Source organism: Chrysemys picta, chromosome 17 (assembly GCF_011386835.1).
Source record: "Chrysemys picta bellii isolate R12L10 chromosome 17, ASM1138683v2, whole genome shotgun sequence".
In the NCBI taxonomy this organism is placed as follows: Eukaryota; Metazoa; Chordata; order Testudines; family Emydidae; genus Chrysemys; species Chrysemys picta.
The window spans coordinates 5,134,656-5,195,603 of NC_088807.1; the positions used below are offsets into that span (position 1 = coordinate 5,134,656).

Genomic DNA, 60,948 nt, shown 5'->3' on the forward strand with positions numbered 1-60,948 from the left:
TTAAAGCAGGGAAGTGAGATAATGAGAGTTTGCTTTTCACTGAATACCCACTCAGGATGACTACTGGAAACATCTAAGAAACAAAGCGGGGGGAAAGGACTGAGCCCCGGCTGGAAAGGTGTCTGGCCTGTGAAAGAAATACCTGGTGTTTTACGCTGGAAGCAAGATAAGCTTGTCTTCAAGAACCTCTACAATCTGCCAAGAACAACATTTAGGGTGAGAAATTACTGCTTGGAACCAATTTCTTTAGTGTATTAAGCTGAGTTTGCATGTTTGTTCCATTTGATATGTAATCTGCTTTGATCTGTTTGCTAACCCATATAATCACTTAAAATCTATCTTTCGTAGTTAATAAACTTGTTTTTATTTTCTCTAAAACCAGTTTGTGGAATTCATAACTTGGGGGAGGCGCAATAAACTGTGCAAATCTTCCTCCGCAGTGAGGGAGGGAGTGAATTTCATGAGCTTACACTGTACAGTTCACTGTGCAGCACAAGACAATATAATTTTGGGCTTACACTCCGGGGGGCAGGGCGTGCACTTGCGTGCTGGGCAGTTGCCTAGCTGAGCTTTCCCATGCAGAGCTGATCTCAGTGTCTGTGTCTTTCTGCAGCTGGGTCTGATCCTACTTGTGTGTGGCTGGAGGAGGCTTGAGGGTCTGGCTCAGCAGAACAGTATAAGAGAGTCTCGGCTGGTGGAACAGGCGAGCTCAGTGGGTACCCCAGGACATCAGGTGGCACCCCGGAGTGTGGGGGACAATCCATCACAATGTCTATGGGTCATCAGGGCACAGTCACCTGTAAAAAGTGCCTCGATGAGAAGTCTCTCCAGCATCTTGGTCTTAGTATTAAGTCTTCGAAGATCAAAGAGGGAGCCATTGAGTCAGTAGTAAATGTATGTCCCTGATCCAAGTCCTTTGTGGCATGGCTGAGGACACAGGCAAAGAACAAGTTGAACAGCACTGGAGCAAGTACACCGCCTGTGTAGCCTATAGGATTAACCTGCTTGCTTGCATATATATATATATATATATATATTTTTTTTCTTATAGTTTAAGTATTTGGTTTATTGTAACAGGTTTATAGATTTATATTAAAGTAAGTTCAGCTGTAATGCAAGGGACCTACAGGCCATATCCCGTATGTTGAGCTAAGGCAGGGGTTGGCAATATTTGGCATGCGGCTCGCCAGGGTAAGCACCCTGGCGGGCCGGGCCAGTTTTATTTACCTGCTGACGTGGCAGGTTCGGCCGATCGTGGCCCCCACTGGCTGCAGTTCGCTGTCCCGGGCCAATGGGGGCGGCGAGAAATGGCGTGGGCGAGCGATGTGCTGGCTGCGGCTTCTCGCCGCCCCCATTGGCCCGGGACGGCGAACCATGGCTAGTGGGGGCCGCGATCGGCCGAACCTGCCACGTCAGCAGGTAAATAAAACTGGCCCGGCCTGCCATGGCGAGCCGCGTGCCGAACGTTGCCGACCCCTGAGCTAAGGCAAAGTTAGCATATCTATGTTTGGGACCTTTCATCCAGATAGCAAAGTCAACACACACACACATGTCTGAGACCTTTCATCTGAATAGATAGATAATGGTAGAATGGCATAGGGGGTTTCCAAGTCTGTACCCTCAAACTTAACAGGTATACCACAAGGAAAGAACCGAAATATCCGGGAGAACAAAAATAACATATGTGTGTATGATCTAATGTCATTAATATGTATGTACATGTCATTAATACATAAAAACATACTAGCCTATGGAGTAAGTGACCCTAACATTTTTGTGGGTGAGAAATGAAGTTTGGGCTTAGAAAGAGGGCTCAGACACCTGTGCCCTATAAAAGAGGGCCTTGCTAGAGAGCCTGTACCTGTTTTTCTTAAAACTTTCTAAGTTCCAAGGGGACTAGGCTAAGCTTGGTTTCCCTAAGATTTTGTTCTTAGTTTTGTGTATTAGGTTTTGATTTTAAGTTTAAGCTGGTTAAGTAAACTCAAAGTTAGCTTCGATAGCTCTTAGCTCCAGCTTCTTCTAAGCTTTGCACCTCTCACTGAAGAATTGAGGAACCTGAACTGCCAGAGGTGAGGCTGGTCCTGTGTCTCTCACCACCAGGTTATCAAGGAAGGGTGTGAGTATATTAACCGAAGCTTTGTAGCATATAATACCATATGTATCTTTTGAATAGCAGTAATACAATTGTAACTTTGTAACTCTGATTACTTTACCATTTAATTACTACTTCATTTATCTTAATAAAAAGTTTTTAAGGCTATATCTGTCTCAGTGAGAGCTTCCTGTCATACCCACGAGGGTCCTTTGTAAATTCTGTGGAGCCTGATTCGGGACAAGAACCTTTTTGTGTGTCTTACTCACTCATTCTTAAGAACACAGGAACCTGATTTCCTATGACTGCTCCTTGGAAGCGATCCCAGAATTTCCAATTATGTACCGTGGTTTGACTTAGAGTTTTAGCTTAAAGGTTTTGAATTTAATTTTGCAAGATGAAAAGTAATAGTGTTATTATTTAAAGTGATACACGTTTAAGGGGCTTTGTTGAAGGTTGAAATTATAACAGATGGTACCGATAAGATATTAGAAATTGCATCGGGCCCGATGACCCACACTAGTGGTGGCGGGGGAGTTCATAAATCTATGTATTAATTGCCCCCAAGAGGCCACAGTAGAGGCGCAGATGGTTCAAGCTACCTTATTTCAGTCCCCTCAACTCTCCCGGGCTGCACCTCTGATCTGTCTGCCTCAGTGTCCCCCAGTTGTTTGGCAGGTCCCAACAAGGAAAAGAGACCTCTCGATCAGCTATGCGCCATCGAGGGAAAAGAGGGGAACGCGCCGCCACCCCTCTATCGTTTACTTGGGACTTATTGAACTAAGTGTAAAAACCAGTTTGGGGTGTTGTTTCCTGTGGTTTCTGTGAAGGGACACCTTCAGTTTCAAAGTAAAGAACAGCAGAGTGGTGATTATATAGTTTATTACATAGGCTAGTCAACAGTGAAGTTTTAGAATTGAAATGAGTTCCATGTTACGTGTAAAGATGAGTGGAGCAAAGGCAAGAGTAAAGTCTGTTGGAGTTACCCGCAGTCTGGCTTTAGAAAACTTTGCCAGAAAATACATTCAGGAACATGGTGGAGGTTTAGTACAACTAAGAAATAGCTAAAGGATCTGAGCATTGTAACCCGTGGGGTTTTGTGAGTGCGGTGTTTGATGTAGAAACAGAGCAGAAAAAGAGAAAGGCTAAACTGGTGAAGGGAATAGCTGTTGAATGTCTGCTTGTGGCTTGTAGTTCGCTGGGAAAGAAATTGAATAAAAAATTAGAGTTACTCAGGAAAGCCCTGCAAACTTTGGATGAGGGAGGAAAGGTTATTCAGGATTTAACAAATCGGCTACATGTAGTGTCAGAGGAGCGATCAGCACTTTTCCAAAAGAAGCAGGAGTTAGAGAAAACATTAGAATGGTGAAGGTACCAGATACAGGAAGCAGGAGAAGAAGCACGTTGTTGGCAGGAGCGAGTGGATGCCAGCTTCAAATCGCTGGACAGCTATAAATCAGACCGAGGTTGGCTGTTGGAAAGAATCAAAGAGTTGGAAAAGATAGGAGATGTGTTAGAGGAGGACAAAGAATCGGTTCCCATCCCTATTGGCATGGTGGAACCGACGGAGATAGAGAAACCTGCAGGGCCAATTACTAGAAGTAGGGCGAGAGAGAGAGTTCAGGCTGATACAGTACCTTTAAGAGCGGAGTTGGAGATTGACTCTCAGAAGCCACAGACAGAGTCAAAAGAGGAAGTTAGCAGTGCAGAAGCTACTAGCAGTCTGCAGATAGAAAAAGGAAGTCCCAGGGTGGCATCACAAGAGGTGGAGTTGAGTGTCATCATAGAGGAGGCGACTAGTGATGTAAAGGATGAGATGAGCAGAGCAAAGGGGGAGGAGATATCCTCTCCTCTGTTAGTGTCTGCCCCTGATAATGGAGAGGGAGTGCCTTTAGAGACTGTGATTGTTCAGGGACTAGAAGATGCGGTGTCACAAGTGACATAAGTAGCTAGTGCCTGTGATGTAGTAATCTCTAGGGGCTGGTCTACACTGGGGGAGGGGGGGGGATCGATCCAAGATACGCAACTTCAGCTACGCGAATAGCGTAGCTGAAGTCAAAGTATCTTGGATCGAATTACTTGGCATCCAGACAGCGCGGGATCGACGGCTGCGGCTCCCCCGTCGACTCCGCTACCGCTGCTCGCTCTGGTGGAGTTCCGGAGTCGACGGTGAGCGCATTCGGGGATCGATATATCGCGTCTTAACGAGACGCGATATATCGATCCCGGATAAATGGATTGCTACCCGCCGATACGGCAGGTAGTGAAGACGTACTCTAAGTTACAACAGAGAAAGATACAACAACTCAGGGCAGGTCTTCACTACGGGGGGGGGGGTCGATTTAAGATACGCAAATTCAGCTACGCAAATAGCGTAGCTGAATTCGACCTATCGGAGACGACTTACCCCGCTGTGAGGATGGCGGCAAAATCGACCTCCGCGGCTCCCCGTCGATGGCGCTTACTCCCACCTCTGCTGGTGGAGTAAGAGCGTCGATTCGGGGATCGATTGTCGCGTCCCAACGAGACGCGATAATTCGATCCCCGAGAGATTGATTTCTACCCGCCGATTCAGGCGGGTAGTGTAGACCTAGCCCAAGGGATGCAATTCCTGCTCCTCCACCCAATGTTACATTGGCGCCATATAGATCAGGAGGCCCAGCCCCTTTGGGTGGACACTTATTGGCATTTGGGCAATCTTCAACATTGTCTAGGTCCCTAGAATTTCGTGGATGCTCTACACCCCCTTGGGATATGCTGGTATCACCTGGTGTACCGGTAGAACACCCTACTACACCAGATCTTAATGGACTGAGAGATGTCCTGCATCAGTGTGGAGATGCCTTGAGTGTAGGACGTAGAGGTTTTATGGAAAGTTACACTGCTCATCCAGGATTATTTCCAGAGGAAAGTTCTGATAGCTCCAGCCGTTGACACAGACCAGAGTTCCTAAAGATGCGAGCGTCATGTACCTTTCCCAGCTATCCCACGTTGATGTTGGTGAAACATCCCTTGTGATCCACCAGTGCTTGCAGCACCATTGAAAAGTACCCCTTTTGGTTTATGTACTCACTGCCTTGGTGCTCCAGTCCCAAGATAGGGATATGCGTTCTGTCTACCACCCCACCACAGTTAGGGAATCCCATTGCAGCAAAGCCATCCACTATGACCTGCACATTTCCCAGAGTCACTATCCTTGATAGCAGCAGGTCAAAGATCGCTTTGGCTACTTGAATCACAGCTGCCCCCATAGTAGATTTGCCCACTCCAAATTGATTCCCCACTGACCAGTAGCTGTCTGGCGTTGCAAGCTTCCAGAGGGCTATCGCCACTTGCTTGTGAACTGTGAGGGCTGCTCTCATCTTGGTATTCTTGCGCTTCAGGGCAGGGGAAAGCAAGTCACAAAGTTCCATCAGAGTTCCCTTACGCATGCGAAAGTTTCGCAGCCACTGTGAATCATCCCAGACCCGCAACACTATGCGGTCCCACCAGTCTGTGCTTGTTTCCCAGGCCCAGAATCAGCGTTCCATGGCATGATCCTGCCCCATTCTCACCAGGATGAACAAATTGCCATGGCCAATGCTTTTAGAGAAGTCTGCGTCCATGTCCTCATCACTCTCGTGACCGCCCTGCTGTCGCTGCCGTCGCCTCCTCGCCTGTCTTTGCAGGTCCTGGTGCTGCAGACACTGCAGGATAATGCGCGTGCTGTTTATAGTGCTCATAACTGCCGCGGCGATCTGAGCAGGCTCCAGGCTTGCCGTGCTATGGCGTCTGTGTGGAAAAAAGGCGCAAAACGATTCTCAGCCGTTGCTCTCAGTGAGGGAGGGGCGACTGACGACTGTAGCTCTCTCACAGTTCCCACAGGCTCTGCCAACCATTTGAATTCTGGGTTGAGCTCCCAATGCCTCATGGGTCAAAAACATTGTCGCGGGTGGTTCTGGGTACATGTCGTCAGCCCGCCCTCCGTGAAAGCAACGGCAAAAAATCGTTTCTCGCCTTTTTTCACTGTCACTGTATGTCTCCTGGGTGCTGCTGACAGACGCGGTACTGCAGTGCTACACAGCAGCATCCCCTGGCCTTGCCTTGCGGACGGCAGACGGTGCAGTATGACTGGTAGTCGTCATCGTCGTCCCGTGGGTGCTCCTGGCTGGCCTTGGTGAGGTCGGTCAGGGGCGCCTGGGCAGACATGGGTGCTCCTGGCTGGCCTCGGTGAGGTCGGTCGGGGGCGCCTGGACAAAAATGGGAATGACTTCAGATCATTCTCTTCTTTAAGTTTTGTGTAATGGAGATTCAGTCCTGCCTGGAATATCATGCCAGCTGGAGGCTTCTGCCTCAGACTGCTCTCCCAGCCGGCAGCACCACGCAGTCACACCTACCCCAGCCTACCCCTTGTTCCCATGGCTCAAGAAGCCTGGACAGTTGTAAGGAGCAGTCCAATTATAGGCTGAGCGAGTGCAGAATGGTAGTTCACTCTACTTCCCTGTAAGCCAACCACCCTCCCTGACTTTCTCTTGTGGGTGGAGAGCCCTTCCTCTCTCCTATGCAAAATCCAGCTGCAAGATGGAGTTTTGAAGTCACATGGGCAAGTTACATGTCCATGCATGACTCAGAACCTTAAAGGTGGTAGCCATTGCTCACATGCTACATTGAAAGTCCCCAGGTAGACTTGTTATGTGGATTGGAGTCTCCCAAGGTCCATTGTTCGCTAAGTGTTTCTTGATGGCACTTAACTTGCAAATTCCTTTCTCAAGAAGCTGACCAAATGCCTTACTAAGGCTACTTAAAATCAAACAAGTACACGGCCAATATTCATAACTTTGAATACAAAAATGACACATGCATACAAATAGGATGAATACATTCAGTAGATCATAGCCTTCGCAGAGATATGTTACATGGCATATCTAGCATAAACCATATTCCAGTTATGTCATATTTACATTCATAAGCATATTTCTATAAAGCATTATGGGGTGCAACATCACAAGACCATAACCCATTAATAATGAGGTTGTATTTAGCGCTCCAGCCATACTTCTTTGAAGTACTACGTCGAGTGGGTAAGGCCCATAAAAATGCAGACTTCGGGGGTCGCTAGCTGGAGGATTCTCTGCGACTTGAAGTCTTTAAATCACAGAATTTGGGGACGTCAACAACAGAGTCAAGGGAAAGGGGTTGGGTCAGCTTTTGTGGCCTGCATCATGCGGGAGGTCAGACTAGATGATCATAATGGTCCCTTCTGACCTTAAAGTCTATGAGTCTATAAGAGACTGCAGGGACTCAATTGCACAAGGCAACCCTACAGTGCCAGTCGTGGTGGGGAGGGCACATGATGGGGTTTACAAACCCCTCACTAAGGCTGAGGCAGGGAAAAGGCTGGAGTAGTACTGGGCCAGGAAAGCTCCAGCCCTCAGGCCCTGCCAACCATGCTCCTGGGGAAAAGAGAAGTATAAGGAGAGCTCCAGCAGCTCCGGCAAGGGAGGAGAGAAGCACTGCCCGGAGACAGATAGCAAAGAAGCTCTTACTGAAGAGGTCAGGCTGTGAGTCTTTCCCCGCTCCTCCTTTGAGCCATTACCCCCCAGTGGTAGGGAGAACCATGTGTGGGAGCACCAGAGGGTTGCCTGCATCAGTCCCAAGTCTCTGGGTTTGGAGCAAAGGACTCTTATTAAACAGCAGCCATGCCCCAAACTGAGGCATCAGGGAAGAAGTGGCCCAGGAGAAGGTGAGCAGGAGGTGGGCCGAGTACAGCCCAGCCCACGCTGTCACACTTTCAGGGCCCCGGACTGGGACCTGGTGGAGCAGGAGGGCCCAGGGACCCCTACCCACCTCAGATTTCCCTATGCCTAGCCCTGCCTAGGAGATCACCAATGAGGAAGCCGGCCTAACTGAACCCCTTCAGTGGGTCCTGAACACATGGAACTAAAAGTGAGACTGGAGCAGCAGGCCCTGACCACTAGACCTGCTGAGTCAACAGACAGCTTGGCTATGGAGTTCATGCGCTGATTGTGAACAGCCTGGAACAAGAGCTGTTGCTCATGTCAATGGCAGGATATGTGAATCTCTGAGACATTCCCTTCTGCACTTGTTGGGATGTATCGAGCCTTTAGGTGCTTAAACCAACATGTCGCACTGCCCCTCAAAGACTGAGAGGTGGGATAGACGTTTGTGAAATAGGACAGTGAGCTGTTCCGTAACTGGCGTTCTTCGAGATGTGTTGCTCAGGTGTATTCCACTATAGGTGTGCGTGCTCGCCACGTGCACCGGTGCCGGAAGCTTTTCCCTTAGCAGTATCTGTAGTGGGGGAGCCCCGCTGCGACCCCTGGAGTGGCGCCGACATATCGCGCCATAAAGGGGTCTGCGCGCTCCCCGCACCCTCAGTTCCTTCTTGCCAGACAACTCCGACAGAGCGGAAGGAGGGCAGGATGTGGAATACACCTGAGCAACACATCTCGAAGAACGCCAGTTACGGAACAGGTAACTGTCCTTTCTTCTTCGAGTGATTGCTCCTGTGTATTCCACTATAGGTGACTCCAAGCTATACCCGATGGAGGTGGGTAGGAGTGTAAGGGTTACCCGAGCGGAGCACCACCCTACCCAACCCGGTATCATCCCTCGTTTGGGAGACGATCGCATAGTGCGATGAAAAGGTGTGGACAGAGGACCACGTAGCAGCCCTACAGATGTCCTGAATAGGGACATGAGCCACATAGGCTGCAGACGAGGCCTGGGCTCTCGTCGAATGAGCCTTCACTATAGGAGGCGGGGGAACCCCTGACAGGTCGTAACAGGTGCGAATGCACGAGGTGATCCAGCAGGAGATTCGCTGGGTGGACACCGGCCGTCCCCTCATGTGCTTGGCAGAAGCCATAAAAAGCTGGGGGGACTTCCTAAATGACCTGGTTCTGTCCAGGTAAAAGGCCAGCGTTCTGCGCACATCCGACATGTGCAGGTGGCGTTCCTCATTGGAGGAATGGGGCTTAGGGCAGAGGATCGGGAGGAAAATATCCTGATCCATGTGAAAAGCCGAGACTACCTTTGGCAAAAAAGCGGGGTGAGGGCGGAGCTGAACCTTGTCCTTATGGAAGACCATATACGGCGGTTCAGAAGTCAGGGCCCTGAGCTCGGAGACCCGGCGGGCTGAGGTGATGGCCTCTAGGAATGTCACCTTCCTCAACAGGTGGGACCACGAGCACGTGGCTAAAGGCTCAAAAGGAGACCCTGTGAGGCGGGAGAGCACCAGGTTCAGGTCCCAGAGCGGGACTGGGGGTCTGGCGTAAGGGAATGCCCGATCTAACTCTTTCAGAAACTGGGCCGTCATGTGATGCAAGAACACACACAGGCCCTGCACTGGGGGGTGGAAAGCCGAAATGGCCGCCAGGTGCACCCTGATCAAGGAGGGTGCCAGCCCTTGGGTCCTAAGGGACAGGAGGTAATTGAGGACAAGCTGTATAGACGCGGAGGAGGGAGAGGAACTTCTATCCCTCTCCCACATAGAGAACCTATACCACTTAGCCAAGTAGGTTTGACGCGTGAGGGTTTCCTACTTTCCAGCAGGACCCTTTTCACATCCTCAGAGCACCTCCCTTCCTCCTCATTTAACCACGGAGCAGCCACACTGTGAGGTGGAGCGCGGCTAGGTTGGGATGGAGGAGACGACCTTCTTCCTGGGAGAGGAGGTCAGGGCGGAGCGGCAGCCTGCACGGAGAGGCCGCTAAGAGTTGCGGTAGGGACCCATACCAATGCTGACGGGTCCAATCCGGGGCTATGAGAATAACCCTCGCCCTGTCTGACTTCACCTTCTGTAGAACCCTGCCTATTAAGGGGAAGGGCGGGAAGCGTACAACAAGGGCCCCGACCATGGGAGCAGGAATGCATCCGATATCGCCCCGTTGCCCCCTCCCGCTCTGGAGCAGAATTGAGGGCACTGTCGATTCTGGGCGGTGGCGAACAGGTCTACCTGGGGAGCACCCCACTGTAGGAAGATCCACCTGGATACCTCCCTGTGCAGGGACCACTCATGCTGTTGGGAGAACACCCTGCTCAGGTGGTCCGCGAGCATGTTGCTCTTGCCAGGGAGGTAAAAAGCCCACAGAAGTACGTTGTGGGCTATACAGAACTCCCACAGGAGTTGGGCTTCCTGGCATAAGGCCTGGGAACGCGTGCCCCCCTGTTTGTTGACGTAATACATGGTGGTCGTGTTGTCTGTGAGGACTCTGACCACCTTCCCCTGTATGTGCTGGCAAAATGCAACGCTCGCCAGGCGTACGGCCCTGAGCTCCCTGATGTTTAAGTGCAGGGTTAGTTCCTCTGGTGACCACATGCCCTGGGTCCTGAAATCCCCCACGTGGGCTCCCCAGCCCAGGTCCAAGGCATCCGACACTAGATCTAGTGAGGGAGGGGGCTCTCGGAAGGGGATACTCTGGAGCATGTTTGCAACGAACCAGGAACTGGTTAAGATTCCGCAGGTCGAGGATGGGCCGAAGCCCGCCCTTCGCCTTCGGAATGAGGAAATATCTGGAGTAAAAACCCCTGCCCTGTTATTCCCAAGGTACTCTTTCCACCGCTCCCAGGGAGAGGAGGTGCTCTACCTCCTGGTGGAGGAGGAGGGCATGCTCCGGGAGGGGTTGAAACAAACTGCAGCCTGTACCCTTGGGAGATGGTGCCGAGGACCCATTGGTCCGACATTGTAAGGGACCATTGCAGTCGGAAGGCCGATAAATGGTTCATAAAAGGCAACTTTATTAACTGGGTGGGGGGTTGTGACGAACTGGGCCTGTTCTCACTGTGGTCTGTGAATGCTAGAGATGTGACGAACTGGGCCTGTTCTCACTGTGGTCTGTGAATGCTGACAGGGGGAGAGTGCTGGAAGCGAGCTGGAGAGATGGCTGGGAGACAGAGATGGCTCTGACCCCCCCGAAGGGGGGCGGGCTGGGATGCCCTGGGACCCCAAGCTGGACTTAACTGAGGGGGTCCTGTTGTCTGTGCCTGCAAGACCTGTCTTGGACTGTATTCCTGTCATCCAAATAAACCTTCTGCTTTACTGGCTGGCTGAGAGTCATGGTGAATCGCAGGAAGCCGGGGGTGCAGGGCCCTGAGTCCCCCAATACTCCGTGACAGGGGTACACTGGGAACAGGCCCGGTGACCCCCCTCAATGAGTCAAAAACGCCGTTTTCCCGGCCGTTTGGCCTTCAAGGCCCCAGGCTGTGGGGCCAAACGGCATTGGCATTGGGACCGACGCCTTTGTTCCCTCTGCCGCTTAGGCGGGGATTCGTACCTGCCCCAAGCCGGAGGAGCAGAGGTTTGAGGCCGGGCTTGTCCTTAGGGGGCGGGACGTAGAAGCCTAGCGTCTGCAGGGTGGTGTGGGAGTCCTTCAGCCCGTGCAGACGGGTGTCTGTCTGTTCTGCAAATAGGGCCTTGCCATCAAACGGCAGGTCCTGCATTATGGATTGGGACTCGACCGACAGCCCCGAGAGCGAGAGCCACGACGCCCGTCGCATGGAGACTGCGGAAGCCATCCAACGAGCGGCTGTGTCCGCTGCATCCGAAGCCGCCTGGAGAGCTGCTTTGGCCGCGGCCGCACCCTCGTCGATCAGAGCCCGGAACTCCTTTTCGTCCTTGTCCTGAAGAAGGGGCTCAAACTTGGGGAGGGATCCCCAGAGATTAAACTCATACTGGTTCAGCAGCGCCTGGTGGTTGGCTAGTCTGAGCTGGAAACTCGCCGACGAATAAACCTTTTTTCCAAAGGTATCCAGTCTACGAGCGTCCTTGTCTTTTGGTGTGGGTGCGGGCTGGCCATTCCACTCACAGTGGTGGACCGACTCTACCACCAAGGAGTTCGGAGCTGGGTGGGTGTATAGGTACTCGTGACCCCTTGTGGGGACGAAGTACTTCCTCTCGGCCTTTTTGGAAATAGGCCCAAGAGAGGCCGGGATCTGCCAGAGGCCAGTGGTGATGTTGGCTACTCCCTGATGGAATGGGAGGTCCACACGCCCCGGTACCGAGGAGGCGAGGACATTGAATAGGGTATTGGAGGGCTCCTCCATCTCCTCGGCCCGGAGCTCGAGGTTTGCTGCCACCATCCTAAGCAGCTCCTGGTGCGCTTTGAAGTCCTCTTGGGAAGAGGGAGGCAGCACCGCAACTGAATCGCCCTGCGCCGAAGAGGTGGATGGTGTGGTGCCTTCAGCAACCGACGGCAACGTGGGCTCGACGTCCGGGTCCGGTGCCGGAGTCGGTGCCGGGGGTTCGGCGCCCACGGTCTGATCCCGGTGCCGGGGAGGCAACGCAGGGCAGCCCTGAGAGGCTCCCGCCACGGAGCGAGGTCCCGGCTGCGCAGGTGCCTGAGGCCACGGTGCCCACTGGAACCATTGTCCTTGCCAGGGAACGGCCTGGAAATGAGACGCATCGGGCGCCGGCAGGGCTGGTTGTTCTTGCAGTGCGGTGCGGCCCGGGGAGAGACGGCTGTGCGCCGACACCGAAGTTCTGGAGGAGCGCACGGTGCTGTAAGAACGACTGGAGTGGTCTCTATCATGACGGCACAGGCCCCGAGACTTCAGCCTGGAGGAAATCGAGAGGTAAATGTCCGAGGTGCCAGGGACTCTCAGGACGCACCCCGAGCATGGCCTCTGTGGTGGCGGGCGCTTGAGTACGAGCGTCGGTGCCAACGGCATTGAGACCTGTTCCTCTCTGACTGGCTGGAGGAGGAACGGCGCCGCCTCTTGTCACCTCCTCGACGGCGTCCGAGACCGGAGGAGTGGGATCTGCTCACCGAAGAGCCGGGACGTGGAGTCGACGTGTGTCATGGGGCTCTACTCGGCACCTCGACCCGGGAAGGTACCTCGACCTCCGACACCTCCGGGGAGGGCTGATGGGCGCCCAAGGGCGGCTTCCCACGGGACCGGGGGCCCAACTGAGGCGGCGCTCCCGGCACCGAAAGCGCTAGGATATCACGCGCGGCCTGAGCTGCCTTTGTCGTCGAAGGCATGCATACCTCAGGCGAGGCGAGGTGCAGACGGGACTGGACTACTCCGCTCAGCGCGAGTCGAAGGTCTGTGTCCCGATGGGGATCGTGGGCTGCCCAACTCGGGTCTGGCCTCACCCCTCTCCTTCTCTCGGCACTGCTGAGCCTTCCCTTGTTTCTTAGCAGGGGAGTGGTGCCGGCTCGTCGATGGCGCCTTGCTGCACACCGAGGACGCGGTACCAGGCACGGACTCAGGACAGCGCATCGGAGGCGCTTCGCTACGCGCCGAAGACGAGGTGCCCAGCGCGGGGTCGGCTCAACACGTTGGTGCCGGGGCCAATGCCGACTCCATTAGGAGAGCTCGGAGTCAGATCTCACACTCCTTCTTTGTTCGCGGCTTGAAGGAGCGGCAAATTTTACACTTCTCACTAATGTGAGCCTCGCCCAGACAGCGAAGACACTGAGTGTGTGGATCGCTTCTGGGCATGGAGTTGCAACAGGAGTCGCACGACTTGAAGCCTGGGCCACAGGGCATGCCCCGAGCCAGGCACTCGCGAAAGAAAGTTCAGCAAGGAAAGTTTTCAATGAAACTGGATACCACTAAGGCTATAACGCTGCAGCCAAGGCTGGAGCAAGTTCCGACTACCTTCACCGGCGGCAAGAAGGAACTGAGGGCGGGGGGGAGCGCGCAGCCCCCTTTATGGCGCGATATGTCAGGGGTCGCAGTGGTGCTCCCCCACTAAGGATATTGCTAAGGGAAAAACTTCCGGCACCGGTGCATGTGGCGAGAAATCACTCGAAGAAGAACCATTGTTGTTTGCAGTGTTCTTATTCCTAAGATAGCTAGAGAGACAAGCTGGGGGAGGTAATATCTTTTACTGGAACTTGTCTCTATAGAATCCATGTTAGTCTCTTAATTTCCCTGCAAGGAGGGGCAAATGCGAAAAGGGGATTTTTCAACTTCCTCTTTGTGGCAGCAGTTTGGAGGGCAAGGCAGAGGAACAGAAACTGCCAAAGTAGGGAAAAATAAAACATATATAGAAAGTGGAAATGACCTACTCTGCAGCCAATCAGAACCCGATCCTGCTATACAGGGAGAGAGAGAGCACCCTGTAACTGAGAAATTGACGTCTTATCCCCATCAGAGAAATATCCTTCTCCATCCCTGTAGTGACTGGAGACTTAAGAGCATTGGGTAAGTGATTCCCTTCCAGTCTGTACCTTATTCTCCTGGGATGTAACCTGCATTGCCATTAACACAGCCCTGCACCAATCAGGAGTATTCAAGTGGGTTTAAATACATTTCAGCCTATAATAAGCCAGGCCTTTTTAAATTACTAGAGTGGTGCCTGGCTATCAATCTGTCTATCCCCCAAGGGTCGGTCCTGGGGCCGGTTTTGTTCAATATCTTCATTAATGATCTGGAAGATGGCATGGATGCACCCTCAGCAAGTTCGCAGATGACACTAAACTGGGAGGAGTGGTAGATACGCTGGAGGGTAGGGATAGGATACAGAGGGACCTAGACAAATTGGAGGATTGGGCCAAAAGAAATCTGATGAGGTTCAACAAGGACAAGTGCAGAGTCCTGCACTTAGGATGGAAGAATCCCATGCACTGCTACAGACTAGGGAACGAGTGGTTAGGCAGCAGTTCTGCAGAAAAGACCACACAACTGATATGCAGTGGCATACTTTGACAGTATCATTGTGTACAGCAAGACTTGGGATGAAATAATTAAATTTACACTTTTTAAAATCCTATGACCGTGAAACTGACCAAAATGGACCATGAATTTCATAGGGCCCTATTAATGACAATTACATCACATCATCCAATTTATTGCATTTTGTAGGTGGAATTCCTCATCTGACTTCCCTTCAGCCCCTGCTTGCATAAATCCCTGGACGGAGAATTTGCTGCATCAGAGACCCCAGCTCCCATTCACGCTCTTCCTATCACCATGAAGGCTCCCCTCTTTCTCTGCATCCTCTCTGCTCTCATGGGTCTGGGTGAGTCAGGGCTGTTTCTCTGCAGGGACTTGCATTCTAGGTTGTACAAAGTAGCAAGAGTCCAACTTGGTCCTTTACATAAATTTGTTTATAAATGTCACCAAAAAGCTAGTATCAGAAAAATGGGCCAACTGGAGATGTCAAAGAGAAAAGACTTGTGAAGTCGTGAGTTGGCATGACAACAACACGTTGAAATATTATGGAAATAAGAGGAAATATTGATACTTGAAGTCCTCAAATACATGTTGTGATTGGTTCCTTTTTACAAATCTCTGGAAAATTGGTGTTTTATCCCTCACAAAAAATGTTGTGGGAAAAATCCACTTTTGAAAATCCCCTGTTCGGAAATGACAAGGAGTCTGGTGGCACCTTAAAGACTAACAGATTTATTTGGGCATAAGCTTTCGTGAGTAAAAACCTCACTTCTTCGGATGTTCGGAAATGCTGATTTTCCTGCAGGAAATTTTAAAAATGGGGAAACAGAGAAACGTCAGCACCGGAAAGCAGGTTGCACCAGATGCTTTCCCTAAGAACCCAGGGGACAGTGAGGGGGCAAGAAAGGGACAAATCTACATGAATAATTGTCTCTCTCCTTTTCTAGGTGCCTGTCTGCAGTGTGAGGTTTGCTCTGAGTTCGGCAGGAACTGTAAGGGCAGCATGGAGACCTGCAGCGCTGGAGAAGATTTCTGTGGCATCCTTGTGCTTGAAACCCGGATAGGTAGATGAGCCAGCTCCCAGATCTCAGATGATCAGAGCACACTAGATTCTATTCCCAGTTCTGGGTGAAGAATGGGGTCTAGTGGGTTGGAGCAGGGATAGTTTCAGGGGTGGGCCACCTGAGGAATCGCCAAGGGTGCTATGGTCAGGGGGGTGCAGTGCAGCAGCGCAGAGGTGGGTGTTGCTGGCTGGTAGGGGAGGGCCACAAACTCACAGAGGTGACCCTCAAGGATGTGAGGGAGATTCCCAAACCCGACCCATTCTTTTTAGATGACAAATCTGAGAAACTGTCCCAGATTGAGGTATCATAAGAGGAGGTTTTGCAACAAATTGATAAACTAAACAGTAATAAGTCACCAGGACTAGATGGGATTCACCCAAGAGTTCTGAAGGAACTCAGATGTGAAATTGCAACAAAAATGATTAGGGGGCTGGGGCACATGACTTACGAGGAGAGGCTGAGGGGCTGGAGCACTCATGGGGAAAAAAAATGGGGGGTGCTGAACACCCACTGGCAGCCACCCTATCAGCTCTCCCCTCCTCCGCAGCACCTCCCACCCATTGGCTACCCCGTGGATCAGTGTCGGCACCTATTGGGGGGAACGTGGAGCAACACTAGGTGCTCCGTGCATTCAGGTCACTTTCCCCACCTGGGCTGTGCTGTGAGGCAAGTGTCAGGAGCTGCGGCTCTCCTGCCCTCCCCTTATGCAGCCAATGGGGGGAAGTGACCTGGGTGCAGGGAGCCCTGATACTGCTTGTCGCTTCCCCCCCATGACTCACTAGGGGTGTGTGGAGGAGCAGCGTTGGAGGGGGGGAGCGAGCAGCAGTGTCAGCTGCTCCCTGCATCCAGGTCAGTTTCCCCATGTGGGCACAGAAGGAGAGTGCAAGGGCTAAGCGTGCAGGATGTGGGTGCATGGGTTAGGGACAAAGGGGGAATAGTACAGGGTTTAGGGGCACAGGAGGGGGATGCAGGGTTTAGGGGCACAGGAGGGGGATGCAGGGGGTGGGGTGAAGGGGGTACAGTGCAGCATAAAGTAAGGGTGGCAAGACACCATATACAATGGCACCCTTACTTCGCTGCTGCTGGTGGCGGCCTTCAGAGCTAGGCACCCCGCTAGCAGCTGCCACTCTCCAGCCACCCAGCTAGTGCTTAATTTGTGCTGAGATTTGCTGGGGCTGAGCTCCTCTTTCAATATAAATTAAGCACTGGGGGGGGCGGGCAGGGGGAGGCAGCAGGGCCCTGGTGGAGTGGGAAGCTTTGGGGACAAGAGGTGATGGGGGTGGGGAGCCCATGGTGGCCAGGGGCAACTGGGGTGGGGGGTGACCGTGCTACGGTGACCAGATGACAAGAACAAAATATTGGGACACATGGGGGGGCAGCCACAGGCTCACCCCCCCACCCCACTGGAGCCATGGGGAAAGGGGGTTACAAAGCCTGAGAAAGCCACAGGTCGGGGGCGCATGGCCCCTACCCCTGCCGCAGCCCCATCAGGAGTGCAGGGCCCCAGCTCTGGGGGCAGCCCCGCCACGGGTTGGGGGTGCAGGGCCCCTGCTCCCACCGCAGCGGGTCGGGGGTACATGGTCCCCGCTCCCACCACAGCCCCGTTGCGAGTCGGGGGCGCAGGGCCCCGGCTCCGGGCGCAGCACCACCGCGGGTTGGAGGTGCACAGCTCTCGCTGCAGCCCTGCCGTAGGTCAGAGGCTCATGGTCCCCGCTCCAGCCCTGCTGCAAGCCGTGGGTTGGGGGCGCATGGCCCCGGCCCCCGCCACAAGCACACGGCCCCAGCTCCCGCCTGCAGCCCCGCCGCAAGCCACGGGCGCAGGGCCCCAGCCGCAGCCCCACCACTTACCTGGGGGATGGTTCCCATCCACTGGGAAGCACCTGGCAGGTTCCTCTAGCTCTTAAGGTTAGCGGTGGGCAGCGGGGTCTCCACTCAATGTGCTGCGCGCCTGTCACAAGCAGTGGCTCCAGCTGCCATTGGCTGGAAATGGTGGGGGTGGGACTTCCTTGGGGGCGTGAGTTACACGCAGTGCTCCAGGGTCGGAGGCAGCCGGGGGGGGTCTGCGCCCTGTCCACGCCCGCAGCTCCCATTGGCCGCAAAGGAGCCAGCGCTTGTGGTAGGTGCGTCATGCAGAGACCCCCCACACTGGCCACCCCTGTGCCTAGGGGCCACAGGGTCCTGCTGCCCGCTGTTTCCTGGGAGTCGCCCCAAATAAGCACCACTGGGACACCAGTGTAGTCCTCCAGCCCCAAGCCAAAATATCGGGACAAATGGCGATTTTCTCCGGATGTCTGGTCACCCTACACCGTGCCCATTGGGGTCAGAGGTGCCAAAATACAAGTTCACCCAGGGCGCCATTTTCCCAAAGGCCAACCCTGGGTTGGAGCAGGGTGTGGACTAGGACTCAGGCCTCCAGGGTTCTATTACTGACTCTGTGACCTCAGGCAAGTCTCCATGCTTCAGTTCCCACATGGGTAGACTAAAGATAAAGACACAGCCGTCTTTTTGAGGAGCATGGGGATAGGGCGGCAGAGTTGGTGAGTAAACATCGGTCTTCTCCTTCTGTACAGCGGGATTTGATATACAGAAGGTAACCAAGTCCTGCATGGCGTCCAGTGAGTGCAGAGCCAGCCCTGTTGCTGTGAGGTTTGGGGAGCAAATGGCAGTAAGGAAGAGCATCACCTGTTGTGTGGGGGATGCCTGCAATACAGCTTCCGTTACAAGTACGTATCCCTCTCGCTATCTCCCCACACTGCTAACACTCCCACACCAATTCTTCCTCTTCATTACCTCCCCCTCTTCCCCTTCTGCCCACCTGCACCCCTCTTTTCTGGAATGAGCCCCTGAGAACAGTCTCCTGCCCCACAGGGGGTGCTGCAGTGAGTTATACTGAGCCCTGAGAACAGTCCTGCTGCCTGCTGGGGGTGCTCCACTGAATAGCACTGGGTCCCTGGGGGAAGAGGTGGAATTAAGTGAATGTGGCTCTAGACTGCCACAAACTGCAGCTGATTCCACATGGGGCATGGTTCAATTGGTCTGTGCTGCAAACTCATGCCACTAACCTTGCTACGTCCAGTGTCTCCTGAGCTCCTGTATGGGGGATGTGGGGCTGAGCTGTTCAACCCTAACCTGCTCTCTCTGTCCTGAAGCCTATTCTGGAATGCCCCCCAAGTTGACTGCATTTGCTCTGCCTCTTCACAGTGCCCCCAGCAAACACAACCCCAAATGGTCGGCGTTGCCCTACCTGCTATTCTCTGTTTAACTTTCCATGCGGCAAAGAGACCTTAGCTTGCACTGGATCTGAGACCCATTGCATCGCACTAGCTGGAGGCATAACAATGGGTAACTTGAATTTATTTATTCTGGTATGCTATTTGCTTTCTTATTATTTCCTCTCAGACGACACCTATGGTCTGGTAGATAAGGGATTGGGCTTGGACTCCAGACACCTGGGTTCTAATATCGGACAGCAAGTGGCCTATTGTGTGACCTCAGGCAAGCCTCTGTTTCTGTTTTCCCTTGGACTAGATCTCTTCTATTGGGGGCCCTGTTACGCTAGGCGCTGCACAGACCCCAGCTGAGATTGGGAGGGTCCCCCGTTGTGCCAGGCACTGCACAGACACAGCCATTCACCGTTGCACAGATTTTACCCTCTAAATAGTCAAAGGAAGGATTATTATCTCCATTGTACAGATGAGGAAACTGAGGCCCGGAGAGATTAAGGCTGGGATCTTCAAAGGAGTTTGGGGAGTTAGGGACCCAGATCCCATTAAAATTCAACCGCCGCCTATGTTACACTCCTTTGAAAAATCTGCGCCTAAGTGATGTGCCCAAGGCCAACCAGGGAGTCTGTGGCAGAGACAAGAATTGAATCCAGATATTATGAGTCCCAGCCTGGTCCCTTCATTAACACAAGGCCTCTCTTCTTAGAGATCCCACTCCCTGTCACCAACCGTCAATTGTTTTGTTGCTCAATGAAGAGTGGGACTAATACAAAGCCCACTGAGGTGAATGGGTGTCGTCAGTGGGTTTTAGATCTGGGGTCCCAGTGATTTGTCCAAGGACACACAGTGAGCCTGCATCAGAGCCGCGGAAGGGGAGGCTGTTGGGGCCTAGATGAGAAGGGGAAACAGAGCAGACGAAGAAGTGAAGGCCATGGAGGGCTTACATGCAGCTCTGGGGAATGGAGCAAAGGGGAGGCCTAGATGGAAGTGCAGAGAGCAGAGCAGAGGATGAAGCTGAGGCTGGAGTGTTTAAGATGGGCAGGAGGTGTGGATTTGTGGGTAATGGCGACAGAAGGAGACAAAGCTGCTGCTCTCCAGCTGCTCAGCTCTAAGGCAGCGCCGCCACCAGCAGCAGCACAGAAGTGAAGGTAGCAGAACCGCAACCCCCCTCTAAAATAACTTTGCAAACCTCCCCTCTTTTTTGTCAGGAGCCCTACAGTTAAACACCATGACATTTCAGTTTTAAATAACTGGGGAGTAGGGATAGCTCAGTGTTTTGAGCATTGGCCTGCTAAACCTAGGGTTGTGAGTTCAATCCTTGAAGAGGCCATTTAGGGATATGAGGCAAAAAAAAAAATCTGTCTCAGGATTGGTCCTGCTTTGAGCAGGGGGTTGGACTAGATACCTCCTGAGGTCCCTTCCAACCCTGATACTCTATTCTATGAAAGCTCCCTTGACGCTGACTGGCTGCTTCTTTTTCCAGGGGCAGGTTCACCTCCTGTACAGACCACCATGAAGGGTTGCGCCACTGAATCCGCCTGCCACCTTTTAAAAGGAAATTCAGGGCCCTTCGGAGACAACATGAAGATAACCACAGCCACATGCAGCCCAGCCACTGGCAAATCTGAACCGACTAAGGGACCAGCCCCGGGTGCAAGTGGCACAGCTAAGCAGCCAGCCCCTAGTGTAACCAGCCCGACTAAGGGACCTGCCCCCAGTGCAAGTGGCACAGCTAAGGGACCAGCCCCTTTTGCGGCTGGCACCGCTCCAGGACCATCTGGGCTTCTCCTCCTCCCAGTCCTCACAGGGTTATTCCTGGTGAAGCTCCTCTCCTGATCCCCACACTGTGCACCGGCGACACTGCACTGAGTAACACCTGTTCAGCTTGCATTTGCCCTTCTCAGCTGCTGCCTTTCCATTCCAGAGGCTCTCCCTTTCTGGACAGATTTGTTTCCCCTTTACTTTGTTGCACTGAATAAAACAAACTGGAGATCAAAAATCTCTGGCACTCGCTGAATTATTTTGACAGGAAAAATTTGTCAAAAAGCAGATTAGATTTATGGAGTCATGAAATTAGACAGCACAGTTAGGGAGCACCACTGAGTGTGCCTGCATCCAGCAACCTTAATGAAAGATCCTGCACCCTACAGTAGGTAGCTGTAAATTTACAATGTACTTTGGAAATTATTGTTCAAAATCTGGAAGAGAATTTTTGTGGCAGAGCTGGGAACAGAACCCTGGACTCCAAGGCTCCACCCCAGCACTCACATTGGAGTTACTTGTATTTACCCTTAGGCATCACACTTAGGCAGCTTCCTGAAGGGGACCTAAGGTGGCAGGTCTATTAGCTCATGGTAGAAAATTTGAATCAGCGCTTTTCTGCTTTCAAAAAATGTTCAAAATGGACATGTTTTGGTGTTCTCCTCCCACGCTTCCCTGTTTCCATTTTGCTGCTGAAAAAAGAAGAAAGGAGGAAACACACCCTGGAATTTGGGGGTTTCATCCCCCAAACATGGAAAGTTTAAAAAAAAACCCCACAAAATTTTAAGTTTTTTTAAAGAAAGCCAAATTTCAACATAAAAAGTGTTGAAAAAAATTCAACCAGCTCTAATCACGGTGTTTGTTACACAGGAGCTGATTGTTCCTGGCATAGGCACTGACGTTTATTTTTCCCGGGGGGTGCTCCACCCCTGCTCCACCCCAAGGCCCCATCACCACTCTGCCCCTTCCCCTGAGGCCCTACCCATGCCCCGCCTCTTCCCTCTTCCTCTGGCTTTTGTATTTCATTGTAAATGATGCTAGAATAGAAAAGTCCAAATGAAAAAGTCAAAATGAAGCATTTTGATCTTGTTGAAATATTGTGATAATTTTGCTGTTAAATATTTTAGTGAATCTAATATGATACCTCAAAAGTTTTGATTTTGTTAATTCAGCATTTTCTGGGGGGTGGTGACAGGGAAGGGGGCTCGTGTGTTGGAAATATTTTGACTAGCTCTAATGTTTACTACTTTACTAGCCCAAGCTACGAACCCCGGCTACAGTGTAATTGCTGCCAGCAATAGACAGAAAGTGGAGATGAACTACAGGAAGGGCAGATTGAGGGAGGGTGTGACGTTCTGTACCTCATAGTAGCACCCCGGCACCCCCACATTCACCATGATGATATGATTATGATAGGTTTTGTACAAAGTATACCTTGGTGCAGACCGTGCGTTCAGGGAATTGCTGGTGAAGGTGGACTGCTGGCAGCCTGTTAACTTCATTTCCAGCACATAAGAAAAGGCAGCTGCAAATACTGCTACTCTGCACTCGTACTGCGCTGCCCAGGCAAGCTAGAGAAATATGGAACTGATGTTCACCTTTCCTGCTGCTGTGACCGTTCCTCACCCTGTCTCCCCTCTGTTTCCCCAGCATCCCCCTGTGGCCTCCTGCTGATCAATTGGTCTTGGCTGCTGATGGCTGGCAGCTAGGGTCTGAGGTGGCAGCTTTGCACAGGCCTCTAAAGACCAAAGAAAGTCCAATTCACTGCCCCAAATGGGGCATGTGAGCCTCTAACGAGACTGCACTCTGAACAGCCATGCAACCTACTCGGGGGCACAAAGCCACCCAGCACAACCAAGAAATATGCTGATTCAGTGCATCTCCCCAGGGATCCTTCTCAGTTTACTATCCCCTTCTGTTCCAGCTGCTCCTTCCAGCACTATGAAGAACAATCCTAACTCCCCCCCCCCCATTTTTAATCCCCTTGTAATGGGGTGTCCACCCCACACAAGCCCTGAGGAAGTTAATGGAGGCCAGAAGGGGAGGGAAACCAGGGCTTAATAAGGCCTAATGGCAGATGAAGCCTGGCTGGGCTAGCATGATAAAGACAGGACATGAGAGCAGGAAGAGAGAAGGAGGAGGTCTGCTGTCCCTCCCTAGAGGGAAAGGGAGTTGACTAGGGACAGGGAGGGGATCCAGGGAAGAGTAAGCCGTGGGGTTCTGTCCTGGACTAAGGAGCCTTGCAAAAGTCCTAGAGAAGGAAGTAGCCTCGGGGAGCAGAGGAAGCTCCAGGGGTAAACCCAGAGCCAAGCAAGGAGATAGAGAGGTAGGATAGGAAGGAGCACAGGGAAAGCACAACAGCGTCTGAGACCAAGTACACTTAGGTTGCTAGTCATAGAGTCCCTGTCCTGGAACCCAAAGTAGTGGAGCAGACCTAGGGCCCCCTACCAGCCAATGGGAAAGTGGCGTAGGACCTACAGATGTGGAACAGAAGGCTGTCTGAGGTAGCATTTGGACAGTTTGCCCGGTGGGACTTTGTTACCCTGGAAGGAGGGGACTACATAGTGATCTGGCTGGAGGGTTGAGGCATGAAGAGGGAGCACCCTGAGTTAGACGGGGGGCCACAGCGCGAACGGCCAATGGAAAGGGGTGCCAGGTGGGGTGAGAACTAATTCCCAGACCCAGCTACAAGGAGGTACATCTGCAGTGAGTGGACCCCTTCACACCTGCTAACCAGATTCAATGCCCATCCAGCCCTGGACACAGGCATATGCCTTGTTTGGTGACAGGGGAACTGTCACATAAGTGGTTCATGGTGTTTTGACTCTGTCCGTTTCCTGGGTGAAAGAGAAACACAAGGGAAGGAGAGCTCATCTGCCCAGGGACATTTACCAGTAGAGCTCTACTGGTATGATTGTACCTTAGGGCTATGCTGCTGTAACTGCCCTCATGGATACACTCTTTCAGGATCTAGGGCATGTCTACAGGTGGAGCTGGAGGTGTAAATTCCAGCTCGAGGAGACATGCCTGCGCTAGCTCGGATCGAACTAGCATACTAAAAGCAGTGTCGCTGTGACAGTGCAAGTAGTGGGAGGGACTAAGCGCCTGGAGTACATGCCTAGCGTCTTGGATGGATACATACTCAGGGCGGTTAGCCCCTGCTGCTGCTTTCGCTTTATTTTTAGCCTAGCTTGATAAGCTCTAGCACAGGTATGTCTCCTTGAGCTGGCAATCACCACTCCAGCTCAAAGTGTAGAGGTAACTTTTTCGTGATTTAGGAATTCCACACGGGAGTTACACTGGCGCAGCTTTAGGGATGTAATCACATCTGTGTAGTTTTTTCTGGTACATTTCGTGATATTAACAAGTCCCACAAAGGATTCAGTGTTTATTAGCAGCCAGAATCCAAAGGACGGAAAAAAATATAAACAGGAATAGCAGCGCTTCTGCTCCTGACTCATCATTATTCTCTTTACAGATCATCTTGCCCCGTCCTCATCCAATGCTTTCTATTTCTGTCTGTCTGTTTGAATGTTGCTTAACAGGGGATGTACCATCAGACCACACCACCCAACCCTGTTGGGGAAGGTTGCTGAGAAACAGACTAACTGAAAGACAGGGCTAGGTGAATGAAAGTCATACAGGGTAGAGTGAGAGACTTGTGGATAAGCCAATGATAGTGGGACTGGATACAAAAGAGGGGTGCTGTTTGAGCTGCGGACCAAACGTCACTGGTTACCAATGGCCAAAAAGGGAAGTGCTGAGAATCAATGACCATTTTTGATAATGAGGGCCCCACTGAGGGAGGCAGTGTGGTCTAGCGATAACAAGATGCCATGAAAGAGCCAAGAAATGCTAGATTAGGACTGTACAAAATGTTTGCAATGACCCTTATAACTCTCAAGACTTGAGGTTTTTGCAGTTAATTGTGAATTCTCCAAAACAGGCCAATTTTATTTTTTTTAAAAACCATGTGAAATGTCTGTTTTTCCAACTCATCAACAGGACTAATTTCAAAAGAAACAAATCTCATTTTGGAGCAAAAAACAAAAACAAAACAAAACTCAAAGCGTTCCAAATTCAGTTTGGACAGAGATCTGTTTTTACACTGAAATGTACGGGATTTCTGTGTCAAACCAGCTATTGTGCAAACATTTGTGAAATTTCTGGCCCTGGAACAAAACTGGGGGGGAAAAAATGGGGGGGGAGTAGGGAGGAGGGGAACATTTCTCAAAATTGTTGTCATTTTTGCACATTATTGGCAATAAGACACTAGCAGGGAATAGCTATCGTGAAAAACACTGATATGCTATCAAAGAGAGAAGCTCTTATCAGCGTTTTCCCGAAACAGACTTTCCCCAAATAGGAACAGACTGTGACCTCTGGTGCCTATAGACTTTCTCTAAAATCCTGTTCACCAGGTAAGTCATCAAGCAAGACTGGGGGTGGTAGACGTGAATTGAAGTTTGTTGGGTAAAAGGCCTCAAGCAGAAGGATTTGTTCCCTGTAGTTGACACAGTAGATACTATTATTATGATTATTATTGATTAATCAGGAGGAGGTGGATGAGGTATTTTTAGAACAAATAACAGAAGTATCCAAAGCACAGGACCTGGTGGTAATAGGGGACTTTAACTACTAATCTATCTGTTGGAAAAACAACACATCAGGACACAAGTTTTGTTGGGGACAACTTTTAGTTTCAGAAGATGGAGGAAGTAACATGCGGGATGTCTATGTTAGATTTGATTCTGACTACTAGGAAGGAACTGGTTGAGAATCTGATGGTGGAAGGTAATGGGTGAAAGTGACCACAAAATTGTAGATTTCATCGTGATTCTAAGGAAAGGAAGAAGAAGTGAAAGCAGCAGAATAAAGACAACGGACCTCAGCAAAGCAGACTTTAACAAACTCTGAGCATTGGTTTCAGAAGCTGTATAGGAAGTTTTCATTGTGTGCAACCCACCAAACAGGTCACTCCCAATCACCCTTACAGAGTGAAGCCAATTAGAGCACAGGGGGAAGAAAGTTATAAATAAAAGACAGCCTTGTCGACTCTGGCTGATCAACTCATGACCAGGAGATGTGTCTGCCGTGAGGACTGGTTCCCAATACTGGTATTACTTTGGCTATAGGTGAGTGCTATTCCAGCTTTACTTTACTATGATAGCCCTCCATTAGGATGGCTGGTCTACCACGGTGTGTCTTTCAGACCTTTAGAGCAGTGGTTTTCAACCAGGGGTCTGAGGCCCCCTGGGGGGCTGCAAGCAGGTTTCAGAGGGGCTGCCAAGCAGGGCCAGCATTAGACTTACTAGGGCCCAGGAGAGAAAGCTGAAGCCCTGCCGCATGGTGTTGAAGCCCAGGGTCTTGAGCCCCATCACCCGAGGCTGAAGCCAAAGCCTGAGCAATGTTGCTTTGTGGGGGCTCCTGTGGCATGAGGCTCCAAGCAATTGCCCGGCTTGCTACCCCCTAACGCCGGCCCTGGCTTTTATATGCAGAAAACGAGTTATTGCAACACAGGTGGGCGGTGGAGTTTTTATAGCATGTTAGGAGGGCCTCAGAGAGAAAAAGGTTGAGAACCCTGGATCTAGAGGGAGAACTCTGAGGGGAACACTTGTTACCCCTAGAGATTGTACAGCTAAATGTCAATTCCACCAGCTATTACCTAACTGCTTTACTTGGGAATTCTGTCTCAGTTAAAGAGAATGGGGCAGCACTTAGTGAGGTGGGGGGTTGTACATACTTGCCTGACATAGCTGGGTTTATGGGGGAAAGATATTGCCCTATGAAGTGAGAGCCTTATAGAATCCAAGGAATGGATATTTTAGATGCTGCTCCCAATGCCTAGACCATTTTGGATACAGGCTATAGATTTCTGTTTCACCTGCAACTGAGAGGACCAGTCAGCTATTAACCCGAATGCAGGAATGCTGCTAGCTGGGCAGATTACTCCAGACAGTTCGTTTGCTGACAGGGTTTTCAGACGTTTGAAAAGACTCATGCTGCCATTCTCCTCCAACTCTGAAGTGTTCAGGTGACACACGCTTGCATGTTATGACTACAGACTGAGAAATCACCATCAGAGGGGAAGGTGTTTTGATGTATGTACTAAAGTATAGGAAATGTTATATTGAAACCTTATATCTGAATGTATATGAGAGGAACAAAGTGGGAAGGAAGTCTGTATTAGGTACACGAATTGTCTGTAGCGTAGGTATAGCTGTGTTAGTCCCAGGATACTAGAGACCTCAGACCCGAGGAAGAGCTCTGTGTGGCTTGAAAGCTTGTCACATCTGTCCAGTAAAAGATATTACTTCACCCATCTTGTCTTTGTAAGGAACACCAGTACATTTACTGCCTAACAGTTTTTGTTGAAGTTATTCATAGTATTCCAAATACTATTTTTATTTTTGTTTTACTGAGGGCTTGTCTTCATATACAGCGCTACAGTACGGTAGCACTTTAGTGAAGACGCTACTACACCCGAGAGGCAGTTCGCACAGGTGCCAACTTTCAGCTTTCCCCGGGGTGCTCCACCCCCATTCCACCCAGTGCCTCCCATCCCTTCCCCAAGACCCCACCCCGCCTCTTCTCGCCTCCATTCCGCCCCTCCCCTGAGCACGCCCTGCCCTTGCTCTGCCTCTTCCCCCCCCCCCCCAGCACCTTCCACCCACCGCCGAACAACTGATCAGCGGCGGGCAGGAGGTGCTGGGGGGAAGGAGGAGGAGCGGGACCTGCTGAACAGCTGATCAGTGGGTGGCTGTTGGTGGGTGCTAAGCACCCACCATTTTTTTCCCCTGGGTGCTCCAGCCCCAGAGCACCCATGGAGTCAGCTACTGCCCATAGGCACTATGTCGACAGCAGAAGCTCTCCCACTGACAAAGCGCTGTCCACACAGGGGGTTAGGTCAGTGTAAATACATCACCCGGGGTGTGGATTTTTCACATCCCTGAGCGACAGTTATACCGATATAGGTCTGTAGTCTAGACCTGACCTAAGAAACTGTGGTACTTTTTGCAGTTGACTGGGAGCTATTAACACCTATTTATCAGGGTTTTACATATAGCCCTAAAGTTGAACTCTGTGCAGATGAAAGGTTTCAGAGTAGCAGCCGTGTTAGTCTGTATCCGCAAAAAGAAGAACAGGAGGACTTGTGGCACCTTAGAGACTAACAAATTTATTAGAGCATAAGCTTTCGTGGACTACAGCCCACTTCTTCGGAGGCATATAGAATGGAACATATATTGAGGAGATATATATACACACATACAGAGAGCATAAACAGGTGGGAGTTGTCTTACCACCTCTGAGAGGCCAATTAATTAAGAGAAAAAAAAAACGTTTGAAGTGATAATCAAGCTAGCCCAGTACAGACAGACAGTTAGATAACAAGTGTGAGAATACTTACAAGGGGAGATAGATTCAATGTTTGTAATGGCTCAGCCATTCCCAGTCCTTATTCAAACCGGAGTTGATTGTGTCTAGTTTGCATATCAATCCCTACCAGCACTACAAAAAAAAGGATTCTGCGTGGACTCCTCCGGAGGGTCGAAACAACAGACTGGATTTCTACATAGAGTGCTTCCGTCGACGTGCAAAGGCTGAAATTGTGGAAAAGCAACATCACTTGCCACATAACCTCAGCCATGCAGAACACAACGCCATCTACAGCCTCAGAAACAACCCTGACATCATAATCAAAAAGGCTGACAAAGGAGGTGCTGTCGTCATCATGAATAAATTGGAATATGACCAGGAGGCTGCTAGACAGCTCTCTAACACCACATTCTACAGGCCATTATCCTCTGATCCCACTGAGGATTACCTAAAGAAACTACACCATCTGCTAAAAAAACTCCCTGACAAAGCACAGGAACAAATCTGTACAGACACATGCCTAGAACCCCGACCAGGGGTATTCTATTTGCTACCCAAGATCCATAAACCTGGATATCCTGGACGCCCCATCATCTCAGGCATTGGCACCCTAACATCAGGCTTGTCTGGTTATGTAGACTCTCTCCTCAGACCCTACGCTACCAGCACTCCCAGCTATCTTCGAGACACCACTGACTTCCTGAGGAAACTACAATCCATCGGTGATCTTCCAGAAAACACCATCCTGGCCACTATGGACGTAGAAGCCCTCTACACCAATATTCCACACAAAGATGGACTACAAGCTATCAGGAACAGTATCCCTGATAATGTCACAGCTAACCTGGTGGCTGAACTTTGTGATTTTGTCCTCACCCACAACTATTTCACATTTGGGGACAATATATACCTTCAAGTCAGCGGCACTGCTATGGGTACCCGCATGGCCCCACAATATGCCAACATTTTTATGGCTGACTTAGAACAACGCTTCCTTAGCTCTCGTCCCCTAACGCCCCTACTCTACTTGCGCTACATTGATGACATCTTCATCATCTGGACCCATGGAAAAGAAGCCCTTGAGGAATTTCACCATGATTTCAATAATTTCCATCCCACCATCAACCTCAGCCTAGATCAATCCACACAAGCGGTCCATTTCCTGGACACTACTGTGCTAATAAGCGATGGTCACATAAATACCACCCTATACCGGAAACCTACTGACCGCTACACTTACCTACATGCCTCCAGCTTCCATCCAGGACACACCACACGATCCATTGTCTACAGCCAAGCTCTAAGATATAACCGCATTTGCTCCAATCCCTTAGATAGAGACAAGCACCTACAAGATCTCTATCAAGCATTCTTAAAACTACAATACCCACCTGCTGAAGTGAAAAAACAGATTGACAGAGCCAGACGAGTACCCAGAAGTCACCTCCTACAAGACAGGCCCAACAAAGAAAATAACAGAACACCACTAGCTGTCACCTTCAGCCCCCAAGTAAAACCTCTCCAGCGCATCATCAGAGATCTACAACCTATCCTGAAAGATGATCCTTTACTCTCACAGATCTTGGGAGACAGACCTGTCCTCGCTTACAGACAACCCCCCAACCTAAAGCAAATACTCACCAGCAACCACACATCACTGAACAAAACCACTAACCCAGGAACCTATCCTTGTAACAAACCCCGATGTCAACTTTGTCCACATATCTATTCCAGTGACATCATCATAGGACCTAATCACATCAGCCATACCATCAGGGGCTCGTTCACCTGCACATCTACCAATGTGATATATGCCATCATGTGCCAGCAATGCCCCTCTGCCATGTACATTGGCCAAACCGGACAGTCTCTACGCAAAAGAATTAATGGACACAAATCTGACATCAGGAATCAAAATACTCAAAAACCAGTGGGAGAACACTTTAACCTGTCTGGTCATTCAGTGACAGACCTGCGGGTGGCTATATTACAACAGAAAAACTTCAAAAACAGACTCCAACGAGAAACTGCTGAGCTAGAATTGATATGCAAACTAGACACAATCAACTCCGGTTTGAATAAGGACTGGGAATGGCTGAGCCATTACAAACATTGAATCTATCTCCCCTTGTAAGTATTCTCACACTTGTTATCTAACTGTCTGTCTGTACTGGGCTAGCTTGATTATCACTTCAAAAGTTTTTTTTTTTTTTCTCTTAATTAATTGGCCTCTCAGAGGTGGTAAGACAACTCCCACCTGTTTATGCTCTCTGTATGTGTGTATATATATCTCCTCAATATATGTTCCATTCTATATGCATCTGAAGAAGTGGGCTGTAGTCCACGAAAGCTTATGCTCTAATAAATTTGTTAGTCTCTAAGGTGCCACAAGTCCTCCTGTTCTTCTTTCTGTGCAGATGGTTTCACAGAAGTCAGAACTCTGGCTGTGCTTCAGCAAAGGGCTATGCAGAGGTGCAGGAAGACGGGGAGTGTAATAATTATAGATAATATTGCCCCAGCACACCCATACCCCCTTACATATGCCAGGTGCATAGCACAGGTATATGGCCCTGAGATCAAGACAATGAGCATTCACTCTCTCTTCTCAAACAGGCACCCTATGAAATTAAAAGGCAAGAAAGGTATAGGTGGCAGATGAAAAAAACCTTGAGGTTCTTTACACAATCCGTCACTAACCTGTGCTCTCGCCACTGGAAATGCTAGTAGTTACCCTAACCCTATATTATACACAGGTCATGGGGGAGACCAGTGTTGCCCAAATTGGGGGTCCTGATCCAAAAGGAAGTTGGAGGGGGGTCGTCCAGTTCTGAAGGCAGCACCCCACCAGCAGCAGTGCAGACGTAAGGGTGGCAATACCATACCATGCTATCCTTACGTCTGCGCTGCTGCTAGCGATGGCTCGGCCTTCAGAACTTGGCTCCCAGCCAGCAGCCACTGCTCTCCAGCTGCCCAGCTCTGAAGACAGCGCTACTGCCAGCAGCAGTGCAGAAATAAGCAGTACCACCCCTTCCCCCAAAAAACCTTGACCCCACAACTCCTTTTTCGGTCAGGATTCCTACAATTACAACACCATGAAATTTCAGATTTAAATAGATGAAATAATGAAATTTACAAATTTTTAAAATCCTATGACTGTGAAACTGACCAAAATGGACCGTGAATTTCATAGGGCCCTTAATGACACTTACATCACACCATCCAATTTATTGCATTTTGTAGGTGGAATTCCTCTTCTGACTTCCCTTCAGCCCCTGCTTGCATAAATCCCTGGATGGAGAATTTGCTGCATCAGAGACCCCAGGTCTAATTCACGCTCTTCCTATCACAATGAAGGCTCCCCTTTTTCTCTGCATCCTCTCTGCTCTCACGGTTCTGGGTGAGTCAGGGTTGTTTCTCTGCAGGGACTTGCATTCCAGGTTGTACAAAGTAGCAAGAGTCCAACTTGATCCTTTACATACATTTGTTTATAAATGTCACCAAAAAGCCAGTATTGGAAAAATGGACCAACTGGACATGTCAAAGGGAAAAGAACATGTTCCTTGTGAAGTCACGAGTTGGCATGACAACAACACGTTGAAATATTATGGAAATAAGAGGAAATATTGATACCTGAAGTCGTCCAAGACATGTTCTGATTGGTTCCTTTTTAGAAATGGCTGAAAAATTGCTGTTTTATCCCCCCCCAAAAAAATGTTGTGGGAAAAATCCACTTTTGAAAATCCCCTGTTGGGAAATGCTGATTTTCCTGCAGGAAACTTAAATAATGGGGAATATGCAGCCAGGGTCAGAGCTTGTGTGTGTGTGTGTGTGTGTGTGAAACTTCAGCACTGGAAAGCAGGTTGCACCCGATGCTTTCCCTAAGAACCCAGGAGACAGTGCGGGGGCAAGAAAGGGACAAATCTACATGAATAATTGTCGCTCTCCTTTTCTAGGTGCCTGTCTGCAGTGTGAGGTTTGCATGACTTTGGCAGGAATTGCAGGGGCAGCATGGAGACCTGCAGCTCTGGAGAAGATTCTTGTGGCATCCTTCTGCTTGAAACCCAAATAGGTAGATGAGCCAGATCTCATACCACCATGGTCCAGGGACCAGAGCACACTGGATTCTACTCCAAGTTCTAGGCAAAGAAAGGGGTCTAGGGGGTTGGAGTAGGAGGTAGGGTAGGAATCAGGCTTCCTGGGTTCTATTCCCAGCTTGGGGAATAAGGCCAGTGGGTTGGAGCAGCGATAGTTTTAGGGGTAGGCCACCTGAGCAACCGCCCAGGGTGCTATGCAGCAGTGAGAGGTGGGCATTGCTGGCTGGTAGGGGAGGGCCACAAACTCACACAGGTGACCCTCAAGGATGGGAGGGAGATTCTCAAACCTGAGTCACTCTTTTTAGGTGACAAATCTGAGGAACTGTCCCAGATTGAGATGTCATAAGGAGGTGGTTTTGGAACAAATTGATAAACTAAACAGTAATAAGTCACCAGGACCTGAAGGAACTCAGTAGTGCTGTGATTTCACATCTAACTGTCATCATTTAAATCAGCTTCTGTACCAAATGACTGGAGGACAGCTAATGTGACGCCAATTTTTAAAAAGGGCTCCAGAGAAGACCCCTGCAATTACAGGCCGGTAAACCTGACTTCAGTACTGAGCAGACTGGTTGGAACTATAGTAAAGAACAAAATTGTCAGATGCATAGATGAACATAATTTGTTGGGGAATAGTCAACGTGGTTTTTGTAAAGGGAAATCATGCCTCACCAATCTACTAGAATTCTTTGAGGGGGTCAACAAGCAGGTGGACAAGGGGGAGCCAGTGGATATAGCGTATTTAGATTTTCAGAAAGCCTTTGACAAGGTCCCTCACCAAAAGCTCTTACGCAAAGTAAGCTGGCATGGGATAAGAGGGAAGGTTCTCTCATGGATTGGTAACTGGTTAAACAATATGAAACAAAGTGTAGGAATAAATGGTCAGTTTTCAGAATGAAGAGAGGTAAATAGTGATGTCCCCCAGGGGTCTGTACTGGGCCTAGTCCTATTTAATATATTCATAAATGATCTGGAAAAAGGGGTAAACAGTGAGGTGGCAAAATTTGCAGATGATACAAAACTATTCAAGATAGCTAAGTCCCAGGCAGACTGCAAAGAGCTACAAAAGGATCTCTCAAAACTGGGTGACTGGGCAACAAAACGGCTAATGAAATTCAATGTTGATAAATGCAAAGAAATGCACATTGGAAAACATAATCCCAACTATACATATAAAATGATGGGGTCTAAATTAGCTGTTACCACTCGAGAAAGATCTTGGAGTCATTGTGGCTAGTTCTCTGAAAACATCCACTCAATGTGCAGCAGCAGTCAAAAAAGTGAACAGAATGTTGGGAATCATTAAGAAAGGGATAGATAATAAGACAGAAAATATCATATTGCCTCTATATAAATCCATTGTACGTCCACATTTTGAATATGGTGTGCAGATGTGGTCGCCCCATCTCAAAAAAGATATATTGGACTTGGAAAAGATTCAGAAAAGGGCAACAAAAATGGTTAGGGGTATGGAACGGCTGCCGTATGAGGAGAGATTAGTAAAACTGGGACTTTTCAATTTGGAAAAGAGACGACTAAGGGGGGCTATGATAGAGGTCTATAAAATCATGACTGGTGTGGAGAAAGTAAATAAGGAAGTGTTATTTACTCCTTCTCATAACACAAGAATTAGGGCTCACCAAATGAAATTAATAAGCAGCAAGTTTAAAACAAACAAAACGAAGTATTTTTTCACACAACGCACAGTCAACCTGTGGAACTCCTTGCCAGAGAATGTTGTGACAGCCAAGACTATAACAGGGTTCAAAAAAGAACTAGATAAAATAATGGAGGATAGGTCCATCGATGGCTATTAGCCAGGATGGGTAGGGAGGGTGTCCCTAGCCTCTGTTTGCCAGAAGCTAGGAATGGGCGATGGGATGGATCACTTGATGATTACCTGTTCTGTTCATTCCTTCTGGGGCACCTGGTATTGGCCACTGTCGGAAGTTAGGATACTGGGCTAGATGGACCTTTGGTCTGACTCAGTACGGCCATTCTTATAACATGTGGAGGGAAGTGCCCAGATTTCTCCCTGCTTTCTCCCAGCAGAGGAGTGGGGGTGCAAGGAGTGATGCATATATACTGCTCGCCCTCTGCCCCAATATTCCTCCGTACCCCCATAGGAGGCTGTGAAGAGGGGAACCTAGGTGCCAACTTTCCAAAGTGCGGGGGGGTGCTTGACCGCCAGCTCTCCCCCAGGTCCTGCCCCCACTCCATCCCTTCCCCCAAGTCCCCACCCCTGCCCCACCTCTTCCCAACCCCACTCCGCCTCTTCCCACTCAGTTCCACCCTACTCCGAGTGCCGTGTCCTCACTCCTCCCCCTCCCTCCCAGCCTCCTGCACGCCGCAAAACAGCTGGTCATGGCGGGAAGGAGGCACAAGGAAGGAGAGGGAGACACTGATCCACAGGGTAGCCGATGGGTGGGAGGCTCTGGGGAGGAGGGGGGAGCTGATAGGGGGGCTGCCGGTGGGTGTTCAGTACCCACCATTTTTTCCCCATGGGTGCTCCAGAACTGGAACACCCACAGAGTCGGTGCCTATGGGGGGAGCATGGAACAACGCTAGGCGCTCCGTGCATCCAGGTCACTTTCCCCACCTGGGCTGTGCTGTGAGGCAAGCGTCAGGAGCTGCAGATCTCCTGCCCTCCCCTTATGCAGGTCAGGGGGAGGAAGTGACCAGGGAGCCCTGACATTGCTCATCGCTTCCCCCCCAAGACTCACTAGGGGTTCGTGGAGGAGCAGCGTTGGAGGGGGGGAGCGAGCAGCAGTGTCAGCTGCTCCCTACATCCAGGTCACTTTCCCCAAGTGGGCACAGGAGGAGAGTGCAAGGGCTAAGCGTGCAGGAAAGGGGTGCATGGGTTCAGGGCAAAGGGAGCACAGTGCAGGGTTTAGGGGCACAGGAGGGGGATGCAGGGGGTGGGGGGAAGGGGGTACAGTGCAGCATAAAGTAAGGGTGGCAAGACACCATATACAATGGCACCCTTACTTTGCTGCTGCTGGCGGCGGCCTTCAGAGCTAGGCACCCAGCTAGCAGCTGCCACTCTCCAGCCGCCCAGACAGTTCTTAATTTGTGCTGAGGTTTGCTGGGGCTGTGCTCCTCTTTCAATATAAATTAAGCACTGGGGGGGCGGGGCGCGGAAGAGGGAAAGGCAGCAGGGCCCTGGTGGAGTGGGAAGCCTTGGGACCAGAGGTGATGGGGGATGGGGAGCCCATGGTGGCTAGGGGCAATGGGGAGACACTGTGCCCACGGGGGCCAGAGGTGCCAAAATACAAGTTCGCCATACAAGTTCGCCCAGGGCACCATTTTCCCAAAGGCCAGCCCTGGGTTGGAGCAGGGTGTGGGCTAGGACTCAGGCCTCCAGGGTTCTATTACTGACTCTGTGACCTCAGGCAAGTCTCCATGCTTCAGTTTCCGCCTGGGTAGACTAAAGATAAAGACACAGCCGTCTTTTTGAGGAGCATGGGGATAGGGTGGCAGAGTTGGTGAGTAAACATCGGTCTTCTCCTTCTGTACAGTGGGATTTGATATACAGAAGGTAACCAGGTCCTGCATGGCGTCCAGTGAGTGCAGAGCCAGCCCTGTTGTTATGAGGTTTGGGGAGGGAATGGCAATAAGGAAGAGCACCACCTGTTGTGTGGGGGATGCCTGCAATACAGCTTCCGTTACAAGTACGTATCCCTCTCGCTATCTCCCCACACTGCTAACACTCCCACACCAATTCTTCCTCTTCATTCCCCCTCCTCCCTCTCTGCCCATCTTCACCCCTCTTTTCTGGAATGAGCCCCTGAGAACAGTCTCCTGCCCCACAGGGGGTGCTGCAGTGAGTTATACTGAGCCCTGAGAACAGTCCTGCTGCCTGCAGGGGGTGCTCCACTGAATAGCACTGGGTCCCTGGGGGAAGAGGTGGAATTAAGTGAATGTGGCTCTAGACTGGCACAAACTGCAGCTGATTCCACATGGGGCATGGTTCAATTGGTCTGTGCTGCAAACTCATGCCACTAACCTTGCTACGTCCAGTGTCTCCTGAGCTCCTGTATGGGGGATGTAGGGCTGAGCTGTTCAACCCTAACCTGCTCTCTCTGTCCTGAAGCCTATTCTGGAATATCCCCCAAGTTGACTGTATTTGCTCGGCTTCTTCACAGTGCCCCCAGCAAGTACAACCCCTGCTATTCTCTGTTTAACTTTCCATGCGGCGAAGCGACCTTAGCTTGCACTGGATCGGAGACCCATTGCATCGCAGTAACCGGAAGCATAACAATGGGTAACTTGAATTTATTTATTCTGGTATGCTATTTGCTTTCTTATTATTTCCTCTCAGACGACACCTATGGTCTGGTAGATAAGGGATTGGGCTTGGACTCCAGACACCTGGGTTTTAATGTCGGACAGCAACTGGCCCATTGTGTGACCTCAGGCAAGCCTCTGTGTCTGTTTCCCCTTGGACTAGATCTCTTCTATTGGGGGCCCTGTTACGCTAGGCGCTGCACAGACCCTGACTGAGATTGGGAGGGTCCCCCATTGTGCCAGGCACTGCACAGACACAGCCATTCACCATTCCACAGATTTTACCATCTAAATAGTCAAAGGAAGGATTATTATCTCCATTGTATGGATGAGGAAACTGAGGCCTGGAGAGATTAAGGCTGGGATCGTCAAAGGAGTTTGGGGAGTAAGGGACCCAGATCCCATTAAAATTCAACCGCCGCCTATGTTACACTCCTTTGAAAAATCTGCACCTACGTGATGTGCCCAAGGCCAACCAGGGAGTTTGTGGCAGAGACAAGAATTGAATCCAGATATTATGAGGCCCAGCCTGGTCCCTTCATTAACACAAGGCCTTTTTTCTTAGAGATCCCACTCCCTGTCACCAACCATCAACTGTTTTGTTGCTCAATTAAGAGTGGGACTAATACAAAGCCCACTGAGGTGAATGGGTGTCGTCAGTGGGTTTTAGATCTGGGGTCCCAGTGATTTGTCCAAGGACACACAGTGAGCCTGCATCAGAGCCGTGGAGGGGGAGGCTGTTGGGGCCTAGATGAGAAGGGGAAACAGAGGAGATGAAGAAGTGAAGGCCATGGAGGGCTTACATGCAGCTCTGGGGAATGGAGCAAAGGGGAGGCCTAGATGGAAGTGCAGGGAGCAGAGCAGAGGATGAAGCTGAGGCTGTAGTGTTTAAGATGGGCAGGAGGTGTGGATTTGTGGGTAATGGCGACAGAAGGAGACAAAGCTCCCTTGACACTGACCACTGCTTCTTTTTCCAGGGGCAGGTTCATATCCTGTACAGATCACCATGAAGGGTTGCGCCACTGAATCCACCTGCAACCTTTTAAAAGGAGATTCCGGGACCTTCGGAGACAACATGAAGATAACCACAGCCACATGCAGCCCAGCCGCTGGCAAGTCTGAACCGACTAAGGGACCTGCCCCGGGTGCAAGTGGCACAGCTAAGGGACCAGCCCCTTTTGCGGCTGGCACCACTCCAGGACCATCTGGGCTTCTCCTCCTCCCAGTCCTCACAGGGTTATTCCTGGTGAAGCTCCTCTCCTGATCCCCACACTGTGCACCGGCAACACTGCACTGAATAACACCTGTTCAGTTTGCAATTTCCCTTCTCAGCTGCTGCCTTTCCATTCCAGAGGCTCTCCCTTTCTGGATGGATTTGCTTCCCCTTTAGTTTGTTGCACTGAATAAAACAAACTGGAAATCAGAAAACTCTGGAACTGGCTGAATTATTTTGACAGGAAAAATGTGTCAAAAAGCAGATTAGATTTATGGAGGCCCCCTAGTAATTAAATTAGACAGCACAGACAGGGAGTGCCTGCATCCAGCAGCCTTAATGAAAGATCCTCTATTCATCAAAGCCAAGTCCTGCCGGTGCACCCTACAGTAGGTAGCTGTAAATTTACAGTGCACTTGGGAAATTATTGTTCAAAATCTGGAAGAGAATTTTTGTGGTAGAGCTGAGAACAGAACACTGGACTCCAAGGCTCCACCCCAGCACTCATATTAGAGTTACTCATGTTTACACTTAGGTATCACACTTAAGCAGCTTCCTGAAGGGGGACCTAACGTGGCAGGTCTATTAGCTCATGTGTTGGGCACATGGAGCTTTTCTCTGCGTAAAAAAAACCCCTTGATTTTCCCACTTAGTCCTCTCTAACCAACAGAAGCGGGTGGGAGGGAGCATAATTAGATAGACAAGGAGGGGAAGCAAATTAGGGTTACCATATGTCTGGATTTTCCCAGACATGTCCGGCTTTTTGGTCCTGTTCTGTTTCACCCCATTTTATAGCTTTGGCACAAGGCGGGAATCCTTTGTCTCTCTCTGGGTTCCCACCCCGCCTTCTAAATGGAAAAGCACCATGTTTAAGATGGATTCCAGTATCATATGACATGACAGGGGAGGGATAGCTCAGGGGTTTGAGTGTTGGCCTATTAAAGCCAGGGTTGTGAGTTCAATCCTTGAGGGGGCCATTTATGGAACTGGGATAAAGAAACTGTCTGGGGGTTGGAATAGCTGACCTCCTGAGGTCCCTTCTAACCCTGATATTCTAAGAACAAGAGTTCAGAGTAGCAGCCGTGTTAGTCTGTATCCGCAAAAAGAACAGGAGTACTTGTGGCACCTTAGAGACTAACAAATTTATTAGAGCATAAGCTTTCATGGGCTACAGCCCACTTCTTCGGATGCATACAGCTTATGCTCTAATAAATTTGTTAGTCTCTAAGGTGCCACAAGTACTCCTGTTCTTTTTAAGAACAAGGGGTCACCAAATGAAATTAATAGGTAGCAGGATTAAAACAAACACAAGAAAGTATTTTTTCATGCAACACACTGTCAGCCTCTGGAACTCCTTGCCAGAGGGTGTTGGGAAGACCAATACTATAACGGGGTTCAAAAGGGAGCTAGATTCATGGAAGATAGGTCCATCAATGGCTATTAGCCAGGATGGGCAGGAATGGTGTCCCTACCCTCTGTTTGCCAGAAGCTGGGATTGGGTGACAGGGCATGGATCACTTGATGATAACCTGTCTGTTCATTCCATTTGGGGCACCTGCCATTGGCCACTGTTAGAGGACAGGATATTGGGCTTGATGGACCTTTGATCTGACCCAGTATGGCCGTTCTTATGTTCTTATGTTTAGAAGAAAAAAGGAAAGAAAGGTTATTAAAGAGAAGAAAGATTGTTTGGTTATGTTTGGTAAGGAGAGATGATTTTAAAGGCCTAGTATGGCATGTTATTAAAGAATAGAAAGAGAGAACTTTAAATTTTTTTTTTGTTTTTAAAGGGTTAGTTTGAAAGAATAGAGGCAAGTTATTAAAGAAAAGAGAGATTTTTGCTTAGGTTTAGTAAGGAGAGATGATTTTAAAGGCCTAGTTTGGCATGTTATTAAAGAATAAAAAAATTTAAATAAATTTAAAATGTTTATTAAATATAAAGTTAGGTTAAAAAAGAACACATGGCAAAAAAGGGAATTTTATAAAGCAGAGACTGTTTAGTAAGCACATGGTAAAAATATAAAGGCAGGTTAAAAAAGAAACATTTAAAATATTAAATATAAGGGTAGTTTAAGAAAAGAGCATTTAAAAAGAGTTAAATAAAAGAGAAACATATAAAGATAGGTTAAAACAGAGACCAGGGCAAGAAAGGGAAAAGAAAGCCCCTTTGCAAAGGGCAAAGATAGACAGCACGTGGTTGAGTCAGAGAGAGAGAGAGAGAGAGAGAGAGAGAGAGATTACCCTTGCAGCTGCTCCTGGGTAAAGAGAGTGCTTCCAAGACTCACAGCCCCTCAGGATAGTTATCACCACCTTTGGATGGGACCAATCAGAGGCTGTTCTACAGCTGTGTCATAGAATACATTTTCCTGAACCAATCCTATAGTCCCAAGATTTTTAAACAAGAGCCATCTCCCTCCCCCTCTTTATACCCCCCTTTAACTGCCTTATTCTTATCTAAAAAACAGACCCGAAGCATCTTTCCTGCCATCTAGGACTTTTACATAGGTGTTTTAATAAAGGTTAAAACCATAAGCCCTTAGTAACAAACAATTTTTAAAAGTTTTCCACTATATTTTAGACTAACATTGGTCATTTTTTAGTAAGGACAATTTGAAGCAGCATGCTTTTTCAGCAAAGCCACTGTTAGCAAAAATAGCGTCTGTGAGTCAGTGGATCAGAGATAAGAAGGCTGCTTCTTTCCCCGCTTTTTAACGAAAGCAAGTAAAAGTTATATTCAGTTTTGTAAAGGAATAAAGCTCTGCTTTCTAATCACTTGAAAAGACAAGCCTAGATGAAGAAACTGCCCTTTATTTAGCACTTTTGCATGTGTTTTAATAAAAAAATGGACATGCAGAAACACCTCAGGGTTAAATTTACAAACACTTACTAACAAAAAGTTTATAAAAGCTTTTCCCCATGTTTTTAGTGAGGACAATTTGAAGCTGCAGGAAAAACAGCATCTGTGAGCCAGTGGATCAGAGAGAAGAAGATTGCTTCTTCCCCCACTTTTTAAAAAATAGAGGTGAAAGTTAGATTAAGTCTTGTACAGGAATAAACACTTTAAAAGACAAACCTATATGAAAACACATCACTTCATTTAGCACTTTTGCATGTGTTTTAATAAAAAGCTAGCATACAGAAACATCCCAGGGCTAAAGACACAGAGAACCTGTTTATAAAAGTAATTTATAGTGATAAAAAAGTTCCCCCCTATATTTTAGACTAATATTGGTCATTTTTAGTAAGGATAATTTGAAGCAGTGTGCTTTTGCAGCAAAGCCCCAGTTAGCAAAAACAGCATCTGTGAGTCTCATAGACTCATAGACTTTAAGGTCAGAAGGGACCATTATGATCATCTGGTCTGACCCCCTGCACGCTGCAGGCCATAAAACCATCCCCGCCCCTTCCCTGGACTCTGCTGCTGAAGTCCCCAATCCTGTTATTAGTGACTTCAATCGGCAGAGACCCTCCTGCTAGAGATCCCTGCCCCATGCTGCGGAGGAAGGCGAAAAACCTCCAGAGGCTCAGCCAATCTGCCCTGGAGGAAAATTCCTTCCCGACCCCAAATATGGCGATCAGTAAGACCCCGAGCATATAGGCAAGAGTCAGTGGATCAGGGTTAAGAAGATAAGAGATAAGATAAGAAGGCTGCTTCTTCCCCCACTTTTTAACAAATACTAGTGAAAGGTATATTAAGTTTTGTAAAGGAATAAACACTTGAAAAGACAAGCCTATATGAAGACACATCCCTTTATTGAACATTTTTACAGGTGTGTTTCAATAAAATAGAGCGTGCAGAAACACCCCAGGTTTAAAACCACAGGACCTTAGTAACAGCCAGTTTATATTCCCCTTATTCTGTAATCCAGTGGATCAGAGAGAAGTTTATTTTCCTCCCCACTTTTTAACAAATCCATGTGAAAGTTATATTAAGCTTTCAGTTTCTTAGGACTTTTAGATTTAAGTATGAATTTTTCTGTTACATTATCAGAATGTCTTTGTTTTTAAATGTTTGCCACCCCGTGTGCTGAGACACAGGTCCACGCTCCTGTGTTTGTTTTGGGTCCATAGATTTTATTAAAATAATACATCACAGGCTGGAGCTGTGGCTTTCTCTACATTTCAAAAACAGACATGACTAATTAGGCTAGCCAGTGATCCCTGCACTATAGTCTATACTTAAATCTCTATACTTCTTTCTGATCCACTGGATTACAGAATAAGGGGAATATAAACCAGCTATTACTAAGGACCTGTGGTTTTAAACCTGGGGTGTTTCTACATGCTCTATTTTATTGAAACACCCCCGTAAAAATGTTCAACAAAGGGCTCTGTCTTCATATAGGCTTGTCTTTTCAAGTGTTTATTCCTGTACAAGACTTAATCTAACTTTCACCTGTATTTGTTGAAAAGTGGGGGAAGAAGCAATCTTCTTCTCTCTGATCCACTGGCTCACAGATGCTGTTTTTCCTGCAGCTTCAAATTGTCCTCACTAAAAGCATAGGGAAAAGCTTTTAAAAACTTTTTTTTAGTAAGGTTTTGTGGGTTTAACCCTGGGGTGTTTCTGCATGCTCATTTTTTATTAAAACATATGCAAAAGTGCTAAATAAAGGGCAGTTTCTTCAGATAGGCTTGTCGTTTCAAGTGATTAGAAAGCAGAGCTTTATTCCTTTACAAAACTTCATATAAAGTTTCCTTTTTTTCTTTGCCGTGTCCTTTTTTAACCTCATTTTATATTTAATAAATGTTTTAAATTTATTTCAATTTTATTCTTTAATAACATGCCACACTAGGCCTTTAAAATCACCTCTCCTTATTAAACCTAACCAAAAACCTCTCTTTTCTTTAATAACTTGCCTCTATTCTCTCAAACTAACCCTTTATAAACAAAAATCTTTATTTTTCTTTAAGTTCTCTTTCTATTCTTTAATAACATACTATACTAGGCCTTTAAAATCATCTCTCCTTAATAAACCTAACCAAAAATCTCTTTTCTTTAATAACCTTTCTTTCCTTTTTTCCTCTAAACCTTACCAAATCTTTCTTTTTTTAATCTTTAAGCTCTCTCACTCTATTCTTTCAACCTTTTTCTCTAAACCAGTTGTTCCCAAACTTGTTCTGCCGCTTGTGCAGGGAAAGCCTCTGGCGTGCCTGGCCAGTTTGTTTACCTGCCGTCTCCCAGTGGCCGCAGTTCACTGCTCCAGGCCAATGGGAGCTGTTGGAAGCGGCGCGGGCCGAGGGACGTACTGGCCACCGCTTCCAGCAGCTCCCATTGGCCTGGAGCAGCGAACCGCGGCCACTGGGAGCCGCGATCGGCCAAACCTGTGGACGCAGCGGGTAAACAAACCAGCCCGGACCATCAGGGGCTTTCCCTCCATAAGCGGCAGAACAAGTTTGGGAACCACTGCTCTAAACAATCAACCAAATGTATCAAAGCACAAGCATGCAACATTCCCGCTATTCAAACATGAAAAACAATTTAATTTTTTTTCAAAATGGCCGACGGTGCCAAACCACGACACCAATGGAAACAGGAATGGAGGGCAGGACATAAGCATTAAAGGGGGCAGAGAAACCTGTCAAAAATACATGGTGATGAATGCTATCAAGGTTATACTACTCTCAAGCTCCCCTTCTCTGAACCTTAGTTTCAATTCCCTGTCCGGAGCTGGGAACACAACCCTGGGGTTAGTCAGCTTTGCTTTCCCTTATGATCCTGACAGGGTCAATTGCCCCAGAACTATTTTATTCTGGGATTCTGTTCTTCCACAGATCAACAGCTGTTTGACAATGGATCTTTCAACTAGAATCAGTTTTCTAGGCAAAAGCAGAAAACAAAAAAAAGTCATTCTCTGTTTGGGCCTTTTATGTTTGCTTGTTATACCTTGCTTTGTTGTCTTTCAATTTCCCCCCATTTCACAGTGAAATGGAGGGTTGAGAAGGGGAAGGGGAAATGGAAAACAAAAAATGTCAAACTCAAACATTTCCAGGATATTTTTTGTGAAAATGAAATTAAAAATAAAAATTAAAAAACGGAATGCAAATGGCTTCACATTTTTCATGAAAAAATTCTGCTTTAAACCAAAAGTTGCCACTCATTAAATATTATTACTTTTGGGATGGCAGCTGCCCTACCATAGTTAAGGTTCCATCAGGCTGTTTGTTAAAATCTGATTTTTCAAAGTTTTCAGCAATCTACATATATTATCCAATTATCCTAAAAATGGGTATGACAGTAGAGCAACGGTTCTCAACCTGCGGCCCATGGGCTGCATGCAGCCCAATTAGCACACAGCTGCGGGCGTGGCCCAGCTCAGCTGTGTGCTAAAGGCCACGAGCTCTAGGCTGCCCTGCTGTGCGGTGGTCTCCAGGCTCCAGGCTGCTGCGCGGCAGTCTCCAGGCTCTGGGCTGCCGTGCAGTTGTCTCCAAACTACGGGATCCCTGCGGGGTCTGGGCCCTGGGTGCTGCATGACCCTGCACAGCAGCTTGGGGTTCAGGATCCTGGCAGGGTCCAGGATCTTGGTGGGGTCATGGGTCGGGGCCCTGGCTGCTCCCCAGCCCCGCATGGCGGGGGTCAGGGTCCCCGTGGGGTCCAGAGTCCCCACGGGGTTCAGAGTCAGGGTCTCCTCCCTGTCCCTACCCCATGCCCAGCCCCATGCAAGCATCTAACATCATTGGGGAGCTTCCGCTGCTTGTGGCTTTATAACAGCACAACAGGAAACTGTGCAAACTGCACTCGAGTGGGGAGTGGGGGCACGTCTGGCTACACTTATAAATAAAAGACAGCCTGGTAGCCTCTGTGGCTTATCAACTCAGGACTAGGAGATGTGTCTGCTGTGAGAGCTGGTTTCCAATATTGGTATTACTTTGGCTATAGGTGAGTACTATTCAAGCTTTACTTTACTATGAAGCCCTCCATTAGAATGGTTGGTCTACCACAGTGTGTCTTACAGACCTTTAGAGCAGTGGTTCTCATCCAGGGATCCAAAGCCCTGTGGCCTGTGAGCAGGTTTCGGAGTGAGGGAGTGGGGGGGCACCAAGCAGGGCCAGCATTAGACTTACTAGGGCCCAGGATAGAAAGCTGAAGCCCTGCTGCATGGGGTTGAAACCTGGGCCCTGAGCACTGCCACCCGAGGTTGAAGCCAAAGCCTGAGCAATGTTGCTTTGTGGGGGCTCCTGTGGCATGAGGCTCCAAGCAATTGCCCGGCTTGCTACCCCCTAACACCAGCCCTGGCTTTTATATGCAGAAAACCAGTTATTGCAACACAGGTGGGCTGTGGAGTTTTTATAGCATGTTGGGGGGGGGTGGCTCAGAGAGAAAAAGGTTGAGAACCCCGGATCTAGAGGGAGAACTCTGAGGGGAACACTTGTTACCCCTAGAGATTGTACAGCTAAATGTCAATTCCACCAGCTATTACCTAACTGCTTTACTTGGGGATTCTGTCTCAGTTAAAGAGAATGGGGCAGCACTTAGTGAGGTGGGGGGTTGTACATACTTGCCTGACATAGCTGGGTTTATGGGGGAAAGATATTGCCCTATGAAGTGAGAGCCTTATAGAATCCAAGGAATGGATATTTTAGATGCTGCTCCCAATGCCTAGACCATTTTGGATACAGGCTATAGATTTCTGTTTCACCTGCAACTGAGAGGACCAGTCAGCTATTAACCCGAATGCAGGAATGCTGCTAGCTGTGCAGATTACTCCAGACAGTTCGTTTGCTGACAGGGTTTTCAGACGTTTGAAAAGACTCATGCTGCCATTCTCCTCCAACTCTGAAGAGTTCAGGTGACACACGCTTGCATGGTATGACTACAGACTGAGAAATCATCATCAGCGGGGAAGGTGTTTTGATGTATGTACTAAAGTATAGAAAATGTTATATTGAAACCTTATATTTGAATGTATATGAGAGGAACAAAGTGGGAAGGAAGTCAGTATTAGGTACACGAATTGTCTGTAGCGTAAGTATAGCTGTGTTAGTCCCAGGATACTAGAGCCCTCTGACCTGAGGAAGAGCTCTGTGTGGCTCAAATGTTTGTCAGATCTGTTCAGTAAAAGATATTACTTCACCCATCTTGTCTCTGTAAGGAACACCAGTACATTTACTGCCTAACAGTTTTTGTTGAAGTTATTGATAGTGTTCCAAATGCTATTTACAATAATTTCTTGAGCATTAAATCTTTGTTTTACTGAGGGCTTGTCTTCATATACAGTGCTACAGTACAGTAGCACTTTAGTGAAGACGCTACTGCACCATTAATCTACCTCCCTGAGAGGCAGTACGCACAGGTGCCAACTTTCAGCTTTCCCCGGGCATGCTCCACCCCCACTCCACCCCGAGGCCCAACCCCCACTCCCCTCCTTCCCCAAGGCCCCACCCCACACCGCCTCTTCCTGCCTCCAGTCCGCCCCCTCCCCGAGCGCGCCTTGCCCTCGCTCTGCCTCTTGCCCCCGCCCCAGCACCTCCTACCCACTACTGAACAGTTGATCAGCGGCGGGCAGGAGGTGCTGGGGGGAAGGAGAAGGAGCTGATCGGCGGGGCCTGCTGAACAGCTGATGAGTGGGTGGCTGCTGGTGGGTGCTGAGCACCCACTATTTTTTTTCCCTGGGTGCTCCAGCCCCAGAGCACCCATGGAGTCGGTGCCTATCGGCAGTGGCTATGTCAACAGCAGAAGCTCTCCCACTGACAAAGCGCTGTCCACACAGGGGGTTAGGTCAGTATAACTACGTCACCCCACACCCCTGAGTGACACAGTTATACCGATATAGGTTTGTAGTGTAGACCTGACCTAAGAAACTGTGGTACTTTTTGCAGTTGACTGGGAGCTATTAACACCTATTTATCAGGGTTTTACATATAGCCCTAAAGTTGAACTCTGTGCAAATGGTTTCACAAAAGACAGAACTCTGGCTGTGCTTCAGCAAAGGGCTCTGCAGAGGTGCAGGAAGATGGTGAGTGTAATAATTATAGATAATATTGCCCCAGCACACACATACCCCATTACACATGCTCGGTGCATGGCCCAGGTACATGGCCCTGAGATCAGGGCAAGGTGGCAAGAGCTGAGAATGAGCATTCACTCTCTCTTCTCAAACAGGCACCCTATGAAATTAAAAGGCAACAAAGGTAAAAGTGGCAGATGAAAAAAACCTTGGGGTTCTTTACACAATCCATCATTAACCTGTGCAGTGCCCCACCACAGCAAATGCTAATAGTTTCTGGGCACCTTCAACCTGATGTTTAATGACTAATCCCATGCACTGCTACAGACTAGGGACCGAATGGCTAGGTAGCAGTTCTGCAGAAAAGGACCTAGGGGTCACAGTGGACGAGAAGCTGGATATGAGTTGACAGTGTTCTCTTGTTGCCAAGAAGGCTAACGGCATTTTGGGCTGTATAAGTAGGGGCATTGCCAGCAGATCGAGGAACGTGATCGTTCCCCTTTATTCGACATTGGTGAGGCCTCATCTGGAATACTGTGTCCAGTTTTGGGCCCCACACTACAAGAAGGATGTGGAAAAATTGGAAAGAGTCCAGCGGAGGGCAACAAAAATGATTAGGGGTCTGGAGCACATGACTTATGAGGAGAGGCTGAGGGAACTGGGATTGTTTAGTCTCCAGAAGAGAAGAATGAGGGGGGATTTGATAGCAGCCTTCAACTACCTGAAGGGGGGTTCCAAAGAGGATGGAGCTCGGCTGTTCACAGTGGTGGCAGATGACAGAACAAGGAGCAATGGTCTCAAGTTGCAGTGGGGGAGGTCCAGGTTGGATATCAGGAAAAACTATTTCACTAGGAGGGTGGTGAAACACTGGAATGCATTACCTAGGGAGGTGGTGGAGTCTCCTTCCTTGGAGGTTTTTAAGGCCCGGCTTGCCAAAGCCCTGGCTGGGATGATTTAACTGGGAATTGGTCCTGCTTTGAGCAGGGGGTTGGACTAGATGACCTCTTGAGGTCCCTTCCAACTCTGATATTCTACGATTCTATGATTCTATGACTAGGATTCTACCAAATTCACAACCATGAAAAACGCGTCACAGACCATGACATTTGGACTCCCCCCGTGAAATCTGGTCTTTTGTGTGCTTTTACTCTATATTATACAGATTTCATGAGGGAGATCAGCGTTGCCCAAATTGGGAGTCCTGATCCAAATGGGAGATGCAGCAGGGTTTCCCAGCTCTTTAGGCAGCACCCCACCAGCAGCATGGCAAAATTAAGGGTGGCAATACCATACCATGCCCTCCTTACTTCTGCACTGATGCTAGTGATGGCTATGCCTTCAGAACTGGGCTCCCAGCCAGCAGCCACTGCTCTCCAGCTGCCCAGTTCTGAAGACACTCCCAATGCCAGCAGCAGCGCAGAAATAAGGGTAGCAGTACCACAATCCCCCCTACAATAACCTTGTGACCACCCCACAACTTCTTTTTCGGTCAGAATCCCTACAATTACAACACCATGAAATTTCAGATTTAAATAGATGAAATAATGAAATTTACCATTTAAAAAATCCTATGACCGAGAAACTGACCAAAATGGACCGTGAATTTCATCGGGCCCTTAATGACACTTACATCACACCATCCAATTTATTTCCTTTTTGAAGGTGGAATTCCTCTTCTGACTTCCCATCAGCCCCTGCTTGCATAAATCCTCTGGACGGAGAATTTGCTGCATCAGAGACCCCAGCTCCCATTCACGCTCTTCCTATCACCATGAAGGCTCCCCTCTTTCTCTACATCCTCTCTGCTCTCATGGGTCTGGGTGAGTCAGGGCTGTTTCTCAGCAGGGACTTGCATTCTAGGTTGTACAAAGTAGCAAGAATCCAACTTGGTCCTTTGTATAAATTTGTTTATAAATGTCACCAAAAAGCCAGTATTAGAAAAATGGACCAACTGGACATGTCAAAGAGAAAAGAACATGTTCCTTGTGAAGTCCCGAGTTGGCATGACAACATATTGAAATATTCTAGAAATAAGAGGAAATATTGATACCTGAAGTCGTCCAAGACATGTTCTGATTGGTTCCTTTTTACAAATCTCTGGAAAATTGGTGTTTTATCCCCCACAAAAAATGTTGTGGGAAAAATCCACTTTTGAAAATCCCCTGTTGGGAAATGCTGATTTTCCTGTAGGAAATTTAAAAAATGGGGAATATGCAGCTGGGGTGTGTGTGTGTGTGTGTGTGTGTGTGTGTGTGTGTGTGCACACGCGCGTGCGTGCAGGTTGCACCAGATGGTTTCCCTAAGAACTCAGGGGAAGGTGAGGGGGCAAGGGACAAATCTACATGAATAATTGTCTCTCTCCTTTACTAGGTGCCTGTCTGCAGTGTGAGGTTTGCTCCGAGTTCGGCAGGAACTGCAGGGGCAGCATGGAGACCTGCAGTTCTGGAGAAGATTCCTGTGCCATCACTGTGTTTGAAACCCTAATAGGTAGATGAGCTAGATCTCACACCAGCATGGTCCAGTGATCAGAGCACACTCGGTTCTATTCCCAATTTTGGGTGAAGAATGGGGTCTAGTGGGTTGGAGCAGGAGATAGACTGGGAGTCAAGCTTCCTGGGTTTTATTCTGAGCTTGGAGAATGGGGCCAGTGGGTTGGAACAGCGATAGTTTTAGGGGTGGGCCACCTGAGGAACCGCCCAGGGTGATATGGTCAGGGGGGTGCTGTGCAGCAGCGCAGAGGTGTGCGTTGTTGGCTGGTACGGGAGGACCACAAACTCACAGAGGTGACCCTCAAGGATGTGAGGGAGATTCCGAAACCTGAGCCATTCTTTTTAAGTGACAAATCTGAGGAACTGTCCCAGATTGAGGTGTTAAAAAAAGGAGGTTTTGGAACAAATTGATAAACTAAACAGTAATAAGTCACCAGGACTAGATGGGATTCACCCAAGAGTTCTGAAGGAACTCAGATGTGAACTTGCAGGACTAACTGTCATCTGTAACCTTTGGTACCAAAATGACTGAAAGATAGCTAATGTGATGCCTGTGACGGGTTGGATCACAGAAACCCCCTTGGGACTGCCAACTGATGTGCTGAGACTACCTCTAAGACCGTTTTCCCTGGCAGCTTGGGAATGCCCTGCCTGGTTTGAGCCAGACACGCTAGCCTGCTACAAACACAGACCCAAGTCTGGACCACATCCCCCACAAGCTGCAGGCTTAACTGAAAACAGCTTAAGAAGTGCTCCTGTCTCCAGCATTCAGATACACAGCTCCCAATGGGGTCCAAACCCCAAATAAATCCGTTTTACCCTGTATAAAGCTTATACAGAGTAAACTCATACATTGTTCGCCCTCTATAACACTGATAGAGAGGTATGCACAGTTGTTTGCCTCCCCAGGTATTAATACATACTCTGGGTTAATTAATAAGTAAAAAGTGATTTTATTAAATATAAAAAGTAGGATTTAAGTGGCTCCAAGTAATAACAGATAGAACAAAGTGAATTACCAAGCAAAATAAAATAAAACACGCAAGTCTAAGCCTAGTACAGTAAGAAAACTGAATACAGATAAAATCTCACCCTCAGAGATGTTTCAATAAGCTTCTATCACAGACTGGACACCTTCCTAGTCTGGGCACAATCCTTTCCCCGGTACAATCCTTGTTCCAGCTCAGGTGGTAGCTAGGAGTTTTCTCATGACTGCAGCCCCCTTTGTTCTGTTCCACCCCCTTATATATCTTTTGCACAAGGCGGGAATCCTTTGTCCTTCTCTGGGTTCCCACCCCTCCTTCTAAATGGAAAAGCACCAGGTAAAAGATGGATTCCAGTTTAGCTGATATGATCACATGTCACTGTAAGACTTCATTACCCACTTGCCAACACACAGGTATACAGGAAGACTTACAAGTAAACAGAGCCATCTACAGTCAATTGTCCTGGTTAATGGGAGCCATCAAGATTCCAAACCACCGTTAAGGGCCTACACTTTGCATAATTACAGTAGGCCCTCAGAGTTATATTTCATATTTCTAGTTTCAGATACAAGAGTGATACATTTATACAAATAGGATGATGATACTCAGTAGATTATAAGATTTGTAATGATACCTTACAAGAGACCTTTTGTAGGAAGCATATTCCAGTTACATTATATTCAAACTCATTACCATGTTTTCATAAAATCATATAGAGTGTAATGTCACAATGCCAATTTATAAAAAGGGCTGCAGAGGAGACCCTGGCAATTACAGGCTGGTAAACCTGACTTCAGTACTGAGCAAACTGGTTGGAACTATAGTAAAGAACAAAATTGTCAGATACATAGATGAACATAATTTGTTGGGCAATAGTCCACATGGTTTTTGTAAAGGGAAATCATGCCTCACCAATCTACTAGAATTCTTTGAGGGGGTCAACAAGCATATGGACAAGATGGATCCAGTGGATATAGTGTATTTAGATATTCAGAAAGCATTTGATAAGGTCCCTCCTTAAAGGCTCTTAAGCAAAGTAAGCAGTCATGGGATAAGAGGGAAGGTTCACTCATGGATTGGTAACTGGTTAAAAGATAGGAAACAAAGGGTAGGTATAAATAGTCAGTTTTCAGAATGGAGAGAGGTAAATAGGGTTGTCCCCCAGGGATCTGTACTGGGCCCAGTCCTATTTAACATACTCATAAATGTTATGAAAAAAGGGGTAAACAGTCAGGTTGCAAAATTTGCAGATATCCTATCTCCTAGAACTGGAAGGGACCCTGAAAGGTCATTGAATCCAGCCCCCTGCCTTCACTAGCAGGACCAAGTACTGATTTTGCCCCAGATCCTAAGTGGCCCCCTTAAGGGCTGAATTCACAACCCTAAGTTTAGCAAACCAATGCTCAAACCACTGAGCTATCCCTCCCCACCAATTATGATACAAAACTACTCAAGATAGTTAAATCCCAGGCAGACTGCGAAGAGCTACAAAAGCATCTCTCAAGACTGGGTGACTGGGCAACAAAATGGCTGATGAAATTCAATATTGATAAACGCAAAGTAATGCACATTGGAAAACATAATCCCAACTATACATATAAAATGATGGGGTCTAAATTAGCTATTACCACTCAAGAAAGAGATCTTGGAGTCATTGTGGATAGTTCTCTGAAAACATCCACTCAATGTGCAGCAGCAGTCACAAAAGTGAACAGAATGTTGGGAATCATTAAGAAAGAGATAGAGAATATCATATTGCCTGTATATAAATCCATGGTATGCCCACATTTTGAATACGGCATGCAGATGTGGTCGTCCATCTCAAAAAAGATATATTAAATATTGGATTCAGAAAAGGGGAGCAAAAATGGTTAGGGGTATGGAACGGCTGCCGTATGAGGAGAGATTAGTAAGACTGGGACTTTTCAGATTGGAAAAGAGACGATTAAGGAGGAAGATGATAGAGGTCTATAAAATCATGACTGGTGTGGAGAAAGTAAATAAGGAAGTGTTATTTACTCCTTCTCATAACACAAGAACTAGGGGCCACCAAATGAAATTAATATGCAGCAGGTTTAAAACAAACAAAAGGAAATATTTTTTCACACAATGCACAGTCAACTGTGGAACTCCTTGCCAGAGGATGTTGTGACAGCCAAGACTATAACAGGGTTCAAAAAAGAACTAGATAAAATAATGGAGGATAGGTCCATCAATGGCTATTAGCCAGGATGGGCAGGGATGGTGTCACTAGCCTCTGTTTGCCAGAAGCTGGGAATGGGTGACCGGGGATGGATCACTTGATGATCACCTGTTCTGTTCATTCCCTCTGGGGCATCTGGCATTGGCCACTGTCGGAAGACAGGACATTGGGCTAGATGGACCTTTAGTCTGACCCAGTACGGCTGTTCTTATGTTCTTATGACACATGGAGGGAAGTGCCGAGATTTCTCCCTGCTTTCTCCCAGCGGAGGAATGGGGGTGCAAAGAGTGATGCACATATACTCTTCCCGCTATCTCCCAGCCTCCTGCATGCCGCAAAACAGCTGATCGCGGTGGGAAGGAGGCACGGGGAAGGAAAGGGAGATACTGATCCACGGGGTAGCTGGGGAGGAGGGGCGAGCTGATAGGGGGCTGCCGGTGGGTGTTCAGCACCCACCATTTTTTCCCTGTGGGTGCTCCAACCCCAGAGCACCCACACAGTCGACGCCTATGGGGGGGAACGTGGAGCAACACTAGGCACTCCGTGCATCCAGGCCACTTTCCCCACCTGGTCTGTACTGTGAGGCAAGCACCAGGAGCTGTGGCTCTCCTGCCCTCCCCTTATGCAGGCCGGGGGGCGGGAAGTGACCTGGGTGCAGAAAGCCCTGACATTGCTTGTCGCTTCCCCCCAAGACTCACTAGGGGTGTGTGGAGGAGCAGCGTTGGAGGGGGGGAGCGAGCAGCAGTGTCAGCTGCTCCCTGCATCCAAGTCAGTTTCCCCATTTGGGCACAGAAGGAGAGTGCAAGGGCTAGGCGCACAGCAGGGAGGTGCATGGGTTCGGGGCAAAGGGGGCACAGTGCATGGGTTAGGGAAAAAGGGGGAATAGTACAGGGTTTAGGGGCACAGGAGGGGGATGCAGGGTTTAGGGGCACAGGAGGGGGTGCAGGGGTTGGGGCAAAGTGGGTACATTGCAGTATAAAGTAAGGGTGGCAGTACACCATATACAATGGCACCCTTACTTTGCTGCTGCTGCTGGCAGCCTTCAGAGCTAGGCACCCAGCTAGCAGCTGCCACTCTCCAGCCACCCAGCTAGTGCTTAATTTGTGCTGAGGTTTGCCAGGGCTGAGCTCCTCTTTCAATATAAATTTGGGGGCGGCGGGGGAAAGGCAGTAGGGCCATGGTGGAGTGGGAAGCCTTGGGGGCCAGAGGTGATGGGGGGTGGGGAGCTCATGGTGGCCAGGGGAAAAGGGGCAGGGCACCGTGCCTACGAGGGCCAGAGGCACCAAAATACAAGTTCGCCCAGGGCGCCATTTTCCCAAAGGCCAACCCTGGGTTGGAGCAGGGTGTGGACTAGGACTCAGGCCTCCAGGGTTCTATTACTGACTCTGTGACCTCAGGCAAGTCTCCATGCTTCAGTTTCCGCCTGGGTAGACTAAAGATAAAGACACAGCCGTCTTTTTGAGGAGCATGGGGATAGGGTGGCAGAGTTGATGCGTAAACATCGGTCTTCTCCTTCTGTACAGTGGGATTTGATATACAGAAGGTAACCAAGTCCTGCATGGCGTCCAGTGAGTGCAGAGCCAGCCCTGTTGTTATGAGGTTTGGGGAGGGAATGGCAATAAGGAAGAGCACCACCTGTTGTGAGGGGGATGCCTGCAATACAGCTTCCGTTACAAGTACGTATCCCTCTCTCTATCTCCTCACCCTGCTACCACTCCAACACCAATTCCCCCTCCACCCCCTCTGCCCACCTGCACCCCTCTTTTCTGGAATGAGCCCCTGAGAACAGTCTCCTGCCCCACAGGGGGTGCTGCAGTGAGTTATACTGAGCCCTGAGAACAGTCCTGCTGCCTGCTGGGGGTGCTCCATTGAATAGCACTGGGTCCCTGGGGGAAGAGGTGGAATTAAGTGAATGTGGCTCTAGACTGCCACAAACTGCAGCTGATTCCACATGGGGCATGGTTCAATTGGTCTGTGCTGCAAACTCATGCCACTAACCTTGCTACGTCCAGTGTCTCCTGAGCTCCTGTATGGGGGATGTAGGGCTGAGCTGTTCAACCCTAACCTGCTCTCTCTGTCCTGAAGCCTATTCTGGAATATCCCCCAAGTTGACTGCATTTGCTCTGCCTCTTCACAGTGCCCCCAGCAAGTACCATCCCAAATGGTCGGCGTTGCCCTGCCTGCTCTTCTGTGTTTAGCTTTCCATGCAGCGAAGCAACCTTAGATTGCACTGGATCTGAGACCCATTGCATCGCACTAGCTGGAAGCATAACAATGGGTAACTTGAATTTATTTATTTGCTTTCTTATTATTTCCTCTCAGACGACACCTTTGGTCTGGTAGATAAGGGATTGGACTTGGACTCCAGACACCTGGGTTTTAATGTCGGACAGCAACTGGCCCATTGTGTGACCTCAGGCAAGCCTCTGTATCTGTTTCCCCTTGGACTAGATCTCTTCTCTTGGGTGCCCTGTTACGCTAGGCACTGCACAGACCCTGACTGAGATTGGGAGGGTCCCCCATTGTGCCAGGTACTGCACAGACACAGCCATTCACCATTCCACAGATTTTACCATCTAAATAGTCAAAGGAAGGATTATTATCTCCATTGTACAGATGAGGAAACTGAGGCCTAGAGAGATTTAAAGCTGGAATCTTCAAAGGAGTTTGGGGAGTTAGGGACCCAGATCCCATTAAAATTCAACCGCCGCCTATGTTACACTCCTTTGAAAAATCTGCACCTACGTGATGTGCCCAAGGCCAATCAGGGAGTCTGTGGCAGAGACAAGAATTGAATCCAGATATTATGAGTCCCAGCCTAGTCCCTTAATTAGCAAAAGGCCTCTCTTCTTAGGGTTCCCACTGTCTGTCACCAACCGTCAATTGTTTTGTTGCTCAATGAAGAGTGGGACTAATACAAAGCCCACTGAGGTGAATGGGTGTCGTCAGTGGGTTTTAGATCTGGGGTCCCAGTGATTTGTCCAAGGACACACAGTGAGCCTGCATCAGAGCCGTGGAGGGGGAGGCTGTTGGGGCCTAGATGAGAAGGGGAAACAGAGGAGACGAAGAAGTGAAGGCCATGGAGGGCTTACATGCAGCTCTGGGGAATGGAGCAAAGGGGAGGCCTAGATGGAAGTGCAGAGAGCAGAGCAGAGGATGAAGCTGAGGCTGTAGTGTTTAAGATGGGCAGGAGGTGTGAATTTGTGGGTAATGGCGACAGAAGGAGACAAAGCTCCCTTGACACTGACCAGATGCTTCTTTTTCCTGGGGCAGTTTTATTTCCTGTACAGATCACCATGAAGGGTTGCACCACTCAATCCGCCTGCAACCTTTTAAAAGGAGATTCGGGGATCTTCGGAGACAACATAGAGCTAAGCACAGCCACATGCAGGCCAACCCCTGGCAAGTCTGAACCGACTAAGGGACCAGCCCCGGGTGCAAGTGGCACAGCTAAGCAGCCAGCCCCTAGTGTAACCAGTCCGATTAAGGGACCAGCCCCCAGTGCAAGTGGCACAGCTAAGGGACCAGCCCCTTTTGCTGCTGGCACAACTCCAGGACCATCTGGGCTTCTCCTCCTCCCAGTCCTCTCAGGGTTATTCCTGGTGAAGCTCCTCTCCTGATCCCTACACTGTGCACCGGCAACACTGCACTGAACAACACCTATTCAGCTTGCATTTGCCCTTCTCAGCTGCTGCCTTTCCATTCCAGAGGCTCTCCCTTTCTGGATGGATTTGTTTCCCCTTTACTTTGTTGCACTGAATAAAACAAACTGGAGATCAGAAAACTCTGGAACTGGATGAATTATTTTGACACGAAAAATTTGTCAAAAAGCTGATTAGATTTATGGAGACCCCTAGTGATGAAATTAGACAGCACACTCAGGGAGTGCCTGCATCCAGCAGCCTTAATGAAAGATCCTCTATTCATCAAAGCCAAGTCCTGCCACTTCTACTGCTGGTGCACCCTACAGTAGGTAGCTGTAAATTTACAGTCTAATTTGGAAATTATTGTTCAAAATCCAGAAAAGAATTTTTGTGGCAGAGCTGGGAACAAAACCCTGGCCTCCCAGGCCCCACCCTAGCACTTGCATTGGAGTTTTTCATATTAATACTTAGGCATCACACTTAAAATAGCTTCCTGAAGGGGGACCTAACGTGGCAGGTCTATTAGCTCATGTGTTGGGCACATGGAGCTTTTCTCTGTGGTAAGAAAAAGTCCTTGATTTTCCCACTTAGTCCTCTCTAACCAACAGAAGCATGTGGGAGGGTGCATAATTAGACAGACAAGGAGGGAAAGCAAATAGAATAAGGGGGAAGGAGGATTTCTGCCCTGGAAAATGTTCCCATGCCAGGAACCATAGGCGCCAACTCCGTGAGTGCTCCGGGCCTTACGCAGCCATGGGGAAAAAAAAGTGGGTGCTCAGCACCCACCAGTACAATTGTTCCGTGCTGCTGCCGATCAGCAGTTTGGTGGCTGAGGGAGGTACTTGGGGGAGGATGGAGAGAGGCAGGTGGGCAGGGACCTCAAGGGAGGAGGCGGAGAGCGGTGGCAGGCAGGTGCCTTAGGGAAGGAGGCGGAGCGGGGTGTGAAGAGGTGGACCGAGGGTAGGGCTTCAGGGGAAGGGGCGGAGTGGTGATGAGGCCTTGGTGCGGAGCAGGGGCGGAGCCAGGAACAATCAGCTCCTGTGTAACAAACACCATGATTAGAGCTGGTTGAATTTTTTGACACGTTTTATGTTGAAAGTTGATCTTTTTTTAAAAAACTGAAAATGTTGTGGGGTTTTTTTTTAAACTTTCCATGTTTTGGGGATGAAGCCCCCAAATTCCAGGGGGTGTTTCCTCTTTTTCAGCAGCAAAATGGAAAAAGGGAAGCATGGGAGGAGAACACCAAAACATGTCCATTTTGAACATTTTTTTGAAAGCAGAAAAGCTCTGATTAAAATTTTCTACCAAAAAAAAACCAAAAAAAAAAACAAAAAAAAACCCTCCCTTTTAAAAATTATTTTGAAAACATTCCCCCATAACTATTCTGTTTTTCAACCAGCTCTGGAGATCATGACTAAGCTATGATTTTGTAATGAATATTTTTAGTAAAAGTCACGGGCAAAAAATAAAAATTCATGGAAGCCATGACCTGTCCATGACTTTTACTAAAAATATCCATGACAAAGTGGGGATCTGCAGGTCCCCACACCGCCTGAAGCAGGGCTGCTGTGCAGGGGCTAGGAGCTGCCTTCAGCAGCTGGGGGGTACCTCCGCTGGCCACAGCTCCAGGGGCCATGGCAGCTGGGAGCTCAAGGATTCCCCCACCCCCCTCGGCAGCTGGAACTGTGGGGTCACATAGCAGTGCCCGCTCTCGGCCCCTCCACAAACACCATCAGAGACCAACTGAAGCGCAGCACCCGTGTCCTATTGTTTGTGTCCGTTCCCACCACCTATTATTTACAGAGACCAACACTCTGGGAGACTACGAACTTCCCAGCCAGCAGGGCTCTAGTGCCCACACTCCTCCCTTTCCTGTCTCCTTCCTGTTTCTTAGCCAGCTTTATAGGGTAGGCTGGCTGCCCACACCTGCAGGTGGATCCACTCTGGTAATTAGGGCATGACCCCTCAGCCAGCCCAACGAATATCCTTTTCCCTCTGGAACAGGGCTAACAGGGGCCTGGCTTGTTTCTCCTAGCCAGCACCCTGTTACAGATACCTCTGCCACCCGCAGCTCTGGGGGCTAGGAGCTTAGGGGGTTCTGCCACCGCTGCTCCTGGCAGCCAGGAGCTCGGGGGTTCTGCTGCCACCGCCCCTGGTGGCCAGGTGCTGTGGGGTTTCCCCTGGTGTCCGGAAGAGCTCGGGGGGTTCCTCCAGAGGCTGGGAGCTCTAGGGGGCCACCAGATGCGGCGGAGGTACCTCTCAGCTCCTTGCCCCAATGGGCAGTGGGGGACCCTGCAGCTCCTGACCACCACAGGCTGAAGTCACAGAGGTTGTTGGAAGTCATGGATTCCGTGACTGATAGCCTTAATCATGACCCTAATCCTGCACATATTTCACTGAGGTGCTTAATTTTGCTACCATGAGTTGTCCCATTGAGATTGACAGAGAAAATTAGGGAGTACAGGTGTGTATTTGTGGGAGGGGGGGAATGAAAGTTTTTGGTTCAGAAAACCTTTGAAATTGAATGTTTTCTAAACAAAAAAAATTGTCTGTGGGTGAACATTCCCTCCCATCCACCTATTTCTGACCCATTTCTCCATTCCTTTTTTCAGCAGCAAAATTGGTGTGAGGGGGGGGGGGAAATAAAAGGTTGGTAGAACCAAAAATTTCCTATTTCCAATTTTTAACTCTGGCTTTTATATTTCATTCTAAATGATGATATAATATACAAGTCAAAATGAAACGTTTTGACTTTGTTGAAATATTCTGATAATTTTGCTGTCAAATATTTTAGTGAATCTAATATGATACCTCAAAAGTTTTGATTTTGTGGATTCAGCATTTTCTGGGGGGTGGTGACAGGGAGGGGGCTCTTCTGTTGGAAATATTTTGACTAGCTCTAATGTTTACTACTTTACTAGCCCAAGCTACAAATCCCAGCCACAGTGTAACTACTGCCCGCAACAGACAGAAAGTGGAGATGAACCTAGTTTGGGGCTTCCTACAGGAAGGGCAGATTGAGGGAGAGTGTGACGTTCTGTACCTCATAGTAGCACCCTGGCACCCCCATATTCACCGTGATGATATGATTATGATATGTTTTGTACAAAGTATACCTTGCGAGGTATCATTCTAAAAGTCTTGATCTGTTGAACATTAGCATTCCGTTGGATTGTAATTGCAGTATATGTTACTGAAATATGTTTTGAGGTTGGGAACACCCACAACCAGCCTTTCAGGTACAACAGTGGAGTAGCTAGGCAGTGTTAATGGCTCATCAACACCCATCTGGGAAAGAATCCATTATCCCAGAGACTGTATGCAATGGAGAATTCTCAGAGAGAGCATATATGCAATGGAGACTGCTTGACCAATGGGGACTAACTGACCCTCACATCACAGCATCGATCTTTCCAGCAATCTGGAAGAAACTATAAAAGAGGGGAAGTGACATCATCACTTGGCCTTACTCCCCCCCACAACTCAACACCCAGGGCCGGTGCAAGGAAGTTTCGCGCCCAATGCGAAACTTCCACCTTGTGCCCCCCCAGCTAACCCCGCCCCCCCTTGGCAGCTAACCCAGCCCGCCACCCGGGGAGCCCCCCCTGCAGCAGCTACCCCCCCTCCATGGCAGCTAACCCTGCCTGGGGAGACCCCCCCCCCTCCACAGCAGCTAACCCAGCCCGGGGAGACCATCTCCCCCCCGTGGAAGCTAACCCCACCTGGGGAGCCCGTCTCCACGGCAGCTAACCCCGCCTGGGGAGACTCCCCCCTCCCCCCCGTGGCAGCTAACCCTGCCTGGGGAGCCCACCTCAGCTCCGCCTCCTCCGCTGAGCACGCCAGCGCCGCTCTAATTCTCCTCCCCTCCCAGGCTTGCGGCGCCGATTGGAGGAGACTTAGAGCGGGGGCTGTGTGCTCAGCAGAGGGGGCAGAGTGGAGGTGATCTGGGGTGCGGAGCGGTTCCCCTGTGCAACCCCCCTGTTACTGCGGGCGGCCCTCCCCACGCCCCCCCACGCCCCAGCTCACCTCCACTCCACCTCCTCACCTGAGCGGGCTTTTAGGCACCCCCAACCAATAGATGCCCTAGGGGGCCACCTAGTTTGCCTAAATGGTATCAACACCAGGAAACACAGCTGGAGGACAAAGACTTTGAACTGGAGGAAGGTGGCCCCAGGCTGTAAAAGAGTCCCAAGCCTGTGTTTTGAAGACCTGTAACCTGCTTGCACCATCTGTCAGAGGGAGACACTGCTTCAGACAAATCCTGCATAGTTTGTAGAACTTAGACTGCAAATTTATTTTTATTTCTTAAGTAACCAACTTTGACCTCTATGCCTGCCGCTTATAATCACTTAAAATCTATATTTCTATACAGCTGTTTCATGGTGGCAAGTGCTGGGAGGCAGGGGGAGGAGGGGAAAGGCGGTGCACTTGGGGAAGAGGCGGGCCCATGGTGGGGATTTGAGGAAGGGATCCAATAGGGGCAGGGAGGGGATGGAGTTGGGGCAAGGTCTTTGGGAAAGGGGTTGGAATGGGGGCAGGGCAGGAGGGGTCGAGCACCCACCAGTGCCGGGAAAAGTTGGCGCCTATGTAATAGTGCCCCCATTTTACCATGGGAGACATGGAGGAACTGAGTTGTCTGAGTCACACAGTGAATCGGGGGCAGAGCCAGGAATGGATTCTTGTTTACGCTAAGGCCCTTTTACCCTGCTCTGGCCTTAAATTGAGCACAAACAGCCCACTGGCTGGTATAGAGCTGGCATAAGGGATCTGCCTTGACCCTGCTCCCAGCCCCAGCTGTAGATGATTTGGGGGGTGTGACCAGAACACACTGTACTGTGGCTATTCTCTGCTCCCCAGAGCTCATAGGTCGGGGTGGAGCATATTGTGCTGATGCGATTCTGTGCTCCCAAGGCCCTCAGGAGGTAGATTGGGAGCAGGGTCAGAG

At 49.2% G+C, this 60,948-nt stretch overlaps 2 protein-coding genes and 1 pseudogene across 2 annotated transcripts; all 3 read left to right on the plus strand.

Annotated features, from left to right (window-relative positions):
* The first annotated feature begins 14,179 nt into the window (after positions 1–14,179).
* Positions 14,180–21,050, plus strand: LOC135976316 (phospholipase A2 inhibitor and Ly6/PLAUR domain-containing protein-like). The gene is made up of 6 exons (XM_065571419.1): positions 14,180–14,245; positions 14,906–15,062; positions 15,664–15,780; positions 18,351–18,503; positions 18,982–19,122; positions 20,488–21,050. The coding sequence occupies exons 2-6, from the start codon at positions 15,014–15,016 to the stop codon at positions 20,838–20,840; spliced, it is 813 nt and encodes a 270-aa protein (XP_065427491.1). The 5' UTR covers positions 14,180–14,245; positions 14,906–15,013; the 3' UTR covers positions 20,841–21,050.
* A 10,315-nt stretch (positions 21,051–31,365) lies between these two features.
* On the plus strand, positions 31,366–37,900 carry LOC135976317 (phospholipase A2 inhibitor gamma subunit B-like; annotated as a pseudogene).
* Positions 37,901–44,487: 6,587 nt separating this feature from the next.
* On the plus strand, positions 44,488–56,126 carry LOC135976344 (phospholipase A2 inhibitor and Ly6/PLAUR domain-containing protein-like). Its single transcript, XM_065571546.1, has 6 exons — positions 44,488–44,613; positions 48,344–48,501; positions 49,052–49,168; positions 53,883–54,035; positions 54,497–54,636; positions 55,626–56,126. Exons 2-6 carry the CDS (start codon positions 48,453–48,455, stop codon positions 55,977–55,979), a joined length of 813 nt encoding a protein of 270 aa, XP_065427618.1. The 5' UTR covers positions 44,488–44,613; positions 48,344–48,452; the 3' UTR covers positions 55,980–56,126.
* Positions 56,127–60,948: the final 4,822 nt, after the last annotated feature.

Bases quoted from the DNA above. Each gene is read 5' to 3' on its own strand.
- LOC135976316 (XM_065571419.1), top strand. From the start codon at position 15,014: ATGAAGGCTCCCCTCTTTCTCTGCATCCTCTCTGCTCTCATGGGTCTG. The intron at 18,504-18,981 runs GTACGTATCCCT...GCCTCTTCACAG, and splicing joins CAATACAGCTTCCGTTACAA to TGCCCCCAGCAAACACAACC. The intron at 19,123-20,487 runs GTAACTTGAATT...TTCTTTTTCCAG, and splicing joins AGCTGGAGGCATAACAATGG to GGGCAGGTTCACCTCCTGTA.
- LOC135976344 (XM_065571546.1), top strand. From the start codon at position 48,453: ATGAAGGCTCCCCTCTTTCTCTACATCCTCTCTGCTCTCATGGGTCTG. The intron at 48,502-49,051 runs GTGAGTCAGGGC...CTCCTTTACTAG, and splicing joins CTCTGCTCTCATGGGTCTGG to GTGCCTGTCTGCAGTGTGAG. The intron at 54,036-54,496 runs GTACGTATCCCT...GCCTCTTCACAG, and splicing joins CAATACAGCTTCCGTTACAA to TGCCCCCAGCAAGTACCATC.